General features: G+C 39.1%; 1 long non-coding RNA gene across 1 annotated transcript; it reads left to right on the forward strand.

Moving 5' to 3' along the window:
• Positions 1-23,282: 23,282 nt before the first annotated feature.
• Positions 23,283-54,211, forward strand: LOC107978047. Its single transcript, XR_003479832.2, has 3 exons — positions 23,283-23,410; positions 27,585-27,674; positions 54,065-54,211. It is a non-coding gene; the product is annotated as an uncharacterized LOC107978047 (long non-coding RNA).
• Positions 54,212-72,089: the final 17,878 nt, after the last annotated feature.

A 72,089-nucleotide genomic window follows, 5' to 3' on the forward strand; every position in this document is an offset into this window, starting at 1 on the left:
CATGTTTCTCTAAACATCTAGCACAAAAGAGTCCCATCACCTCTTTGCCTCCAAAGCCTGTTCTGTCCTCTGTGCTCATGCTGGTCATTTCATTGAGTTCCCAGGGTTTTGATTACCAATGGATCTGTCTTTTACCTGGTTTTTGTTTCTGTATGCCATCATTTCAAGGGCACTTATGTTTTAGATCCCCCCCACCTAAATATAAATTCCTTTGAACATCTGAAATATCCCTCGAGGAACCACTTAACATGAACTGGATTACTCAATGCCTTGATTCAGCTATACAACCAATGTGTCAATAGGAACCAATACAAGCTTCTTATGAATATAGGAGAGAGCAATTATTAATGAACCTTTTTCTTGGACACATTAGATCACATTCCCTAGTTTCTTTTATGGATGTGTTTGGGATAGGGAGAATGAAATATGTTCTCCATTAGCATGCAAAATAATACTAATACTAATACTAAATCTAATACTGTGTTCTGATACTAGTATCTTTACCTGTTGGTTTCTGTGATAGAAACCAACATGGTACTAGTCACATCTGAAGGACTAGTGGATCAGAGTCTCCACCCCACTTCCCAGGAGCTGCCACTTTGACTTTATGTGAGTAAAAAATCATGGTTTGGGGCAAGCCATGTTAGACTCAGTGTTATAACTGTTAGGACTGTAAGCATTGACCTATCTAAAGAAGAAATCTGGAGTAAAGGACTGTGGTTTTTACTATGGTCAGAGAACCTTCATCCACTATTGGTAGAATTGAAATCTGGTGCAACCACCATGAATATCAGTATGGAAAATACTCAAAAAAAAAAAAACTAAAAGTAGGTCAACTATATGACTCAGCTATATCACCCCTTTGCACATACCCAAAGGACTCAGCATCCTGCAACAAAGATACTTGCTCAGCCATGTTAATTGCCATTCCATTTACAATAGGTAGTGCATGGAAACAACCTAAATATCCTTCAATTGATGAATGGGTAAGGAAAATGTGTAATGGAATTCTAGTCAGCTGAAAAGAAAAAAAATTAAAATAATGAAATTTGTGAGTAAATGGATGAAATTGGAAAACATACTGAGTGAGGTAACCCAGACCCAGGAAGACAAATCCCAATGATATTTCTTGTTTGTAGATCCTAGCTCCAAATCTTTAGATTTAATTATATGACCTGAAGTAACCCCAGAAGTCAGGAAGGCAGAAAGGGAAGTATTAAGGCAGTTGGGAAGGGTGAACTCTTGAGAGGTGTTATGAAGAACTTAGTGGGAAGAATGACAGGGGTGAAACTTTAACTAGGAAGGGAACATAATATAGACAGAGAGATAAAGAAGAGAAAAATAATACTAAGAATGCTTGAAAGAGCCATGGGGAAACATGATTTTACATGGTTATTAAAATATGCATATTATTCACAATATATGTATATACTTAATGGTGTTATGACACATGGAATGATTGGGCCTCTCCAAGAGCAAGAGATTATCTAACAAAAGCACCAGTGCCAGGCCTGGGGAACATCCCTTCAAGTTGTTGTTTGGGGGGCCCCAAATACCACAGAAGAATTTAAGGTATTGCCTATAGTTGCTTCCCAGAACTTAAAGGTATGACATTATTATGGAAGCCTCTGAACACTTCAGATACAGGACTGAAGAGTATTTGCTCAGGAGATGGACTGGAATCCTCCTCTCTGAGAAGTAGCTCTCATAGTATCAGAAGGGGTTATGCAAGCTGCCAAGGGAAATAAAACATTAAAACAATCAAAAATTCCTACCAAGTATTAAAAGCCTGTAAGTCACAACAATGGCAACAATCATAGAATAGTGTAACTTCTTGGAAATAACAAATGGCCATATAATTGGACTTAAAGCCCACTCAATTGGATGAAATTCATGGCTGCCACTGTAAACTGAGTCAACATAGCTGGAGAGATCATCACCTAAGTGAAAACCTACTACTGTAATTTTCCTAATGTAATATAATTCCCAATGGTATTCTAAGCAGTTATCTTTATGCCCACAGATAAGTGTAGCCCTCACTCTCATCAAAGATACTTCTTTTTGAAATAGATAGAGACTCTTACAGAGACACACAGTTGGTCAGAGTGCAGAGAATAAGTAACTGTGGGGTTCCCAACTTCAACTGATGGTTTTACAAAGCAACCCCTACACCCAATACACAGGGAAAAGTGCAGAAGTGAGGGTGGCAAGAGTGTAAGAGTCAGGGGACCCTGATGCCTGCTTAAAATCTGTCTTCTAGACATGATAGAGAAACAGCAACCATGAAATCTCAAGAAAGGTTGCCTTCAGACCTGCCAGTGATACCAGTTACCAGACTGATGTGGATGTGAGAAATTTCAAAAGGACTCCCACTCCTAGACGAAGAAATAATAGATTTCCCACTGCTGAGAAGGGGAAAATCAGTTTTCTCCAGAGAGAAACCCCTATAGGTTATCTAATTTTAAGTTGTCAGCCTTCAACACATGTGCTTCTGAGGAACAGCAATAAGTAGACTTAGTAGGATATATGTACGCATACATACATGTAACACACACACACACACACACACACACACACACACACACACACACACACACGCCAAGAATAATTAAAGAAGCCATGAGGAGTAGGAGGAGAGAGGAGGAGATGGAGTGGAGACAGAGGCTAGAAACGGTAAATGCATTATACTCACTGTGCAATTGTACTCATGTATGAAATGCTCACAATTTAAATTAAAAAAGAAGCATACCTTTCTCCCATGAGGATCTCGGTATTTTGATTTGTGTGAGTGTATGACCTGGAGAAAAGACTGATGGGCTGAAAATACTGGTGGTGGCTGCTTTTTTATTACATAATATTTAATTTATTAAGGTGAAAAATGGAAAAACTTAGTTTTCCCTTAAGCTTTTAAGTTCAACTTGAAATAACATTATTATAGTTACAAGTGTGGTAATGTTGGACGATCACCTCCAAGGAAACTTTGATTAATATTTTTATTATCCTAAATATTGTTTCCCATTTATAAACTTCTCTAAGTTGTTTTAAATCAGTATAAAGTATAAAAGATTTTACTTTGATACATTTTCAGTAACTATTCAATGAACAGCCCAAATCTTTTGCTTGGACACTGCAAGGAAATCTATTAAATTGTACTTAAAATATGTAGAATTTAAGTGTTTATAGATTTAATCAAAATCAACAGATTTTTCAACTTGAAATTCCAAGTCTAAAAATGAATGATTTTACATGAATCACATTTGCTCAGGAGGCTAATCATTCTTCGGAATTTCAGATACCAAATTATTTTAAATATAACAATCATTTGAAAGGAAATAAAAATCTTCACTGATGATTCCTAAACTTAATGTTTAGGAACAGCTCCATGTCCCTGTTTTACTCTCCCATACATACACTGTTGTGAGCTAAATTTTATCCCTCCCTCCTTCTAAATCCACATATTAAAGCCTTTACCCTCTCAGTGTTGGAATGTAGCCTTATTTGGAAAAAGGACCTTTAAAGGGGTGATTAAATCGAAATGAGAAGGCAGGAGAGAGACCACAGGAAGGTGGGAAGGTGAGAGAAGCCACTTGGAAGACCAAGTTTAATGTTACACAGTCTGGAGAGCAGAGGACCTTCAAGCCAGAAGGAAAAAAAGGTCTCAGGAGGTGGCAGTAACTTAGCTGTTTGCTGGAAAGAGTTGAAATGTGTTCCAATGGAAGTACATAAAGGAGTTAAGTGTGTTCATCCACTCATACCTTAGTGTTAAGAAGAGTGTCTAGTAGATCCTACTTATACCGTGCCCACAATCTGTAAGTGCACAGACCAGCTTCTCTGGTCCCTACTCTGATTCCCATCTGGCTGTGTTTCAGTTCTCCACTCCCCTGAGAATCCCTGAGAATTCCCACACACATTAATGCCATGCCCTCAATTTCTAGTTTAAGGTTGGCCGCAGACAAGACCTAGTCTAAGATAGCAATGCACAACTTGCAAGGCTGTGTCCCAAAGAAGAAAACTAGATTGAATATGAAGTGGGTTTGGGGAGCAATCTCTCATTATATGGTGGAAAGGAAAATCAACATAAGAGTCCAAGAATGTGGACTCAAACCCTAGTCCCATCACTGTCAGAGTATAAACTTGGAAAATATGCCTCTTTTTCAATTCCAGTGTTCTACTTTATAAAATAGAGGCAAGCAATGAATTAAATGGGAATATCGCTAGGTACTCACAAAGCAAGAGTTGCATACTGTCTGTTCATATCTTCATATTAGTGTATAGTTCTGTGACACTCAGAAAGAATGTATATCAAATATGTTGACATTTACCTTTAGCCCTGATTTTAATATAAGCTCTTGGCCTGGAATTCAGTCAAAGAAATGGTACCTTTCCTCTCTTCCAGAAGTGTTAAGTACTTTTTGTATTAGAGGTATATAGAGATATTTAATGAACATTATGAGATGGGCTCTGCGAATATCCAAGGCAAAATGTGCAAACTCTTTCTGCAAAGTTGTGGGAAACCTAGTTTTCAGTATCATCATACAGAGTAAGAAACAGGGCTCCCAAATGATGTAACTGGACCTTTCTGAAAAACAATAGGAGACAGAAGAAAATAACTACCCCAGGTTTTCTTTCCATTGTACTAATAATAATGCAAACTTTATGTAATCCAGCCTGTGCCTTGTGCTTTGCTGTATATATTAACTTATTTAAATCTCACAATGTAATAAGTAAATTGTCCAAAGTCACACAGTCAGGGATAGCCATATCTCATAGAGACAATCCCATAAGAATGAGCTATGCTTCAAAGGCTTCTTAAGGAAAGTGCCAATGTCCTCCCTAGAATGCTCGAGAAATGTAAGCTATCCACTTAGCTCTTTACTAAGAAGGTTCAGGACAAAACACAGCGGGAGTTTCTGTTTGGCTCAGAGTGTGAACATTCTGTGGATGTAACTGGTTGTTACAGACAAGAAAGTGACGCCATCCTCGGTTCACAATGTCTTTCTATGTCTTTCCCGGAGGCAGCTCTCCATCTCCTGCAAATAAGTGTGAACAAATGATCTGAAGATCTGAGTATGAAGGGGCAGCTGTGTCTCAGTCTGTCGGTGTGCTGTTATTAGCTCATATGAAGAGCCCATTCATCTCTGTCAGAAACTTGGCAGATTGAATATGTTTTAATGGAGCTGGGCTCCCAAAGTCATTTCAAAAGTGAGAGAAGAATGGTGGTCTGGACAGAAGCACCTCAGGCAGTGCCTGGCATTGTGATGGTGGGATGGTATCTACCTCCTTAGTTCATAAGAACACACAGAAAGACAGTAACAGACTTCTTCACCCTGATGGGAAGGACAGTGCTGTCTCAGGGATTTGCTGTAGAGCAGGACTGCTTTTTCCTTTTAGTGAAATGTAAGTTCTCTGCACCATGATTCATAAAGCAGTTTGCAGACTTAGAGTTAAAGTAAGCCATCATTAGGTAAAAGGACACAGGAATGAACCCAGTGTGGTGGCTACAGCTGTAATCTCAGCACTTGAGATGATAAATAGATGAAGGGGGGAGGAAGGGAGGAGAGGAGAAAGGAGAGAGAGAGCAGAGACGGAAATTGACCTTAGGAAAAATGCCTCACTTACATTAAGAAACTTGATGCAGGCCAACTGAGATGCCCTACATAGAAAATCTACCAGCAGACTTTTGTACATGTTCTATTAGGAATATGCCACTATTACTTATTATACCATAGATGTCTTCACAATACCATGACTGTCTTTATGGACTCACCGTGATGTTGGCTTCTTCCAATACATCCTGCTTTATACATTAAAAACAACTTCAACAACAACAAAACTCACGAATCTTTATATGGTTCTGATTCTGTTTAAGAGTCTATGGTTAATAGCAATTGAGTCTTAAACATAAATCCTATGCAGAATATGCTATGTCTCTATCAAATACAGTACCCTTTGACCTGTACTCCCAACAGGCTCAACTTTTGCCCCTAACCAGAAGATGTCTGTTGGTCCCATTAGAGCCAACTTTGGCATGAATGAAGGGAAGTCCCCAGTAGGGTCACTATCTTGTAAGAGGGTGAGATCTGGGACATTAGTGTCATGTAGATTGAGCCTGCTACCCAACATTGTCATCACTTCACTTGGTTTCAGAGTCTGGAGTTCTGGGAAGATACATTTTCTGATGTTCCAACTGCCTTAGACAAACTAGAAGCAAACATGACACAAATGTTTATAGCCTGTTGGTTCTGAAGGGGACATTTTTGGTGAGATATGAGATCTATACTGTCTGTGAGGATTGCACAGAGTAAAGACTAACATGATATTAAGTGTCCTAAAATTAGTTTGTCATTTTAACAGTTAGAAAATCTTATTTCAAAACACAATATTTGACAATAAAGAATGGAAACTATTTTCTTACAGATGAATTCATCAAAAACAAGACAACTCTGAAAAGATGTTTAATTTATTTCATTGTTTCCTTTTGACTTCAAGTGTAAAGTGCTTTCTCCTTTCTGTCAACATTTTGCATTTTTTGAAATCACTCAGTATTGTCCTCCTTATCCTTTTCAGATTTCACATTTGGAACAAACACGTTCAGACAAAACACTTTTTTTCTTGAATAGTAACATATTGCCAGATACTCATACTTCTCTGCTACTGTTATTCCCAACATTGTCTCAAAATTCATATTACAAAATTAGGTTTCAAAGCAATAAGTTTTTATTTCATGAAGAATACTGAGATATAAGAGGTTGATCCCTTTGTGTCACATACGAGCATTTTATCAGACTAGCAAAGTTCATGGGCACGGACCACACATCCTTTCACAGCTATTCAAGTCCTTCAGATATATTTTCATGCTAGAAAAACTAAACTTATTTATCAATGATACTAGGATATAAATACTCTATACAATGTCAATATATCACTCAAGATATACACATTTAAATTATATTTAATAACCTGTGTTTTCAAATGTAATCATCCTTAAAAATCATGAGTTTCTTATGGCTAACCATTAATTAAGTCAATTTTAGCTTTAGGTTTTAAGTTACCTGAGGATGCTGGATATTATGTTCAATCTGACATATCATAAAATGATTACTGATAAAATAAGAAACCTTTCAGAATATCAATTTTCAAATTAAATTTTAACAAATTAACATTTTCACAGTCTTAAGCATTATAATAACAGCACTATCTTTTTCTTGATAAATAGCATAGGTTATTTAGAAAGTTAATTAGTTTTTCATAAGAAAGCAAACCCTAATCTTATAAAAATAAATGAGTTCTTCTATTATATTTCAGGCTAATAAAATTTGGAAATAGATATGTAGCTTCATTTCTTTTCTTTATTAAACTCAAGTTATTAAACCAAAGATTATTAAGCAATGGTTGTATAAACATATTTTTATACAGAAATGTTCTTTAGCTCATGCTTTCTGAAGAAATAATTTTATTGCTTTAAGTCCAGTACATTTTAAGCTTTAGCTTAATTTTCTTTTTCCCTGTAAATTTTTGTAAAGCATTAAGACTGGGGCTCCTTTAAGAAAATTAAATTTTAATTCCTTACATTCCCCAAAGGTAGGAAAACATTTCATATTTGACAGCAAGACTAAAAGGTCTGCTTGGATTACAGCCTTTAGAGTTTTAGCAAACAAAGAAACATGAAAATTTGTTCTCTGCATCTCAACAGAGTTGTCCTCTACCCCACTGAATACAGAATTCATAATTGATTTGAATTCACAAATAGAAAATTACACAAAGCAGGGAGAATTGGAAGAGACTCCGTGCTGTTCCTACTTAACTCCAACAAGATGTCAATCTTCTAATAGAAATCACTGACAGGCCGGATTATGACATCAAGTTCCCAAAGTTCCCAACCGTAGGTTTCACCAAACAGTGAATAGCTTATCAGCTGTGGCTGAAGAAATAAAATGAGAGAATCAATGGCTCAGTTCCTTCAACAAATAAAAGCCAAGGGAGAAAGGACAGGAATGAGTGAATCTGGAGAGCAGTGTGTGGAAGTGGTTGGAATTCACACATGTGAGTCTGGTGCAAACATGGTATCAGTCAGCATCCACTTCCAGGCATACGCATTTAACTTATACTGAAGAGCCTCTCTTTTAAAATGTGATCCTCTTAAAAATCACCTGTGTACCCAATGGTTATTTATTAATTAAGTCAATATTAGTCCAAGGTTTTAAGTTACCTGAAGGATGTTGGATATCGTGTTCAGTCTGACACATTATAAAATGATGATTGATAATACAAGAAGCTTCTCAGAATAACATTTTTAAATTAATTTTTCACAAATTAACATTTTCATAGTCCTATGTAAGAACAATAGTAGTCTTTTCTTGATAAGTAATGTAAATTATTCAGAAAGCTCCAATTAGTTTCTCAGTGAGACCCAGAGATATAAATACTCTATATAATGTCAACCTATCATTGAAGATATACACATTTGAATTATATTTATAACCTGTGTTTTGAAATGTAATCACTCTTGCAAATTCTAATGGAAAGAAGGAGGGGAACGCAGAGTTGGTAAGCTGAAACATCTGCCATATTAAAGGGGCCAAAGAAAAACACAGAACAGAAAGAAAATCAACTTCTATACTCAAACAGCTGACTTCTCTAGTGTGTGTTTCACTGGTTTCTGTCAAGGAAGTCCCTTTATCATTTTTTGTACAGCAATGCTGTGGACTCTATTTCTTTGTCAATTAAAATTTCTTAAACATTTCATTATACCATTTTAAACATATATAAAATAGAAAGGATAGTATAAAAAACATGTATACATATCACTGAACTTTGTCATACGTACCAATTTTCTTTCATCTAAACCTACACTCATTTCCCCCTTATCTTGATTATTTTGAAGCAAATCTTATACATTAGACTTCATTTTCCTAATATTTCACACAATAATGCTCATCAATAGGAAGGAAGAACACTTAAAAAACAAAAACAAAAACAAAGACAAAACAGAAACAAATACCAGTACTGAATCCTACCCCTGCTTCTGTGTTGTATTGAAATCTCTTTAGACTGATAATGACAAGACAGGCTTTAGATGTCACCAACACACCCACCAATGATGTGTTCTGTTATAGTTTGTTTTCATCATACACAAACTCATGTGCCATTCTAACCAGTTCCAGACACTACCCTTAAGAGTCATGTACTCAATAAAGTATTCCTGTGTATGTGCTGGTTTGTTTTACATTTGTCTTTTACTTGTTGAAGAAATGGGATCATGTGATCCTTTAAATGTTTTGATATTTTGGATTTTGCCTGTTGTGTCACTGTGGTTTTGTTTTGGCCTCTCTTTTGTGATGCTAAATTTGACCAGTGGGCAGGTGTAGTGAGCCTGAAACTGTCTTTATTGCATATGTTTTTCAGCCTTTTACTTATTGATTTTAGGTTAATGATCAATGACTTGGTTCATTGTTTCATTTTAGGGTTTGAAAAGTTATGATATTCTATCACAACTTCATGATTTATTGAATTAGATGACATTATCTAGGTTATATTTGAAGAGAAGAAATCATATAAAGAATGGAAAAGAAGAAATTTTACCATGTGAACTGGAGTTGATAATTGTTGAGAGGCAAAGAGAGAGGGGGGAGGGAGGGAGGGAGAGAGGACAGTGGCAGACAGATCCTTACGTGGTAGAAATGGAGATTAAAGAACTCGACATAAAAGATATTTCTGCCACCACCAGTATTAGAGAGGAATAATAGCTGAGGAGGGGAGAAGATAGGTTGTCACTGTGCTTGTTTCCATTCTCTGCTGTGGCATTTTCTCTCCTGTTGCATTTTCTGTTGCTTTCGGGAGTATTATTTCTAGGCCCTTCACAGCAATTTCTGTGAATTCCCCCAGGGACTGCCCTCATGAGCTAATATGTCTCACCATCTGGAAATAGAAAGTTGGTCTTCAACATGGAACCCAAATTTTTATTCTCCAGGTTTTCCTGTCTGAGCTGTAAACATGATCATTTCAAGGGTTTGGGGCTGGACATTTTATTTTAGTTTTTCAGTTGAGGGTCCATGATGATGACTCAGCTAACTTGGAATTCAGAAGATTGTCTCTGAAGACCTTTAGGATACATAAACAAAGGCATTTCATTCCATTCCATTGCCCCTACTTAACCTCTCTTTATGCACCTCTAAAAAGTTCTTTTCCCTCTAGTGTTCTTCAGTTTCTGAGCTGTCACTTTCAAGTCTGGCCTCCTGCTTGTGGCCTCCATGTGGACAGTATTTAGTTCTGTGAGTCTTTGCCCATAATTCACTTTCCAATCTCATAAGCATGTATGTCTATTGTTGCTGTGCCCTGGTCTAAGGTTACTCCCTGTTAGGTAAAACTAATTTTTCAAGCTATGCCTTGCTCGGGGAAATGCCATTTTATGGGGAGCATTTGACAGCCCTTTGAGCACAGACATAGAGCCAGGAGGGCTCAGCACCTGATTGGTGCACCATCTGTCTGGCACTTCCCACAAGCACAGACTGATGGATACGTTATTCCTAAAGGGAAAATGGTCATGTGTCTATCCATTTATCAAAGAAAACTGGAACCATAGGAAAACAAGACCTGAAAACTAATCAGACTGAGGAAAAGACTACAGCATCCTTATGTGGGTATAGCATCCCATGAAGAGGACAGCACCTAAAATTGTGATGACAAGTGCCCCATTGGTTTGTCATCTGATTATTCAATGTGTGCATCAAATAACCAAAAGGCAGACAACTCTCAGCTATCTTAAGGGCTTCACCTCAGCTAAGTCTACACTGATGAGTGGCCTTATGCCTGTTTGTCTCTGGACCCAACACTGCTCAGGTGGCATCTGTAACCTGTGGCTCAGCATCTCCAGGGATTCCCCAACAAAGGTCTTTATCCAACAACTCCACCTCCCACAGAGACTCTTTGCATCTCAATCAGCTATTTGCCTCAGTCCTAAAGGAGGACCCTTTCAACTCCTTCAACTCTGACTCAGCTTCTTCTTCTTCTTCTTCTTCTTCTTCTTCTTCTTCTTCTTCTTCTTCTTCTTCTTCTTCTTCTTCTTCTTCTTCTTCTTCTCTTTCTCCTTCTCCTTCTCCTCCTTGTCCTCGTCCTCCTCCTCCTCCTTTTTTTTTTTTTTTGCTATGTGGGATTTTTTTAATGTAGGCAGTAAACAAATTATTCTTTTTTATTACCATATAAGTAGCTTATGTCTTTTTTGCTATTATTTTTATTTGAATTACAAACAAAATTGTTTTACATGTCAATCCCAGTTCCCACTCCCTCTCCTCCTCCCCTACCACCACTCCCCCCAACTAAAACCCTGCCTATCACAGTAGAATTGCCGGATCTTGCGGTAGAATGATTCCCATATTCCTGAGGAATTGCCATACTGATTTCTAAAGTGAATGTACGAGTTGGCACTCCCACCAGCAGTGGAGGAGTGTTCCCCTTTCTCCACATCCTCTCCAGCATAAACTATCATTGGTGTTTTTTTATTTTAGCCATCTAACAGGAGTAAGATGGTATCTCAGAGTTGTTTTGATTTGCATTTCCCTGATGGCTAAGGATATTGAACAGTTTCTGATGTGTCTTTCAGCCATTTTATATTCCTCTTTTGAAAATTGTCTATTTAGTTCTGTACCCCACTTTTTAATTGGATTGCTTGGTGTTTTGAAGACTGGCTTCTTGAGTTCTTTGTGTATTTTAGAGATCAGCCTTCTGTCAGATGTGGGGTTGGTGAATATCTTTTCTTAGTCTGTGGGCTGCCATTTTGTCTTACTGACTGTGTCCCTGCCTTACAGAAGCTCTTCAGTTTCAGGAGGTCCCATTTATCAATCGTTGATCTCAGTGTCTGTGCTACTGGTGTAATGTTCAGGAAGCAGTCTCCTGTACCAATTAATTCAAGGGTATTTCCCACTTTGTCTTCTAATAGGTAGAGTGTTCCTGGATTTATATTGGGATCTTTGATCCATTTGGACTTAAGTTTTGTGCATGGCAATAGACATGGATCCATCTGTAGTCTTCTACATTCCAGCATCCAGTTATGCCAGCACCATCTCTTTTGTAGTCATTCTATCATACACACACACACACACACACACACACACACACACACACACACAGAGGGAGAGGGAGAGAACAAATAGAAACACTGAGAATCATTGAGGAGTTGTTATTAGTTAGGATTAGAATAAAATGGCCTGTGTTTATTGAGCAGCTATCAAGAGAAATCAGGATTACTTCGCAAATTGCAGCTGGTAAAACCAATCTAGCTTGTGAATTTATTGTTATTCAATAAGTTTTCACATTGTGGAAACATGTATTTGTCTGTTCCTGACACATCACCCTCACAAATATTCCCAACTTGCAAGCACATGAGGTAAACTAGTCACCTACTTCCATGGGCCATATCCAGCTGCAGGTGATGGTTTGGTACATCCAGATCTCTGAGTCTTGCCACCAGCCAGAAGGGCAGCTACTGAGAAAGAAGAGACAGCAGATGGTTCAGAAATGTCTGGGGTTTACGCCATTTGATGAGTCTTCAAACTACAAAGAAAGAATTGGAGTATCATAGTAGACATCTTTTGTATACTCTATAAAACAGAATGAGTAGCCTTTCATACATAAAAATATCGAAGTAAATCATTTTTATCCCTAGCTTTGTAAAAGGAACTAGCACAAAACCTAGCATTTTCCATATAAAATCTCAGTCCATAGGTCATGGAGTGGAGAGCTAGCCCCATAAAATCCCAGTTTACAGGATGTGGAGTGGAGATGATAAACAAGTGAATATGAGTCGGTTCTTTCTAATCTTGGGCCAAGGGAAATCACAGAGATGCAGGATTGAATGACTGGCCAACGTACTGCTCAGTGTGCTGGGTTTATGAAGCCAACAGGATTGATGACTGACTGAACTCTTTACAGTTTACTTATTAATATTTTAAATATCATCACCAAGAAAGCATTCTTTGGGAAACTAAAACAACAAACAAAAAAAAAGACGTGTTCTAGAAGATAAAACCACACTGTGCTGTTTACTTATGCTCATTCAAAGAGTTATTTGAGTGTTATTCAATTGGATCTCACACTTTCCCCGATAATGTATTACATAGAAGTCCCAATTTAGCTCAGCCCTTTAGGTATAAAGGGTGACCCAGTTAGTGAAAAGAAGTTATTTGGTTGGTTAGAGATTCATTTTACTGCCTGGTATCTGTTAGTGAATTATAAACACAAAGAAAAAGGTAATTTTCCCAAAATGTGTGTGCTGGGAAGCTCATTTTTCGCCCAACAAATCTAATAGCTAAATGGTGTCATAGTCAGTCTGAGAAACTCTAAGCAAGCCACAATAGATAATAGACAGTCTACTCACCTTTTAAGCCTATGTTTAAAACCCAGAGCTGGGTGTAGTGATGTACATCTTTGATCCCAGCATTTGGGAAGTAGAGCCAGGTGGATCTCTGTAAGTTCTAGGCCCACCTGGTCTACATAGGGAATTCCAGGACACCCAGAACTATTATAATGAGATCCTGTTTCAAGAAACAACAAAACAAAACAAAACCCCACAACAAACAATCAACAAAAACCCAGTGAATTCTGGTTAAAATAGGCACTTCAGACAGCTGATAGTGAAAAAACAACTCTTAGGAGTATATTCAGAAGAGGGGGTACACTATTAGGACAAACTACAAAGATAGTCCTAGCTCCGTTTTCTTGATTGGAATTGGGAGGTAGGATTTACTAGTAAGCTTTCTGCTACTGTAACAAATACCCGAGGCTCATTAACTTATAAAGAACAATGTTCTATTTGTTCACAGATTTAGGAGATTAAATCCATGGTCATTTGGTCTCATTGCTTTTAGGTCTGTGCAAGGCAGACTGTCACAGTGGGAAGTATATGGTAAAGCAAGCTGTTTTGCCACATGGTGATGGAGAAGCAAAGAGGAACAGTAGGGAACTGAAATCCCATTACCCACTTTGGATGCATGCCCACAATGACATAACTTCCTCTCTTGGAGCTAGCCTTTAACATACAAGTCTTTGGGTAGCATCTGTCCAAATTGTAACATGGAAGAGAGAGAGGCAGGCAAGCAGGCAGGCAGACAGACAGACAGACAGACAGACAGACAGACAGACAGACAGACAGAGACTATAGAGAATATGAGAATGTGATATAGCCAAGTCACAAGACCCCACTGATTATTGTGCATTTCATTTTAAATGATTATCCAGTAGTAGGCATTGTTTCTTGATTTGCCAATGGAGGCCCATACTGAAGGTATCCATAAATGCTAATCCCATGGGCAGGAATCCTATCTCTTAATTTCCTTGTCCTAACATAATTCAATCACCCCTTTGTGATTCTTGATTTCACTTAACCCATCTGTCTTACATAAGATAATACATCTTAGAAGGCTGACCCTGGAGCTCCCACAAAATTCTTTCTTCTTTCTTAAAAGCCTAAATGAATTGAAACTCAAAGGGGTCATATATATATAATCCAGACCATGACCTAGGATTATTGGTATGAGATGGATCATTCAATCTTAAACAAGGGTTGGATGAATAACCCAAGCACAAAATATACATGGACAAAAAGTTCTGTGCTGGTGACAGGCCACCAGTACTTATTATAACCTGCTTAATTAAAGATGTTGATAATACAGGCTGTCTATAGCAGGTTCCTGTAAAAAAAGATTCCCCTGAGTGATTTGTGAATTATCAGTAATGAATTACAGAGACAATTTGCTAAACTCATATAATTTGTTAAACTTCACAGTTAGGATTTTAATTTACAAGTCAAGTGCTGCAACTCTTTGGCTTTCCAGGGTACATAAAACAGTGTGATTTCTTCTCCATAATAATTTTAATAACATTGGGTTGGAGCAGAAGCCCTGCAACTCATCACCCTGAGAATCCTGTGTTCAAGATTTTTGTACAGTGGCAAAGTATCCAGGCAAAGGAATGAACATGGAGCAGTGGGACCAGCTTCCATATACCATTAGCAATTGTCTCAGGCCATGCTGCATCAAAATGTGACATTCACCAGATTGCTAGCCAGTGAACTTACTGCATCAGGACCTAAGAAATTTAGGGAATAAAGTGGCAAGTTTTCCAAGGTTCAACCCATAAAAACTAGTCTTTTTTTTTTTTAAATATGATTACTTTTAGTGTTCGATCTGCCTTTTTCTGCAATGTCTGTGAAATATACATAAATGCAAAGCAAAAAAGTCACTATATAAATAAAAATCAAGGAAAGTTTTTGAGGATGGTCATCTGTGTTACAAGAAAACAAATCATAATTTTCTTTGATTTCTGTTATGAGTCAGTTTGAATGATTCTAAATCTTGTTTGGATGAAATCCTTAAAGTTTTGTTCCCTTCACAAAGTTTTATAATATAAAATAAAGTGGTAAGAATTTGATGACCACAGCCATAGGATTGTAATATAATTCACAATTTGTGAGTGTGTATCATCCCTTAAATATAATGCAGAATACTACATTTATAGTGGGTTTTAATGGATTAAGTTTGTGTGTTGATTTATATGTAAGTACACAAATATCCAGTCTGCTGTCACTGAAAAAGTGAATTTTCTATCTGTATTAGTTACTTTTTCTTCACTGAGACCAAATATATAGCAATTTAGGAAGGAGAGTTTCAATTTGTTCATGGTTTCAAAGGGTTCAGTTTTCGATTTCTTGGGCAGAACTTCTTGGCAAGAGCACGTGGTGAAAGACTGAATCAGATGCACCAGCCTGGTCTTGACCGCTTTGCTCAACACTCGTTCTTCTCAGCAACTGGATTCCAGTTCAGTTCAGTGTTTAGCTGTGGGTGTCTGCTTCCACTTCCACCAGCTGCTGGGTGAAGGCTATAGGATGGCATATAAGTCAGAGTGGATAGGAGCAGAGATCGAGAAACAAGAAATGGCTAGGGACAAGATACCTAAAGGACCCACTACCCTAGTGATTTTCTTCCTTTAAGCAGAACCTATCTGCTAAAGATTCCAAAACTTTCCAAAAAAGTGTCACCACCTTGGGATGGAATCTTTACTCCATGAACCTCCTCACACTGTCCCTCCTCCTGAGTTGTATATGTACTTACACAAGTCTGACCACAACATCAGATCTTTAAAATCTAGGTGCTGTCTGCAATTACATTTAGAACTAGGTGAACAGCATGACACTCACTATAACAAATTTGTTAGGCTGGGTGATCAGTAAAGGTAAAAAGGAGTCAGAAAAAATTATGATGCATAGGGCAGGCATGCCATCTTGGTGACTAAGAATGTGACAATTCATTGACAAACACAGCCCTGACTTCAACAAAATCAGGAAGGACCTTGATCACCTTATATGTGGTCTTATTTTGTGTTCCCAGTTCGCTTCAAATAAAAGATTTAAAATGGGCCTTTCATTTTAATTTTAAACGTTTTCTGATATAGTAAGATATGGTCAAATGTTATATATATCTGGCCCATCATCTGGATACTAAAATAGCCTTAGGTACCAATATTAGTCATAAATATTGGTAATCCTTTACTCTATGTCTAAAATCCATATATGAGTGAGTATATACCCTGTTTGTCTTTTTGTGACTTGCTCAGAATGGTTTCCTCCAGATCCATCCATTTGCCTGCGAATTTCAAGATTCCATTGCCCCCCCCACACACAGTGGGTACTCCATTGTGTAAATGTACCCCATTTTTCTATCCATGCTTCAGTTGAGAGGCATCTAGGTTACTTCCAGGTTCTGACTATTACGAATAATGCTGTTATGAACATAGTTGAACAGATGTCCTTGTTGTATGAATGTGCTTCTTTTGGGTATATGCCCAGGAGTGGAATTCCTGGATCTTGTAGTCTCATTTTCCTGAGGAATTGCCATACTGACTTCCAAAGTTACTGTACAAGTTGGCACTCCCACCAGCAGTGGAGGAGTGTTCCCCTTTCTCCACATCCTCTCCAGCATAAACTATCATTGGTGTTTTTGATTTTAGCCATTCTGACAGGAGTAAGATGGTATCTCAGAGTTGTTTTGATTTGCATTTCCCTGATGACTAAGGATGTTGAGCACTTTCTGATGTGCCTTTCAGCCATTTTGTATTCCTCTTTTGAGATTGTCTATTTAGTTCTGTACCCCACTTTTTAATTGGATTATTTGGTGTTTTGAAGACTGGCTTCTTGAGTTCTTTGTAAATTTTGGAGATCAGCCTTCTGTCGGATGTGGGGTTGGTGAATATCTTTTCCCAATCTGTGGGCTGTTGTTTTGTCTTGCTAACTGTGTCCTTTGCCTTACAGAAGCTTCTCAATTTCAGGAGGTCCCATTTATTAATTGTTAATCTCAGTGTCTGTGCTACTGGTGTAATGTTCAGGAAGCTGTCTCCTGTACCAATTAATTCAAGGGTATTTCCCACTTTCTCTTCTAATAGGTACAGTGTGGCTGGATTTATGTTGAGGTCTTTGATCCATTTGGACTTAAGTTTTGTGCATGGCAATAGGCACGGAACTATCTGCAGTCTTCTACATGCCAGCATCCCATTATGCCAGTAGCTACAGATATTAATGATATAAATTTTAAGAATAATAGAAAAAAGGATTGGGGTGTTTTCACTAGAAAAGATAGGTACTTCAGAAGATAGACATGCTTATCCTGAATTAAACATTACATAAGGAATGAATATTTTGAAATGTCAGTATGTTTCTATTGAGAAAAGTTTGAGGGACTCATTAAAAAATTCTGCTGCTGTTTAGCAATGACAAGAATAATTGTAGGAGCCTTTGGTTGCCTGCGAGCAACATAGATTGTACATCTTCTAACACCATAGTGTGGATAATACTACCACTAGACCTTGCTATGGTTCTGTATAGGGTCAAATATTTTAGAATGATCGTCATCAAAATATCACATACCTGCAAAAAATGTTAAGGAAACCCATGGACTGAAAAACACATGGAATAGACTTTTCTATGGGTATAAAAATTAAAAATATTTGTTAACACCCTTTCCAAATGCCAAAGTCATCTGTGTAACAATATCAAACTTCAGCAGAAAGTTTACCCATTCTTTAGGAAAAACAAGACTAAACCAAACTCTTGCCATTCTAAGCAAGTGTCAGTGATACTGCACAGAGAGAGAGATGGTAGGGCAAAGGCTTAAGCCTGGTCATTTCAGTACTGTTTTATTTTATATGGTCAAAGATTCACTTTTAGGTGTGTGGTGTGTGTGTGTGTGTGTGTGTGTGTGTGTGTGTGTGTGTGTGTGTGTATGACAGTGTATTTGCATATGAATTTGTGTGCATACAGAGGTCCTTTGGAGTTGCAGTTATAAGGTTGTGAGCTGCTTAGCATGGGTTCCCAGAAACAGACTCTGGTCTTCTCCATGAGCAACAATCATTCTTAACTACTAAGCCTTTCTCCAGCTCCAAATACTCTTTAATTTAAAAATATTAGTACATATTAATTGTAAAAAAGCAAACAAAGCAGGTTTTGTCATGACATTTCCATGCATGGGTGAAATGTACCTCAATTGGTTTTGTACATCACCCTCTGTTGTTCTTAGTCATGCTTCATGTCACCCCTTTCTTGTTCCTCTTGTGTTTGTTGTTGTATCTAGATTTAAATATGGGAGAAAATGAGCCACATTTGTCTGTCAGAGCCTGGCTTATTTTGCTTGATATTATAATTTCTGGTTTCACCCATTTCTTCAAACATGATGCAATTATTCTTAACAAGGTATATAACTTGGACAAGTAATTTCATTTTTCTGACTTTTATCTCCTTTTCCCTATAGGACAATTGATTTTTTAGATCTGTACTTTAATTTTTAATTATTAGCATATACTAATTATATAACGGACATTTCCATGCATGTATATAATCTATTCGAACCATTCTTTCTCTCTATGGTTCTTTTTTATAAATCCCCAATTTCTCTCTTGGTCCCTTCCATTCCCTTCCCTATAGTCTTGGGAATCTGTGTTTTGGTTTCATGCCTCCCTCAAGTAATACATGAAAAATATCAGTATCTTTAGTTATCAGAAAAGTGAAAATCAAAACTTCATTGAGATTTCACTTCACCTTAATCAGTATGGATATCATCAACAAATCAGCACAAATGCTGGAGAAGATGTGAGGGAAATCCCTTATATACTGCTGGTGGGAATATAAGTTAGTTCAACCATTATGAAAATCATTATGGAGAAATCTCAAAAATAAAATTAAAAATAGAATTACCATATGAACCAGCCATGGCATTTCAGGGTACATACAAAATTAATCAATCAGCATACCATAGAGAGGCCTTCACATTCTGTTTATTACAACAGCCAATTATGGAATCAACCTAGGTACCTAATCGACAGTACATAGAGAAAAGGCGATATATAGTTACAATGAATTTTACTTAGCCATAAAAAACTTCTATTAGGTTGTCTGCCACAAATAAACAGACCTGGCGTACAAGTCAAATGAAATAGGTCATCCCATAAAGACAACTATTAACATGTTTTCACTCATATGCAGAAGCAAAGTGGCAAGTGTTTTGTCAATTTGACACAATCAAGAGTCACCTAGAAAGAGGGAGCCACAATTGGGGAATTGCCTCCATCAGACTGGCCTATAGACAAGTATGTGGGAGCATTTTCTTGATTGATGATTGATGTGGAGGGCCAAGCCCATGGTGGGTGGTGCCACCACTGAGCAAGTGGCACCAGGTTCTCTAAGAAAGCAGGCTGAGCAAACCAAGCAAATCGAGCTACTAAGCAAGGTGAACATATCCAAAGCACTTCACATCCTTTGTGTCAGCTCTTGCCTCCAGGTTTCTGCCCCCTTTGAGTTCATACCCTGACTTCCTTTGATGATAAACAGTGATGTGAAAATGTAAGCCAAATAAATCCTTTCTCTCCAACTTGCTTTGGTCATGGTGTTTTATGACAACAATAGTAGGATACCAGAGGAGAAAAATCCAATAGTTATCTTCAAAGTTCCTTCTGGTTTGTAAAAGATTATATCTGCATTATAATTGTGTAAGTACAGAGTGTGTGACTCATAATTCATAAACTTCAATATTTCAGTGAAATTTGGAAAGAAATAATTAGTTGTCTCTGTGCTCTGCCAGCACTAGGTAGCAATATGGAGCATACCCAGGTCTCTGATTCTTCAACCCTCTTTGATTCTCTTAGAAGTAGTCCATTTCTCCGAAGCAGGGAATATAGCTTCAAACACAACATGGTGGCACTTTCTGATCAGGCTGACATCTTTGAAAAGTGCCTACATCCTCTGGAGTATTCTATATGGAGAACAACACATTTGATACTGAAAGAGTTTTATTGGGACATTCTTCATGCTTCCTTCTGATTTAAAGACAATGTTCTACATAATCATTCCCTGGAATGCACTGTCTACAGCCTTGGCATTAAATTTCTTCAAGTGGACTTTTCTGTACAGACAAAGCACCACGCATGGCAAACTTTGACCCTGAGGATATTTCCTTTAATTAAACTTGCTTCAAAATGTCTATGGGAGTCACATTACTTAGTCCTTTGTTTCTGTGAGAGCAGTGGCCTTTGCACAGCAAGGTGAAGATATCCAAAGCAATTATCTAAAATATTCCAGTTGGTTTCTCAAACTGATAGACTGCCTTATTCTGACATCTAAATCAAGTGAGGCTGTAGCCTTCAGGGTGCAAATTAAAGAACTGGCACCAGGCTAACTAACACAGAGAGACTGGAGAGTCATACAGGCCATTTAAACATCACAACTATGTTTTATTTTGGACATGTGAGTTTACACTTATTGAGTGGGAGAGCTTTTTCTCCATAGCAGCTAGAGACTCATTAGGAAGTGTCACTTGGGATTGTAATGTATGCTCAATAAATATGGTCACTACTGAGACAGCCTAATTAACTGGTTAGTAGAGTGTCTGGATGTGGAAGCAGCTTAGAAGTCTTGGTTAGAGTGGGATTTGGAGACACCTTTTCTCTCTAATGAACTTGTCACAGGGCTCAAAATACAATATTAGAAAAGATGGTTAGGGTAGAAAATTCTTTTTATTTGAGATGCCAAACAAAATGATATGCCATGTGTTTAAGAAGGCAAGTGGTGTTTTTTTTTTTCATGTATTGGTTATAAAGAAACAGTGAAAAGTAAAATTGAATTGGACATCTGTCAAGTCTTTGACAGATAAACATACACACATGCAGGCTGTTTGAGGAAGCATGCGCCCTTACTCAAAGTGTGACTTCTAAATGTGAGGCTTTACAAGGTTTAAAGGAACCGGGTTCACATCACCCTCGAGGGAAGAATGACATAGAACAGAACCAAAAGTGCTGAGGGCAGCAGCACCCATAGCACCTCCTTTATGAGATATCCTTGTGGTTCCCAGGCCTCTTGTTTTCCCTGCCTTGAGCCCATACTCTTGGCCCTTGCTCTCCTGGCCTGCACCTTTGTACTCCATCGGTGGCAGAAGATTGGGGCAGAAGATAGCAGTCATGGCAGAAGATGAGCTTCTGGCCACATTGTCCACTCTATCGTTGCTGGTTCTATCATTAGCTGTGTTTCCGTAGACAATGCTGACAACCCCCTGAAGCTTTGTTGTCAGTCAGCTCCTCCCTGGGTCTAGGAAAATGCCCATTATAAGAACCGGCTCGTTGCAGAGAGGGAGGAATGAAGATCAAAGTGGTCGGTACCAGGCTGGTGAAACCTACAGAAACAGCTGGTCTGAACAAGGGGGAACACACTGACACCAGACTGCTGTCTGGGAGGCCAGCACGGGACTGATCCAGACCCCTGAACGTGGATGTCAATGAGGAGGCCTCTGCACTCTATGGGGCCCCTGGTAGTGGATCGGTTTTTCTCCCTGCTGTAAGAAGGGACTTTGAGAGCCCATCCCATGTGAAGGGATGCACTCTCGGCCTGGACACATAGGAGAGGGCCTAGGCCCAGCCCAGGATGATGTGGTGGACTTTGGGGAGCCCCCATCGAGGGTTCTACCCTGCCTGGGGGATTGGAGGGGGCTGAGTGGGGGGCAGGTGTGTGGTTGGGGGGATGGTTGGGGAGGAGGGAAGGGAGAGGAAGAAAAAAAAGGAACCGGTTCCTTGTCATTTTGTCTGTTTTTTTGCTATAGGGTCTTGTGTAGCCCAGGCTGGCCTCAAACACTATACTGTAGCTGAGGATGACTTTGAATTCCCGATCCTCCTATCTCCTCTTCCCAAGATCTAAGATTACAGATGTGCTACCACCTCAGTCAATTTTAGGTTTCATATGGTGCTGGTGATAGAATCCCAGGGCCTCATCTATGTTAGAGGAGCATTCTGCCAACTAAGTCTCGTCTCCAGATGCTAGGTAATTTAAAACCTCTTTTAAAAGATTTATTTACTTTACTCCATTTGTATGAATGTTTTGCCTATACTCATTCACTTGCCTCCCTGTGGCCCCTGGAGTTATGGATGGTTGTGAGCCAAATGTGGATTCTAGGAACAGAACCAGGGTCCTAGCCACAATCTGGTTAAGTTTTAAAAGCTCAGAAACAGGACCCAGTTTATATCTTATGTTCTGTCTTTCTTGAGTAGAATGCTTTCTCTGCCCACTTTAGCTAATGATTCACTTTTGCCTTCTAGCGGTCTCATATTCCCATTATCCCTAGAATGGCTGTTGGTGATGTCAAAACATAGCTTATAACTGAAAACAAAAGGACTTACAACCATAACTAGCCTTGTGGATTTCTTTAGGACATTCATGAAACAAGACAGAATTCCAGTGGGACCTGCAACTTACGGGCCCATTGTATCTTTCTTTGTACATTTTCTGAGTAAAAATTTGAAAATTCACCCATTCTGCCCAAGTTGTTTCACCATCTAGATGACATTCTGAATTTGACCTAATATTAAGACTTTTTTCAGTCCAGAGATGATCAGTGCTAGTTTTACCATCAAGAAAAAGAAAACTTGGAAGTTTTCAGCTATAGATAGTATATGTTTAAACGTTAAAATATTCAACTGTTTCTAATAATGAATTAGCCTAATCATAATAGTTAATAGTAATGAAAAGTAAAGAAATAAAACCATTTCCATATAAAGTGCTTGGAAAACATCCTGGTCCTCCACTAAGGGCTTTTCATGATCATTCTCCATCTGCCTTCCCAGCAACCTTTCTCTGGTTTCCTTGCTTCTCAGGACTACAAACCACAGTGAAGAACTACAAACCCCAAGATGCATTGCCAGCTTCATCTGGGAGCCAGCCAATGGGAGGAAACATCGTAAGACCCAGGATGGGAAGAGGAGATAATTAAGTCCTTCTGGGTCCTAATTTGCTCACTACCTGGAAGCAATCCAGTCCCTCCTTCTAAATCCCACCAGGCTGCTCTTCATTCCCTGAAGTAGGACTGTTTCCTCTTTTCGTTCCTACACCTTGGTAAGTTAATGCTTTTCCTCCATTTGCTGGTCCCTGAGTGCTTCTATTTCCCATTTTCACTTTCTAACTCTGCCCAGATCCCTGTGAGTAGCCCCTCCTTGCAGTCACACCACATACGTTGGTGGTTTGCAAGCCATGCTGCACATTATAGTCACCATGGAATCCTTAGACAGCTACCAATGCTTCTGCTCTCATGCCCCTGAGAGCAGTGTTACAGGCCTGTGGAGAGGCTCATTGTTCAACAGCTCTGCAGATAATGAAGCTGGACTTGAGAACTACTTAGTGAAACCATCTGAGTGGATTCTGTTTCTTACCAAGACCTGAGTGATGAGAGCTCGGCGAATGTTATGTGTTTATTGTTGAAACTACCACCTCGATGCATATGTTGCTATTATCCTTTCCCCTCATTTATAGATGAGACACCTGGAATTCTTGTTCATATACAGCTTTTCATTCTGTCCTGGGTATTGAGAGTGTGTGTCCAGTGGACTTCCAGCTGATGCCCATGTTCCTGGCCCAATGACTTCTCACACCCTCTTGCAAACATTCCACCCCATCTTTATCATTTTCACCTGATGACCTTGCTTCTCACCTTACCAAGTACCCTAGAGGGATTCTGCCAAACACATCATCACCTGCACCTCCTTCTCTGCATCTTCCATCAGAGGTATGACCATGAGTGACTCAATTTGTGCTCACATTCCCAGCTACTCTGTCCTGCACGAATATCCCATCTGTCTGTCTTCTCTCCAAGTCAATACTATCCTCTCAACTAGCTTTCCCCGAGGTCACTGATCAGATTCACATGCTTAGCCCAGTGACCAGCTCTGATCTCCACCTGACTGTTGGTACTCAGTGCATTTGACAGCTTGTTCACCTAGGACTTAGAACAATGCATTGTTTTGGCTTGTTGTCCATGCTATCAACAACTCACCTTGGTCCTTTTTATTGGGTCTTCTTTTTAGTCCTGTTAACCTCAGTGTGTTCCTGAGCTCAACACACACACACACACACACACACACAGAGAGAGAGAGAGAGAGAGAGAGAGAGAGAGAGAGAGAGAGAGAGAGAGAGAGAGAGAGAGAGCTGCCTGCCTCTGCCTTCTGAATAGTGGAATTAAAAGCATGCCCCCATCCACAACACCTGGCTTCAATCTTTGATTCTTAACTGTAATTGTGGTGGTATCCTCCAGAAGCATGGCTTTGAATACAAAACAATTCCAAAGTTGATGACTCCATCTCACATCGTTTGCCTGAAATCTGGGCTTTATATATCCAATTGCTTGTGCAACATCTATATGAGGTAGCTAATAGACACTGATGTTTTTCCTTAAGTTGTTTCCCCATCCTACTTGTATGTCTTCACATTCTCTCCAGGTCAGAACATCTCAACACATCCTTCATGTTCCCTTCTTTCAAACCTAGCAAGTGTAATCATTGACTCTTCAAAGTGTTGCAGAATCCTGTGCTTCCTCCATTTCCCACTTTTCCAAGCCTCTTGCTTAGATGCCTAGCCTCTGTAACCATTCCTTGATTCTACACTGATTACCCAATATCTCCAATCTATTTCTATAAGGCATCCTTTAAAAATGGGATTCAGATCATGTGAATCCCATTGCTTAATATCTTGGGAACATTATTCATTACACCTAAAGAATCTACATAACTCCCCTCCTTTAGCCCAGGCAGTTTTCTGATGTCACATCCCACTTCTTTCCTGCAAGCACTCCTTCCTAGACACATTAGTGTCCATGTTGCTCATTGAACTTTCCTGGCATGCTCTTGCTTCTGCCATTTCTGTCTTTCTTGATTCTATTTCCATATCTGTTTGACCAGCTCTCTTACCTTCTAAGATTTTGCTCAGTTCTCTGGTTATTTGCTCCTCATTCTGGTCATCTTCCTCCAATTGTCTTCTATCATTATGTCTCTTGCTTTCCTAATTCCCATTTCTTCTCTACATTATACAGTCTTCTTCTATACTACAAATGTTACTTATCACCTGAAATATAAATTTACAGGTCAGGAATTATGAGATTTTCTTTCTTAATATTCCTTTAAATACACCATCAGCAACAAGAAGTTTGTCTTAAGCCATAATACTCAAAAAGTTTTCTTGCTGGTTGGTCCAAATTCAGCCATTTGCAATGACTTGATCAGAACAATTACAGCTTGCTCTTTTCCTTATCCACCTCCACTATTGCACTTAGGCAACCTTCAAAATATTTTATTGAAAGTTGAATGATAAAGAAATGTTTTTGTGATTTTAGAATAGCCTAAGATAGAATACTTTTTTATTAGCCAGTAATCAAGAGTCAAAGTGTTCTGCATATGGTAATGAGATACAGATATAAAAATAAAGATAAACATTCAGCCTCTTTCTAGATTTTATTGACATATAGGATATAATAAATGGGTTCCAGAGTGAAGTTTATTAATTGAGAAAGTATCTCTTCCTTAAGCTTTGGTCTAGTCTAGTCCACAGCATCTCAGAGCAGTGGGCATCTATTCTCTACATTCTGTGCTCAATAACATCTGCCAACATTTTGTAGCATGAAGAAATGTCTCACAGCATAGAATTTGGGCTGATGATGCATAGGGGAATCTGGAGGGTTTGGGGTAATGTTCAATATGTCACAGTACAGAGCCCTCAGGGTGATATTCTCTAGAAGAATCCATAATTGGAGCTGAACTAAATAGCTTTGCTCCCCTCTGATCTGAGCCTAGTTACTTTATCAAGGAAACAGATGTTTATTGCTTTCAGGCAGAAAATAATAAGTTGGGCAGGTTTACAAGCCTGTTTTCCACCCGGAAAGCATTTCTGTCAGCTTCTGCATCCTCAGGGAAAATTGCCATATCAAGCCTTGAAAGGTGGATGATTAGTGGGTGGCATGCATGGCATCTCATTTCTTCTTCCTGACTGTGGATATGGAGATGCTATTGACCTCCCACTAAGGGGACCTCACATTTTTGACAGCAGTGTTGTCTTGGGGGCATTTTTTGGAGCAGAGAAAGCAACTATATGCTAATGTAGAAAACCAATAGAGCCCAGCGTGAGGCACTTGATGTGTCTCGGGTTGTAGCTTACAAACAGTGACTCTCAATGGCTGGCACTTATTATAAAAGAGAAATGGATACTACATCCTCACCCCACAAGTAATTTGAACCATGATGGAGTCACCTAGTAACCTCTTTATCCTTTCTAGTATCCAAAGTTTTCAAGGACCAGTTGTTATAAAAAGCTCAGGAAAGAGTGATGACAGTGGTAGTTAAGGATGAAAGTATCGGGATGTCTAATCTCAGTTCAGAGAGCACTAAGTTCTTCAAACACATGGGACATCCTTACATGATATTGAATGATATAACTTAAACTATTTTAATGATAGTCTTAGACATATATGAGATGACAGCATGGGAAGAATATCTTTATAAAGTCTTGTATACCTTGTAATGTAGAGGACAATCAGAACCAGAGGAGCTTGGAGAATCTTTGCTCACACTCAGGCTCATGGACGAGAATCAAGTGGAATGGAAATTCAGGAACTGCTATAGATTGAATTGTACATGTTTCCAAATATTACTGTAATTTTTATATGGGTACTTCACTGTATAAAGGCTCTGAGAATCCTTCAAGATGGTGTCAGTGTTGCTTTGGAGTTAACTGATGGTAAAATATGTGCTCTGGTCCGATTAGTTACATTTTGGTAGTGGACTCTGGAAACTCACCTAGTATTTCCTTCACTCTTATTTTATATGAGTGAATATATATATATATATATATATATATATATATATATATAGTTATTATAGATGATGTTCACACTTCACCATAAATTGAATGACTCTTTGAATGTGATGTGAAAGCATGGGATTTGGAGATGGGCCTGTGGATGTAGGGCCAGACTTTGTGTTATGCATGGAGAGAAGACAAGATCTTTCCAAAGCTATGACTTGGTTCATGAATGAAATCCCCATAAAAAATGATAAACCAATACAAGAAAAGCATTGTTGTTTGAATGAAAAAAATGTCCCCCAGTGGCTCATCTATTTGAATACTTGGTTTATGACATTGTTTCAGGAGATTAGGAGGTAAATAGAGCCTTGCTAGAAGAAGTATTCTACTAGGGGGTGGGCTTTGAGATTGCATAGCCTCACCTTGTTTCCTGTCCACCCCTCAGTGCTTCCTGTGTGTGGAGAAACTGTGGTCAGTCAACTTCCTGTCTGTGCTTTGCCTGTTCCATCATGTTGGACTCCATCCCTCTGCAACAGTAAGCTAAAATAAACCCTTTCTCCTGTAAGTTGCCTTTGGTAGGTTATCCAAACAATAGAAAGTAACTGGTTCAAGCATACAATTTTATGAAATGGAGGAGTCTCCACAAGAAAACAGGGCCCTAAAATTAGTAAGCCTGTGCATTTTCATGCTGAGTTTGTTGGAAGTTCATAGTCTTGGATAAGAATAAGTTTACACAGGTGTAAGAGTATAGTGATAAACTAGGGGAATTTTGTGAGTCCAAATCTGGTCGGATTCTCTTCTGTCCCTTGTGTTGAGATATAAGTATGTTCCTCTCCTATGAGGACAGAGTGGGTACCTCTGGGTTGAAAATTTACTCATCTACTAGAGACAGGTAGGTTAGAAAGTTAATAGTAACCTTTCCCCATTTCTGCTACATTCTTGAATTCTAAGTAGCCATACCTTGCAAGCCTCTGTGTGTGTGTGTGTGTGTGTGTGTGTGTGTGTGTGTGTGTGTGTGTACATGAGCGTGCACATGCATGCATGCTCTCATGAATGTTTATGTGGGTGTATACACATATGCATGTGTTCAAGTGTGTACATGTGTACATACATGTCAGATTTCAATCTTGACTGTCCTAAGTCTTTCTTCCTTGGCCTGAAGCTCACCAATTAGGCTAGGCTGGCTAGCCAGAAAGCCTGAGAGCACCCCCCCTTGACATAACCTCTCCAGCACCAGGATCACACACAGCTAACACATGTGTTTTGTGTAGTTTTTGCACATGTGTGTCATGAACACATATTTGTGTATATGAAGGCCCAACAAGGACACTGAGTGTCCTGCTCTACCACTTCCTGTCTTATTCCCTTGATGTAAGGTCTTTCACAAAATCTGGAGCTGGGTTTGTGGCCATCAAGTGCAGCCATCCTGTCTCTGTCCTCCCCTGTAAGCCCTAGATTTACAATGCACAGTGACCACACCCAGCTTTTTATATGGGTTCTAGAGATTTGAGCCTACATCTCCTTACTTGTGAGCCATCTCCCTAGCCTACACCTGGTTTGTACATGGGTTCCAGGGATTTAATTCAGGTCATCATGTTTGTAAGGCAAGGATTTTACCCTCTGAGATACCAGCCAAGTCTCCATAGCAAGATGGCTTGAACCTCATTATTGAGTGTAAATAAAGGACTATTCATCTAAATTTACTAGTTTTATTTTTTATTTCAATTGAAAAGTGGGAAAATAATCAAGATACCTTCTACACAGGATGACTATAAAGACTGAGTGTTGAAGGTGATTAAATTAAATGTTCCACAAATAGTGGTTTCCCAAGTGATACAATATTCCATGTTGCTCACAGTGTAAGTCAATTATCTATAGTTGTTTACCTGATTTTCTTGGTCTTTGCTGAAGACTCATGTTATCTTAACAAATTGAGTTACCTGGTAGGGAAGGACGATATAAAAAATGGGGTTTTGTCTCTCTGAGTGATACAACTATTGCTATCTTTCTGTTGCTTTTGTTTACATAAACATTTTATATTTGCTCCCTGCCTTCTCCCCAAAATAAACTCATGCAATTCATGAACTTCATTTTCAATGCAGTAGTTTCCTTCATAGCATCTCATATGCAGATTGAGTAACCAAGCTGGACCAGTACAACAAGTGTTTTCTTCCCTCCTTACTCTAGGTGCATAAATCAAGGCTTCTGAATGGTCTGAAGAATGCCACTTGCTCATTTTCCTTTAGTGAAGTTCATTAGTCCATTTTTCCTATCTTCTTTACACACACACACACACACACACACATACACACACACACACACACACACACACACACACACACACACACACACACACTCCAGTGCTGTGTAGAGTTGTCATAAGCTTGTTGCAGAACACCCCAGGGCTTTTTCATCCCCTTTGTTTTTGTTCGGTTCTCAGTTCATGTTCTTAATAACTAGAATATAATTTTCTACATACAGAAATGATTGTATTGGCAGAAAAGAAGTCAGGGATAGGGCATTTGTATAACTCAAAACCATGGCTTTTAGAAAGTATAAACTCTGGTTGTTGCCAGGAGCGTTGTGCTAATATATAATGTAGTAGAGAAATAACATTACAAATTGATAAGGAAAAATGTCAAAGTATTTTTCCTACAAGCATAATCACAGAGCCAGGCAACAATGGTAATAAATTAGCTAGAAGGTGCACAGAAAGGTTAATGAACCAAAAATAGATGTTTTCTATTTTGGACAGTGTATTTCTCTTTTGGACAGTGTCTACCCAAGGTCCCACATCTCTGTAACACTCTCTCTCTCTCTCTCTCTCTCTCTCTCTCTCTCTCTCTCTCTCTCTCTCTCTCTCTCTCTCCCTCTCTCTCTCTCTCTCCTGACTTAGTTCTGACTCTTTTAGGAGACATAGCATATCCTCAAAGTTACTGAAATCTCCTTTAACAATTAAATTAGAAGAGCATATGATTCCTTATGGTTAATAAAGAATGTACCAGCTGCCAATGCAAGTCCTTTCATTCTTGGATGGTCCTGCAGTGAGCCAGAGGCTGCCAGCAATAACTCACATGGCATTCTGTCATCATCTTCACCACAAAGAAAAGGATATGATTTTAAAAGTCAGTATTTGTTAGAAGAGAGCAAGTCAGGCACTGACAGTCTGTGACATAATACCAAGAGTGAACAATTTTGCAGGGTTTGCTTCTCAGAGAACTAAGTATTTTGCTTAATGCACACCAACAGTTGCATATAGCTGACACTAACAATTCCTTCTCTTTATTATTATCATATTTACTAGTTCTTCAAGAATCTTATACTGTGTATTTTGATCATATATACTTCCCTCCACTTGTTCCAGATCCATTCCCACTTCCCTACGCATCCCAAATCTATACAAACAATGTGTTCAGTCCGTCTCGTGTGACTTATGTATATACAACTTCAGGGATGACCACTTTGTACTAAATAACCATTTAGGGGCTCATCCCTGGGCAAACTATCTGTCATTCTTTGAATAGTCCTTGTGCCTATAGTTCATATTTTAGGGTCTGGATCCTGCAGTATTTCCCCTTCCACATGTAGTGTGTTTATTGTTGTTCTTGTTCATTTCTTATTGAGGCAGCCATATTGTTGAGGTATCATGAGTGTAGATTTCACATCATTTCTAAGAGATCTAATCTCACACCAGACTTCCTGGTCCTCTGGCTTCTCCAACCTTCCCACCATCTCCTCTTTGATGTGCCCTGAGCTTTGGGGGCAGCATTTGTATTGGAGGTGTGTATGTTGGGCCTTGGTACCCCACAATCAATTGATCTCTGCATTATGAACAATTTGGTTTTCTGTGATGGTAACTGTTTGCTGCAAAGAGAAGCTTCTCTGATGTGGCTGGGAGCTGCACTAAATAATCTGTTGGTATAAGAATATTGTAGAAGGCACTTAGGAATTATGCTCATCTGATAATAGGTTCTCTAAGACCCATGACTTTACTAGCACCAAGCGATAGGTTAGGTTTCCAATACCAGGCATGATTTCCCTCCTGTTGAGTGAGGTTTTAAGTCCAATTAGATAGATGTTTTTACTTCTAAGTTATGAGTGCTATTAGAATCCCTTTAAATCTTGCCATTTGAGTTGTTGTTTAGGAAGGATCTAGTGATCCTAGAACAATATAAACTCTTTCCGTTGCACTGGGTTGACTCTCAGAGGTTGAGGTTACATCCCTACTGCTGAAGACACTGGGCATGGGAATCAGAGGAGTTGATTATGGCTCAAGACCTGAAAACTGAAATACAGACAATAAAGAAAACACAAACCAAGGGAATGCTGGAAGGGGAAAGGCTGAGTGAACAATCAGGAACCACAGATGCATAACCAATAGAATACAACAGATGGAAGACAGAATCTCAGACTCTGAAGATAAACTAGAGGAAATAAATTCATCAAGCAAAGACAAATCCTTAACACAAAATATCCAGGAAATAGGGGACACTGTGAAAAGACCAAGCCTAAGGATAATAGTTATAGAAGAAGGTGAAGAAAGCCAACTCAAAGGTGCAGAAAACATATTCAACATAATCATAGAAGAAAACTTTCCCAACCTAAAGAAAGACATGCCAATTAAAGTACAAGAAGCCTACAGAACACCAAATATAGTGGACCACAAAAGAAAGTCCCCTCATCACATAATAATTAAAACACCAAACATGAAGAATAAAGAAAGAATATTAAGAGCAGCAAAGGAAAAAGTCCAAGAAAAATATAAAGCCAAATCTATCAGAATTACACCTGACTTCTCCATGGAAACTCTGAAAATCAGAAGGACCTGGATAGGTATTTTACCAACTCTAAGAGAACACGGATGCCAGCCCAGACTACTATACCCAGAAAAGCTTTCAATCACTATAAATGGAGAAAACAAGCTAGTCCACGACAAAACCAGATTTAAACAATATGTAACTACTAACCCAGCCCTACAGAAAGTACTGGAAGGAAAACTCCAACCTAAGGAAATTAACTACACTCACAAAAACATAGGTAATAGATATTCCCACTTTATCAAAACACAAAAGAAAAAGCCAGGTAAATCCACATACAATACCACTACCAACAACAAATCAAAAACAAACAAGAATAAACCCTCAATGGACCTTAATTTCCCTCAATATGAATGGTCTTAACTCGCCTATAAAAAGACACAGGTTAAAATAGTGGATACAAAGACAGAATCCATCCTTCTGCTGCATACAAGAAACACACCTCAAATTCAAAGACAGACATTACCTCAGAGTAAAGGGTTGGGATAAGATATTCCAATCAAATGGACCCAAGAAACGAGCTGGGGTAGCTATCCTAGTATCTAACAAATTAGACTTTAAATTAAAATCAATAAAAAGAGATGAAGAAGGTCATTTCATATTCAACACAGAAAAATCCATCAGGAAAAAGTCTCACTTCTAAACAACTATGCCCCAAATACAAAGGAGCCAACATTCGTAAAAGAAACATTATTAAAACACAAATCACAAATAAGACCTCACACAGTTATCCTGGGAGACCTCAACACCCTACTCTCACCAATGGGCAGGACCACCAGACAGAAACTTAACAAAGAGATAAAGGAACTAACAGAAGTTATGACCCAACTGGGATTAACAGACATCTATAGAACATTCCATGCAAACTCAAAAGAATATACCTTCTTTTCAGCATCACATTGAACCTTCTCTATAATTGACCACATTCTCAGCAACATAAGAAACCTCAACAGGTACAAAACAAATGGAATAACCCCCTGTGTCTTATCAGACCACCATCCTTTAAAGTTAGAATTCAAAAACAGCACTAATTGCAGAAAACCTACCAACTCATGGAAATTGAACAATGCCCAATTGCACCACTCCTGTCGAAATGAAGAAATAAAGAAAGAAATTAAAGACTTCCTGGAATTCAATGAAAATGAAGACACAACATACCCAAACTTATGGGACACTTTGAAAGCAGTGCTAAGAGGAAAGTTCATAGCTCTAAGTGCTCACATGAAGAAACTAGAGAATAGTCACACCAGAGACTTGACATCACAGCTGAATGCTCTAGAAAAAATGGAAGCAAATTCATCCTGGAGGAGTAGATGCCAGGAAATAATCAAACTGAGGGCAGAAATCAATAAAGTCAAAACAAAGAAAAAAATTCAAAGAATCAATGTACCAAAGAGTTGGTTCTTTGAGAAAATCAAAAAGATAGACAAACCTCTATCCAAACTAAACAAAAAGCAGAGAGAGAAAATGCAAATTAACAAAATCAGAAATGAAAAGGGGGACATAACAACAGACACTGAGGAAATCCAATCTGTAATCCACAAAACTCAAAAATTTAAAGGAGATGGACAATTTTCTGGACAGATATCACTTGCCAAAATTGAATCAAGAACAGATAAGCAACTTAAACAGACCTATAACCTCTAATGAAATAGAAGCAGTCATCAATAGTTTTCCAGCCAAAATAGCCCAGGGCCAGATGGCTTCAGTGTAGAATTCTACCAGAAATTCAAAGAAGAGCTAATACCAATACTCCTCAAATGGTTCCACACAATAGAAGCAGAAGGATTATTGCCAAACTCTTTTTACAAGCCTACAATTACCTTGGTATCCAAGCCACACAGAAAGAGAAAAGAAAAAGAAAGTAAACTACAGACCAATATCTCTCATGTACATCTATGCAAAAATACTCAACAAAATATTGGCAAATCAAATCCAAGAACATAGAAAAATCATCCACCATGATCAAGTAGGATTCATCCCCGGGATGCAGGGTTGGTTCAACATTCGAAAATCTATCAATGTAATCCACCATATAAACAAACTGAAAAAGAAAAAAAACCTACATGATCATCTCACTAGATGCTGAAAAAAGCCTTTGACAAAATCCAACTTCCCTTCAGGATAAAGATCTTGGAGAGAACAGGAATAACAGGAACATATCTAAACATGATAAAAGCAATATACAGCAAACCAACAGCCAACATCAAACTGAATGGAGAGAAATTTAAAGAGATTCTTCTAAAATCAGAAACAAGACAAGGCTGTCCACTCTCTACATATCTCTTCAATATTGTACTTGAATTTCTAGCTAAAGTAATAAGACAACAACAACAAAAAAAGATTGAGGGGAAAAATTGGAAAGGAAGAAATCAAGCTTTCACTGTTTGCAGATGATATGATAGTCTACATAAGTGAACCAAAAAAAGAAATCTACCAGGGGACACCTACAGCTAATAAACACCTTCAGCAAAGTGGTAGGATACAAGATTAACTCAAAAAAATCAGTAGCCCTACCATATATGGATGATAAATGTGCTGAGAAAGAAATAAGAGAAACATCACCCTTTACAATGGCCACAAACAACATAAAATACCTTGGGGTAAAGCTAACCAAAAAAGTGAAAGACCTGTACCGTAAGAATTTTGAGTCTCTAAAGAAAGAAATTAAAGGATCTCCCATGTTCTTGGATAGGTAGGATCAACTTAGTAAAAATGGAAATCTTACCAAAAGCAATCTACAGATTCAATGCAATTCCCATCAAAATCCCAGCACAATGCTTCACAGACCTTGAAAAACAAATCTGAACTTTATATGGAAAAACAAAAGACCCAGGATAGCCAAAACTACCCTGTACAATAAAAGAACTTCCGGAGGCATCACCATCCCTGATTTCAAGATATTATAGATCTATAGTCCTGAAAACAGCTTGGTATTGGCACAAAAATAGATAGGTAGACCAATGGAATCAAGTAGAAAATCCTGATACTAACCTGTACACCTATGAACACCTGATTTTTGACAAAGAAGATAAAGATATACAATGGAATAAAGACAGCATCTTTAACAAATGGTGCTGGCATAACTGGATGCTGGCTTGTAGAAGACTGCAGATAGCTCCATGTCTATTGTCATGCACAAAACTTAAGTCCAAATGGTGAGAGTGCCAACTTATACACCCACTTTGGAAATCAGTATGGCGATTCCTCAGGAAAATGGGAATCAGTCTACCACAATTCCACTCTTCGGCATATACCCAAAAGAAGCACATTCATACAACAAAGACATCTGTTCAACTATGTTCATCACAGCATTATTTGTAATAGACAGAACCTGGAAGCAACCTAGATGCCCCTTGACTGAAGAATGGATAGAGAAAATGTGTTACATTTACACAATGAGTACTACTCAGTGGGGAAAAAAATAATGGAATCTTGAAATTTGCAGGCAAATGGATGGAACTAGAAGAAACCATTCTAAGTGAGGTAACCCAGTCACAAAAAGACAAACTTGGTATATACTCACTCATATGTGGATTTTAGACACAGAATAAAGGATTACCAGCCTACAATGCACACTTCCAGAGAAGCTAGTAAACAAGGAGGACCCTAAGAGAGACATACATGGTACCCTGGAAAAGGGGAAAGGGACAAGATCTCCTGACCAAATTGGGAGCATGGGGGAGGGGAGAGGGAACTAGGAGAATGAGAAGAGGAGAAGAGGAGGGTAGGATGACATGATAGGGCAGGGAGGTTGAGTTGGGGGAAGAACAGAAGAGAGCACAATAAGCGATACTATAATAGAGGGAGACATTATAAGTTTAAAGAGAAATAAGGCACTAGGGAAATGTCTGGAGAGCTACAAAGATGGCACCAACTAACAATCTAAGCAACAGAAGACAGGCTACCTTAAATGCCATCCCCTGATAATGAGATTGATGACTAACTTATATGCCATCCTATAGCCTTCATCTAGTAGCTAGTGGAAGTAGAAGCAGACACCCACAGGTAAATCTTGAACTGAAATCCAGTTGCAGAGAAGGAGGTATGATCAGCAAAGGGGTCAAGATCAGGCTGGTGAAACTCATAGAAACAACTGACCTGAACAAGGGATAGCTCTTGGTTCCCAGACTGATAGCTGGGAAGCCAGCATGGGACTGATACAGACCCCTTGAATGTGGGTGTCACTGAGGAGACCTTGGAAATATATGGGGCCCCTTGTAGTGGATCAGTACTTATCCCCAGCATAGAAATGGACTTTGGGAGTCCATTTCACATAGAGGGATACCCCCCTGAGCCTAGACACAAGGGGGTTGGCCTAGGCCCTATCCCAAAGGATATGACAGACTCTGAAGAGCCCCTATGGAAGGCCTCATACTCCTTGGGGAGCAGAAAGGGTATGGGATAGGGAGTGTGTTATTTGGGGGGCAGAGGAAGAGGTGAGGGAGAGGGACCTGGGATTGACATGTAAAATAATCTTCTTTCTAATTAAAATTAAAAAAATTAAAAAACCACAAAATTTGAAACCATAAAATGTCCAAAGCAATACAAGACAAAAGTCTACAAAATGCAACTGAGTTTATGTTGGCCATCCACTCCTAAGTATGGACCTACCCTTAAGTGCAGTTAATATTCCCAGTGAGACTTCATTCAAGAAGACAGTTTTTTTCTCTGCAAGCAAATGTCAGTTGCAGATAGCTTCTTGGTTAGGAATGGGAGCTTGTGTTAATTGCCCCCTCCTGTCAGCATTGGGGCTGCATCAGGTTTGAACCTGTACATGCCCTGTGCTATGTGTGACAATCCTGTTGTGTCTAGAAGGCCTTGTTTCCTTGGCATCACCCATTCTCTCTCTCTCTCTCTCTCTCTCTCTCTCTCTCTCTCTCTCTCTCTCTCTCTCCCCTACACTTTTTCTGCCCACTTTTCTACAAGTTCCCTGGACCTTGCACGTGTGTGTGTGTGTGTGTGTGTGTGTGTGTGTGTGTGTGTGCTAAAGACATCCCATTTAGTACTGAGTATTCAACTCTTGTAAATTTGACTCCATAAAATGTATTATTATAGTTAATGTTCATGGACCATGAGGTTGTTTGATGAACAAGATGATATGAGTTGGAAGGTTATGGAACAGTCATATGATAAAGACTTACCAACTAGATGCCAAATGATTCTTCAGATAAACTGATCCATAAGTCTAAAAGGATAACATAGGCATAGTTTGGCATCAAAGCCTTGTGGCCAGCAGTCTTTGGATCAGTGATTTGCTGAGTGGTTGCTTGAGAAGCTTTCGTTTGTGAGTTTGTCACTGTTGACTTCAGGGAGGCCCTGTTGTCTATTATGCTGTTGTGTGGCCTTAGCAGAAATTTTCTTTCTCATTGTTGCTCCCAAAATGAACAATGAAATATCTTCCAACCTCCATAGGAGGCCAACATAGATACAGTTACATAGTGTTGTAAAACTGTGGGCAAGTATTCTCTCTCCTCTCTCTCTCTCTCTCTCTCTCTCTCTCTCTCTCTCTCTCTCTCTCTCTCTCTCTCTTCTCTCTCTCTCTTTCTCTCTCCTTTCTTTCTTTCTTTCTTTCTTCCTTCCTTTCTTTCTTTTTTTTCTTTCTTCCTTTTTGATCTCTTGTTTGACTTTGTATTGGTATTTAGTGGTAGGAGGCCAAGTTACAGGGCTATTCAGTACATCTTAATAGGTAGCCATGCTCTGAAACTCTGAGATGGAAACAGACAATAGTAGGTCTCTAAAAATTAATTTTTCATAATGCTCAATAATATGTGCTTTGGAAAACCCTAAGAATAATAGGTAAAGAACACATAAAAGAAAATCAAGTAGAACAGTAGAAACATGCCTGGTACCTCTACTTTTAAACATTATTTCTGAAGTGTTAATACCATGCAATCAAGTATATAGTTTACTAGGTACTAACTATATTAAAGAAAAGGGGGAGGAAATGTTTTCATTTGGATATTGTAACTTCCTCCCACAAAATGCTAAAGAATTAACAAAACACCAGTAAAGGTAATAAAGGAATGGAAGAGAAATTTACAGCAACAGGGCACCCTGCCATAAAGGGCTACAAAGTAAATCTGAGAACTGAAACTTTCTGATTCTCAGTATTGCCAATTTTGTAAAAAGAATGTGGAAATATAAACACCTTTCACTTGGTAAGGACTCTTGTTAAAATACTTTTATGAATGATTTCTCTGGTTTCCAAATGCCCATCTAGGGGACTCCATCATGTCATGGGCTTACATTGGTCAAGTTACACACTCTAGCAACCATCTCTATTTTCCAGTTAAATAAACACTTCTTTGATATCTGTTGTTTTAGCACTAGCAGTATTTGATTTACTGCATTTTTCTACAAATACACTGTTACATATTAGGGTGTATGGAGAACACAGTTAACACATCTTAAGGCAGGCAAAGAACACAGCTACTGCATATTAGAGACGTTGGAGAACATATCTACTGCATATCATATGTATTGGGGAGAGTGGAGAACACATCTACTACATATAGAAGGGTGGAGATCACAGCAAAGGTGAGAGGCCACCTGCTAGTTTCCTATATGCCAGTCATATAGGTGGGTGCAGTTTAAGTCCATACTATCAAAAAATTATTCATTATTCCATGGCATGAACCTTTGAGACTGTAATCAAGCATCGTAAGTGTTAAACCCAGTTCTGTAATACTGAATCCCCGAAGCCCTAGAGTCCCATCAGCAACAAATGCCACCACCATGAAGATTTCATCATTTTCAAAACCCTAAAATATTTCACTTCAGTCCACTTACGTCAAATTCATCACAATTTAAAAAACTTTATATAGCATGTATCTGTTTTCACCTTATCAAAATGCATGTAACATTGGAAAATTACAAGCCCCAGCCCCATATTCTAATAATGCAAGGTAAGTGCATTGAGTGATTAATAATGGATGGGAATCTTCAAAATAGTATGTGAGGGCAGATTATAGATCATCTAGTCTTCAATAATTCATCTGCTTACTGCCTTACATCATACAGGTTATGATTCCCACTTAACATAAGAGGAAGCACAGTCATCAAGAGGTTAACTGGCCAGTAAAGGGCCACATGGGATATTGTTTGTAGACACCGAGCTAAAGGTCAAGGATAGCATCAAACCATTTTTTCTGCCCCTTTCCCTATGATTAGAAACATTTGTTTTCCTGGGTGAGACAACCCAGACACAGAAAAACAAACATGGTATGTACTCACTCATAAGTGACCATTAGACATAGAGCAAAGGATTACCAGTCTACAATCCACAACCTCAAAGAAGCTAGGAAACAAGGAGGATCCCAAGAGAAACATACATGGTCCCATGGAGAAGGGGAAAGGGACAAGATCTCCTGAGTAAATTGGGAGCATGGCAGGAGGGACTTGGGAAGTAGGACCTGAGGAGGGACAAGGGGAGGAGGGAGGACAACATGAGGGGATCAAGAGGATGAGGAAGGTCAAGTTGGGGGAAGGACAGAGAGGGAAAGTAAGGAAAAAGACACCTTGATAGAGGAAGCCATTGTGGGCTTAACGAGAAACCTGGCACTGGGCAGATTCCCAGAAATACACAAGGATAACCCCAGATAAGAATCTAAGCAATAGTGGAGAGGCTACCTTAAATGCCTTTCCCCTATAATGAGATTGATGACTACCTTAAATGCCATCATAGAGCCTTTGTCCAGTAGCTGATGGAAGCAGAAGCAGAGATTCACAGCTAAGATGAACTCCTGGAGTCCAGTTGTAGAGAGTGATGAACAAAGGGGTCAAGACTATGTTGGGGAAACCCACAGAAACAGCTGTGCTGAGCAAGCAGGAGCTCACTGACTCTAGACTGACAGCTGAAGAACTTGCATAAGATCAAACTAGGGTCCCTGAATGTGGGTGGGTAAGTTGGGGGGCTTGGACAGTCAATGGGGCTGCTGTGGAAGAGTATTTGTCCCAAATGTATGAACTGGCTTTTTGAGCCCATTCCCTATGGAGGGATACCTTGCTCAACCTAGCTGCATGGAGGAGGACCTTGGTCTGGCCCCAAATGATGTGACAGACTTTGATGATTCCTCATGGGAGGCCTTACCCTCTCTGAGGATCTGAGGAGTGGATGGGGGTGGAATGGGTAGATGGTGGGGGGATTGGGAGAACAGGAGGGAGAGGGAACTGGGATTGGTATGTAAAATAAGATTTTAAAAAACACATTTGTTTTATCTGGTTAAATATTGGACTGTGCAATACTGAAATGACCTTAAAGCAGAAGCAGTGAACACACACACACACACACACACACACACACACACACACACACACACACACACACACGAATGCAGATAATCACTTAGGACCAGTCTAAGTGACTTGGAGCTGTAATTATGACATTTGGAGAGAGAATCATCCTTATCCTTAGAAAACTTGACCAAGATCCAAAATAGTGAAATGGTTTCCAAGCCCCAGTGTGCTCAATTCCTGTCCTTCTGATAATATTTCTTTTTTTACTACAGATGATCCTAAAGCAACTATTATTCCATAAGCTATATTGTAATAAACATTACAGGGCCACCTGGAGATTTGGGGGATCAACTGGATTGATATTAAGTGAAAGTGACATGATGTAACACAGTACCATGTATAGTGAATATATCTATTGGCAATTAGAAAATAACCAAAATTAACCAAATAAAAAATTAAAAAGACTTAGGAAGATATGGGGACAAAAAAGTAAAGAAAAACATATTTCCTGTCTTAGCTGGGCATGGTGATGGATCTCTATACTCCCAGCAGTCAGATTGAAGCTAATTTATGCTGTATAGTAAGTTGCGTCCCTGCCACAAATACACATTATGCCAAAGGAGATGTTCCATGTTTGACTAGACTCCTTTGGAAGCAGCATGAATTGGACTTCATTACTAAGTGGCTAGAGGGGTGACTCGAGAGAGAGGAGCATGAAGGCTATGGGGTTTGATGGGGGACATCCTTCTGTTTATCTTATTGGTTGATAAAGTACTGTTGACCAATAGGGAAACAAGATAGGTGTGACTAGGAGTCAAGGAGAATTCTGGGAAATGTAGTAAAGAGAAGTCTTGTAATCCAGGCAGGAAGTGACATAGCAGGCAGACTCAGAATATAAGCAGAGACAAGCAGGAAGTTGCTCTCTTCCTCTTCCTCCCCCTCTCTTCTCTGGAGCCGCCATGTGAGCCCCACAAGAGAGGACACATTCTGCTGGCATTCTCAATCAGATAAGTCTTTATAAAATATATAGGTTAATAGTTATGGTTGATACTTAAGACAGAGATAGCAGATAAGAAATCCTAGTCATTGGCCAGCAGCATTGTACCTAATATAAGTCTCTGTGTGTTACTTGGGACCTTAACGTAGCATCGGGGCTGTGGCTGATTGGTGGAAAGACTTATCGTTACAGGGGTTAATAGTCACCTTTCACTGAGAGAACTTCATTTTTAAGTCCACTTTTGTCTTCTGAGTGTCTGTTTGTACCTCAAAGCTGTTTTGCACATTGGTAAGAAAGCAAATATTCCTTCCAAGGTACATTGCTGAGGCTGTTCAAAGGGAGTCTATGTTCCCTCCTCTCAGCTGGTACTATGTGACTTAACAGGATTTAGTGGCTAGAGGCAGTTCTCAGTTAGGGTGGCTTCCAGGTGAGAAGGTGGGTTTCATATTTGAACATATATATGGATGTGAATGACATTCAAAGTCACAAGGACCTAGGGGCTCAGAGGGAACAAAGGCTACAGATCACCCTGTGTGTGTCTCTCAGGTACACTCATGTCCCCTGTTGAGTAGAATGTGTCCCATTAGGGATTCTTCAATGGCATGTCCAGACAAAAATAATTTTAAAAAATAACAACAGGGGGATAACTGTTACCAAGCTGGTTTCCTTTGCCATCATAATTAATTTCCCTTCATTACAGTCAAATACTACTTCCTTATCTTCCAAATTCTTTTTCATGTCACTGTTGTTGAAGCATGTGTTCCTTAATTTGCATTCATTTGTTAACCTCCCAGTTTTCCTTTTCCTACTGATTTCTCATTTTATTATATTATGGTAGGAGAAAAAAATTATTGGTGTGATTTCCCCCCCCCTTTTTTTTAAAGGTTGTTACAGCTTGTTTTATGGGATTCAGAGAGATGACTTATCTATTGAGAGCACTGGCTGTTTTTCCAAAGAACCAGATTTGATTCCAACATCCACACTGTAGTGCACAAATGTCTGTAACTCTGGTTCTAGGAAATCCGATGCCTTCTTCTGGTCTTTGTAGGCTCAGGCATACCTGTAGTACATATGGGCAAAATACTCATATATAAGACCAACACAAAGGCAAACTTGTTTGTGGTCTAAAACATGATCATTCTTGGAGAGCATCTCATGTGTGCTTGAAGAGAATGTGTTTTGTTTTGTTTGTTTTGTAGTTGATTAATACTGGCTGTATAAAAATCAGATTGGTAGCATTCCTTCCCTTTATGTTTTATGCAGTGACTTAAGGAGTATTAGTGTGAGTTCCTTAAAGGTCTGGTGGAATTCTGTAGTGAATCCAAAATAAAGGCCTGGCTTTATTTTAATTGAGAGACCTTTTCTTACAACTTGTTGATGTTGATTACTGACAGCCAGTTAAATATGTCTATTTAACTTATTTAAATCTTCTTACTTCAATTTTTGTAGATCATATGTGCCTGTATTTTCTAATTTACTGGAATATTGGTTTTCAAAGTATTTTCTAATGGTAGTACACATTTATTTGGTATTTGCTAAACTGTTTTCCTTTTCATACCTACTTTTACTAATTAGCATCTTCTCTTTTTCTCTCTGGCCTTTTTTCCTACTGACTAATTTTGGATTATGACACACAATTCTGATAATTAGGATTCTGGGAGCAGTTTATTTGGATGGTTCTAGCTCAGGGGTTTCTGTGTTGCTGTTAATAGATTGTGGTTGTGTTATCTGAAGCTTTATGTGAGTCTCACTGGAGGAGCCTGTCCTATGCTAGTTCCTCACATAGATTCACACTGGAAACCTTAGAATCTTCATTATGGCATCACCATAAGACAGAATGTCATTAAAACATGACTCTACCAACTCCCAGACCATCTAATAGAAGAGAGAGCAAGATGAAAGCTATTTTGCCTTTTATGGCCTGTCACTTATGCCTGTTCTTTCCAGGCTTAAGTTTCACAGTCCCCATTCAAGGGGCAGGGCTTTCAATTCCAGTTCTTGTAAAAAAGAATACAAAATAATTTATCGACTTATTTTAAAACAATTACATTAGATCTTGATTATACTTTATACATTCTTATATAACTGTTATGCATAGCATTTGCTTGTACACAAAAAGTTCAACCATTTAGCAGTTGATAGATGAAGAAATATATGAATTAGAAGATATATGACCTAATTACCAGTTGGAAAACATATAATGAGAAAGACAACACACAGTTGAAGGTCTCTACTTCCTATTATATTGTTGGTATGCATAATTTAATATATAACTCTAATTTGCATCTGTTACTTAATAAAAATAAAATTAAGGTATATCTCTTTTGTTTCTATACAAACACTCCCCATGCTACTAGCCTATAGAGTATCCTTAAGAGATAAATATTATTATTCAAAGAACCTATTGGTTTGGAGTTCTTTGGTAAAGAAAAGAACCTCAAACAGCTGGAAGACATTAAGAATATTGTTGTCCAGTCTCTGAACATGCCAAAGTATTGTTAAAGGCTTGGGCTTTCTACCTCCACAGCTAGCTACTGAGTTTTATTTAAAAATATCAATTCCTCTTTTTTTCCAAAATAATTTTTTCTAAAAGTCTAACATACTCATTTGTAAATCTCTAAGTTCTGATGCACTAAAATTTCAACTGCAATTTGCTTTTATATTTTTTTGGAAATGAGACAAAAGAAAAATAAGCAATTTTAAAATTCACCTAAACTTCTCTTTAAAAATGGAAAAATGTATTGAAGGAGAATTAGATATTTTGCTTCAGGCTAACAGTCTTAAAGATTATTTGATGGGTTATAAGATTTTAGGATTTTAGCCAGACAGTGGACAGTGATGGCACATGACTTTAATCCTAGCACTCTGGAGGCAGAGGCAGGCAAATTTCTGAGTTTTCAAGGCCAGCCTGGTCTACAGAATGAGTTCCAGGACAGTCAGAACTACCCAGAGAAACTCTGTCTTGAATAACAGCAACAATTTTGTTTTAGGATTTTAATGGTTTTAAATACTCCTTCAACTTTGTAAAAAACGGAATCTCTGTCTCTATTTATGTACTTGTGGTTTGTTTGGTCTTCTCTAGAATTTCTGTCATTTGTGCACTCTCATTTCAGACTATAAGACACTTGCCAGTGTCTTTTCTTTCCATTCTTATTCCTAGGCATATCCATCATGGTGATATGCCATTCACATTAATTTACCCACAGGCTTAAAATTTGGAGGAGAGCTCTCTTTGTTGAAAACAGACTTTTGAGCTAGGTCATAAAAGATACATACTTCTTGAGGGTAATTTTAAAATATACTAGGCTAACTGGAAAGGTATTATAGTTAATTGACAAACTAATAAAATACAGAGAAATCTAAAGCATAGTGTAAGGAGTTAGAAAGTAGTGAGAAAAATGTAAGATGGGCACATGTTGTATATCAAGGGCCAAGCAAGTGATTAAAGACATTTTTTAAAAAGGGGTTAGAAAGAAAGAAAAGGAAGGAAGAAAACCAGTGACTCCCATCTGGGCTTCTGGGTCAGATTTGGCCAGTGTACTGGTGGGATAGAAAGATGAGGTAACATTGTGTGAGGGATACAACACAGTAAGTACACCAGGAAGTAGAGTACTTAAGGAACATACCAGCCAGGAAGAGGAGATCAAAGTGTTTCCCGCATCTCTTACTGACTTACTTATTTGGTTGTCATAAATATTTAAATTTATAAGGCCTGTCCTATTTTTTAGTTATTTAAGTCTGTGAAGTATACTATCATGGTCATCAAGATGGAGGGGAACATATACTGCATGAAGAAGTTATTCAGGCAGGGTGTGGCAGTGCATGCCTTCCATCCCAGCATTTGAAAGGATACAGTAGAATCTCTGTGCATTTGGGCTAGCTAGGTCTACATAGAAAGTCTCTCAAAAAAAGAAACAAACAAACAAAAAATATCAGTGTTTCTGTTACCATGTTAACCAGCAAGGATAGGTCAAATGACAGCTGCTTTTTAACATCATATTTGAACAACTTATTGGTTTAACACCTGAAGCATTTCCCAAATCAGCAAATCTAACTTAACAAATAGACCTCAACTGACTTGCTTTTTCCATGACTCTTGGAGGAAGATTTCTAAATGATTAACTAAAAAGGTAATGTATTTAAGGTTTTATAAAATGTCCTATAATCCTAACTCAGAGGTTGGGTGCAATATACTTTCTAAAAATTTCATGCACTCAATGTACTTAGGAGAAATGGCTTCTGAGTCACACAGAGATCTCACGATCAAGATTTGTGAGTAGAATGTTGAGGGATGCGAGATGGAGTACTGTGGCTGATGGTATGTAAAAAGAACTACAATGGTGAGGTAGAGTCTGCTCAGCTGTGGAGCACCACTCAAAAATACAAACATAAGTAGGTATTAAATAAATGACTTGGGAGGCTGAAGTATCATTGTTTGGTATATTTTATTCATTATCCACTGGTGCATGTCAATTCTAAGCCAGACACAGCAGGAATAGTGGAGATACAGTCATACCTAAGATGAACACATTCTTGGTATGTACTTTCTGTGATGTTTGAGACATATTGATAGATCTTACTAAACAATCCTTATCAAAAGGAAAAGTCACCTTTGGATTACATCCAAACCCTGTGCAAACAACCTCATCAGAAGCAAGCTTCTCATTTTAAAGCAGAAAGTGTACCTTTTGATTCCACAAAACCAAAAGCATCTTGCTTGTATTTAATTTATGAGTTTGGTTTCATTTTTTAACATTTCTGGTTTACATTTTACACATCAATGATGTATTGTATAGATTCTTTGGTTTTTTGAGACAGGGTATCATTATGTTACCCTGGTTGGATTGGAAATAACTATGTAGACCAGGCTGGCTTTGAACTCATAGGGATCTACCTACCTCTGCCTCCCAAGTGCTAGAATTAAAGCTGTGCACCACCATACCCAGTTGTAGTTGTAGTACAGAGATTTTTATTTAAAAGCTTATTGTATGTCAGCTATTCCTTGAGATGACTAAAAACAATCTAATGCACAAGAAAAGTAAAAAAGACAAGTATTTTGTTGTTTAAGGGAAACATTTTTTCTTTTTTATTTCTTGGTAAATCATAGGGGTTTATTGCAAATTATTGTCATTTAAGTAAAAAAAATTAAACATTTAAATTGCTAATATGAATGTTACTATTCACCTTTATTTCATGACATTAATTTTGAGGCAATCATAATAGCATTTCATTTATTTGAGGATGTACTTATGCTTTGTTCTTGCCCAAATCACCAAGTGTTGTAAAATATTAATCCATATGTTTTTATTTAATTTCTTTATGCACAAATCTTCTACACTTGATTCACTAATTCATCAGAAAAGATAGAAAGGACTAGGGATTTGACATAGGAAGAACCTTCTGTTTAATTCTAAGTAATTTTCAAACTAAGTCATTGCCTGATAACAGGGGAGAAATACACATAACAGGGAAATTAAAGGTTCCCTGGTCATTAGCATTTTGTAGATTAAAAGATCTATCTTTCCAATGGCTTCATTGATATATTAGTCAGCCTTTTATCACTGTGTTGAACCTGGGGCAAGTAACATAAACAGAAAAGGCTTACTTTAGCTCATGGTTTGGGAGGTTCTGGGCCAAGAACTGATGGTCCAATTGATTTGGGTCTTTAGTGTTGGTGACTTCTTGTTGAGAAGATAGGGTATAGTGATGAAAATAGGATTCTATAATCTCTTTAAAGGGCATGGTCCTAGTGACCTAAATACCTCCTACTGGGGCTCACTTCTTAAGCTTCAAAAGAATCTCCCAATAGGACAAGCTCCCTGAGTACCAAGCCTTTACATATGGCAGACATTTATCCAAACCATAGTGATGGGTCTCTCCGTACTTCCACTTAATGGTTGACAATAGAAGTTTCCCATGCAGTCAACTTCAGTAGTGGGTAGTGCCTTGAGATTCCAATGGAATTTGATGGTCATGATGAATATTTGTTATCTATAAATGGAAATAAAAAGACATCCATATTTTGTCTTCTTATATGCATTTTCTATGAACCATTAGCTTCATTTATGAATTCAAATTCAATGTAAAAATATAAAAAATATCAGGAAGGGTACACCATAACACTCAACCATTATGTCATTCTGAATATGGGACCCATGGAAATGGCAGAGGTTATTCATCCCTGAACCAGTCTCCACTCACAGCCTTGCACAGTGTAAATGACAAAAGTAATAACTGAACTGACATTAATGGGAGATCATGTAAAACCTCCCATAAAATCTCCCAACGGTATTCCTAAAACTACTGTTGATAAGAACACATCTTAATATGTGTGTGCTTTGGAGAAAATCAAATCCTTTTATTTAAGTTCAAATGATGTGAAAGTAATGTATTAGTTAATTTTGTTTGTAGATACTTTGTTTCTAGGAGTTTTACAAAACTTTTGTCACTCAGCCAGATTAAAAACTCCATTTGGGTTAATTCCCAGTTCTGAGGATTGTGGACCCAAGCCCAAACTTAAGGGTCAAAGACTAGGGATGTTTGGCTCCTTGGAATTATTAGAATTGAGGAAAGAAATGGTTCCAATGACCTCAGCATTGAGGAAAGAAATCTGAAGGCCCATTGCTTTGCCACACCTCATCCCCTGCTCCTTTGGGCTCTCACAAGGGGAATCCATTAGATTTAGGATGAACAGGACTCACTGCATGCAAAAGTTGCTGTTTTTAAACTTTTGGATAAATGTAAGTGGGATAAATCTTGGAAGTTTAGGGTCAAAGCTTGGTTTAGTCTAGATTACACTAATGAAAACCTGGCCAAATAGTTACATGGAAAAGAGATAACTGTGAACTTGTGTTCTCTGCAAATGACCTTAGCTCCAATGCCAGTGCCTTGAGAATCTTGCTTGTTGCATTTTGTTACTGTTGATTAGAAGGCCAATACTTGCACTATTTAGACATGTTATTTCATTTGGTCTAGGGATATTAAAATAAAAATCAGAATATTCTTCACACCTCTACAAGATAGTATATAGTCTGTCACATGGTTATATGAAAAGTGAGACCAAATTCTGGTAGATAAGAACCACTGCACATCAGCTACAGAGTTGGACAGAGACAAAAACAATGGATTCATGATGAGGTCCCTGACATTCACACCCATGTTCTTCCTATTTACATACATTTTGATCTGTAGTTTAGATGATTTTCCTCTGTGCTCTGAAAAGGCTTTTTATAAGGTCTGTGGAGTTTCTGCATGCTGTTTCATATGTTTTAGTGCTGCTGATTTTCAGTTTTGCATGTGTTTTATTTTATTCCCCTAATAGTCTTAAAAGTAGGACAAGAGTTATTTAAAGGGGAAAAGAGATTATTATTTCAGTTTAGGAGTCCCAGTAGGATGGAGGGAACTTGGAGAGTGTAAAGAGTTCTCGATTCCTATTAAGTGTGACTCAAAAGCCACCCTTGGTTTTACACCCTCTCTACCTGTAGCTTGCTTTCTCTCTAGCATTCTTTTTCAGACTTGCACAGCCGCTAATCCTCATAAAGCAGAAGCCACACATGAAATTTAAATTCCAACACATTTGCTGAAATTCCTGCAGGACACTATCGCCCCTCACCCCCACCCCACCCCCGCCCGTGACCATATTAAATTGACTACATGGAATAGAGTCAAGCTTTTTTCCTCCAACATTCACATCTGGAAGGACTCCAAGATTTAACAAAGAAATGCACAGAGAATCAGGTATGATCAGATGTGGACTACCTGGACTATGCTTTTATGGCCTTTACAAGTAACACTTCATAGAGGAGAAACATTGCATACATAAAGAGAGGACCTCTAACTACCCCACATTTACAATCTATTGGAGTTTAGTAAATGTCAAAGCATGCAAGATGTGTATATCTACACAAGTGAAGAATTCCAGAGACTCCTTGAGAAGGGTCAGGCTTTATATTTGTTATGCATAATGGTCCAGGTGCTACAGGGTTTTGCTCCCTTAGTCCTTTATTACCAAGCATTGGGAGAGAAAGACAAAGGTTTATGAATAGAGTCTGCCTCATTCTATTCCACTAGAGACATCAGACCCTGAAATGTTAAGTTTGAAAAACATCAAGAGTCATGGATTTTACAATCTCTTCCTTGTAACCTTCAAAGACCTTATTGATTCACAAAAGAAAGCCCAGGTATGGGCAGACTCCAACTTAGATATGGGTGGGCTCCAATCCCACTGCCCACAGGGCAGGCTTAGTAATGTTGGTATTATCTGGGAATCTGTAAACATTTCATTTGGACATTGTTAACTGTGCTGGGAGATAAGTCCCCTGATTACAGGCAAAGCAAGAGAGAGGAGGATGACTTTAGTTGTGTTTTTGGTATTTAGTACAGTAGATGCATCCTAAGGCCTCAATTACCTGCTAACAACAGTATCTGTAACCACATAAGCTTGTGGTATCTAAAAAATTATTTATATACTATTTCTTTCATAATTCTCAATTTTCTATCTTAGATATTGGCAGAGGCTTTCTGTTTTCTTCCCAAGATCAAACATCTTCCCTTGTCATTGTAACAGAATCCTGGTTTTTTGTTTTGTTTGTTTATTTGTTATGTGACAGTATCTGGATACATAGTCCAGGCTGGTCTCAAACTTGCTGTGTATAGGAAGATGACCTTGAACTTCTGAGTCTCCTGCCTCTACCTCTCAAGTGCTGGAATTACAGACATATACCTATTTTATTCAGTGCTGGGAACTGAACCTGGGGCTTGCTTTGTGCACAGTTGAACCATGACTTCAGCCCTATGACTCTGACTTTACTTAAAGTGACTGTGCTCCCTGAAGTAGCACATATGACAACATTCTGTGAAGTAATCAAGTTACCAGGCTCTGACATCTGTGCAATAAAAACAGTTACAATGTGCTTTAGCAGGGTGAGCCCACATAGAGATAGGTGGTTACCCCCACTTCTACCTGTACCCACCAAGCCATCTCCCCAGCCCTAAGTCTATGCTTTCATTGAGGAGACATGCCCTTTGCATTTAAGCCATCTATGTTGTCCACGTTATCGGTGTTTGTGTTTCCCAGACAACAAGTCTTTTCCTTCATCCCCGCTGTAAACAAAGATTAATCGTGTGTCTCTTTTCACTCACAGTCGGAGGCCTTTAAAGATAACTTCTTATTTTCAACATTGACTGAAAGTTAAAATTTCCTCTTCCATGTCACATTTGTCAAGGGCATTTGGCATTTAAATTTATCAACAGCTCATTTAGCAGTAGTCAGAATTTCTAACTGATGTAGGGACCTTCTCTCTCTCTTCCTCTCCCCCCATCTCTTTTTAGTGAGGGACATGTCTGTTTTCTCTTTGGCATTATACTGCAGACAACTATCTAATGAAAGTTCTTAGCTCTAAGGAATAGGTCCCATGAAAACCCAAGTTCTTCACTCTAAAATTGATAGAGTTTGAAACTGTGTCAAGTGTTCAGAATGATATTTCAGAGTGATTCTATTTAACATTGTTTTGTTTTGAGTCGGTATCTTTTTGTTGTTGTTGTTGTTTTAAGACAGGGTTTCTTTGTAGCTTTGGAGACTGTCTTGCAACTCATTCTGTAGACTAGGCTGGCCTTGAACTCACAGAGATCTACCTGTCTCTGCCTCCACTGGGATTAAAAGCTTGCGCCACCAACACCCGGCATGAGGTGCTATCATATATAGCCTGTGTTGACCTAAAACCCATTCTCTCTTGCTTTGGCCTAGCAAGTACTAGCATGGTCATGTCACCCGGCCTAGCTTCTAAATTCTTTCTACATTTTGATAGTAACGTGTACTGAGGTTTTGAAATCTTGAAATATCCATACTTCTAAAAGCCCTAAACATATTATCAGTAATAAAATAGAACATGTAGCAGGGACCCTTCTGACTTTCCAGTCATTGGGGCATAGGATAAACTGCTGCTAACCTCTTTTTTCCTTTATGCTAGTGACTAGAGCGAAAGTAGAATGCCAGTTTTCTTCCAGCCTCATTGGTTTTTCTCTCATCACAGAACACTTGCTTTTAATTATAAGAAAAATAAGTTAGGTATGTGCTGGCAGAAAAGAAGGAAAGACTCTAGATCTGCAATTGGCTTTTAGGAATCAATGATGCTCATTGCTTCACTTCTCTGAGTACATATGTATTCATTATAAGGAAGAAAGGATGGGGAAAATGTCAGTTGTTTGCATTTAGTCCTTAATGACTCTCCTTGCTGAAGCAGCCTGCCTTTCTCTGAAAGGAAGAAACTGATCCTTGGGAGGTAGTGGAGCATAACAAACAAACAGACAAAAAAACCAAAGTCTCTTTTATTTATATTTATATAATGTGCACTCACTTAAGTCAATACTATGTACTATTTTGCCCAAAAGTGCTTGTGGATAGAAAATATGCGATTCAGCATAGAGTTTGTATCTAATAGTATGGGGTAAAACAAATGAAATGTAGCATGGATAATACTCAAGTTAATAGGTTGTTCTCTGTTTCTGATGCTAGATGGGATGTTGTTGTTTTTATATCCTAAATCTTCTAAATAATTTCTAATATATTTTTCTAACTTTTGTCATATACTAGGCATAGTGTGCCGTACCTGCAATCCCAGCACTTGTGAGACTAGGGCAGAAGGATTTCGAGTTTGTGGCCAGCCTGAGCTAAATTGTGACATCCTATATAAGAGTTTTTAAACAAAAATGAGAAAAAGAGAAAGGTGTGGGAGGGGAGAAAGGCATACTTAGCCAAGACACTGACTTTGAAGATTCAAGCTGAAATTCTGCCTATGAGCAAGCCAGGAAGGATATTGCTGAATATATGTGAGGCTTAACATTAGTCCAATTTTCCTATTTCCTGACTTGATGATGAAGATGATGGATGGGGCTGGGAAGTCCTTCAAATCCTCTAGAGATGAGCCATTTGCATCAAGGAATGCTCACCCCTGTCCCTCTCCAATACAAAATCAATAGAAATCCTTCCCTGGGTTCTGTATCGGGTGGCTCCTGGCTGCTTTCTGCAGTCTGCCACACTCTCCCGTGCAGCATGGTCCTGCTGTCTTTGAAAGCTGTTTCTGTCCAAGAACAGAGTCAGATTTCTCATTAGTCTGTAAAGTAGCTGCTGGACTAGCTGTATTCTCAGCAGAAATTCCCGGCACTGAGTGAGTCATGCTTCAGATCCTGCTGAAGCCAGTCTGAGCGGTGTTCTGTGTTTATGGCCACAGGGAAAAAAAATCAAGAGCTTAACATTTGTAGTCAGGCTGCCTTTAGTTGCATCCACTGGACCTTTGGTGCCCGATCATCTGAGGTTTTGTTGGAGTTCTCTCGACTTTTAATTATAAGCCATTGAAATCCGCCTAAGAATTATGACTGAAGCCAGGAGCCTGGGGTTATAATATAACCAGAATTCCTGTGTTTTTCTGTGAAGGAGGCAAGGAAGTTAGAGCCACTCAATAAGCTGTGAATAAATCATGTCCCTGGCTCTGGCGCACAGGGACCCAGTACTTCCTCTGTTAGGCCCAGCTGATGGACCTCTATAAAAATCTTAGCAGGCACTTAGGTCTTAGCAAGTGCTCTGTTGGGATGAAATCATGGAGCACTGGAGGACAGCATCCCATCCCATCCCCATGGCAACTGTCAGTCTCATAGGAACATAGGCGATGTCTTGGGTTTGCAATTTCTCTGGGAATGCCCTCTGGGATAGAGAAGCCTTATTAAATTTCAAAGATTCAAGTACTAAGACTCAAGGGAGAATGTTTTCTCTTCTGATGTACTGGGTAGGGAAGCAAGCCATTTTTCTTACTGGAAAACAAGCCTTAGAGACTGGTAGGGGTTATTAGTGGGCATATTTTGCTTGAAACAATGGACTTCTCCACTTAAGAAGTGCTGTTCTATATTGGGATGGTTTATCTTGGATATTGAAGCCTTCTTTGACATTGTAAATATTCAAGCAGAGACCAGATGTCCCTTAGTCAAGGGGGATATGGAGGAAATGGACTGAGTGAAGCCTCGGGAGGGTGGGATTCTCCCATAATGCTTGCAGAGAATCCATTGGGATTTGTCTCTTTAGTATTCATGCATACACACCACACTCCAGGAAGACTACAGCATACAGAAGGGAAGATTGGAGAGCTGAAAGACAAGTTAGGAGGGATGATAATCAGAGGATGCAGGATGGGGGCTGTGTGTACTGTTTTTGATGTCATTGCTAGGTGCCAAGTCATCTCAGACTAACGACTCAAACACCCAAGGTTTCCCTATATGATGTAAAATGAAAGAATCAGCTAGATATTTTCAGGTTTCCTCATTCTACTCTCAGACTCCCAAACTGAGATGCTGCAGTGCATTTAGAGAATGACCTACAGAGCAGTGTCATTTGGAGTTTGTAGTTTCTGAATGTAAGCGTCAGTGACAGCACATCCCAGGTGGTGGCACATAACAGGCAGGATGCTGGACTTCTCACAAAACAGGCAGGATGTGGTGATGGCTCTGAAGTTGATTTGTTTGAGTTGTGTTTTCCCAATCAAAGAGAAATGATGAAAGAGGCACACCTGCCCATCTATCTTCTTGTACTCTCCTTTCCTAGTGTTCTCATCTTCAACCTAATGATTTCTAGAGAGGGATGAGGTACAGGTAAATAAAGAAAGCATGATAGTTAATGTTTACTGTCAACTTGAAAGTATTAAAAATCACTAGGAGGTTCAAGCCTACTTTGGGGTATGTCTGAGAAGGGGGTTCTAGTTGTACAAACTGAGGGAGAAAGACCTGGACACGGGTGGTGCCATCCCATGAGCCAGGTACTTGCATACAGTGGAAGCAGGAAAAGAGAAAGTGAGCTGAGCCCAAGTGTTCATCCTTTCTGCTCCCTAGTGCACTGAGATGTAAGCCCACAACTGCATGATTCCAAGCTCACATCCACAAGGATTCCCTGCAGTGCTGCCTCTCCAGCCACAACAGAATACACCCTAGACTGCAAGCCAGGATGAGTCTGTTCGCCCTCAAGTGTTCTACCACAGCAACAAGGTAACTCATTTAACAAAATCCTTTCCCACTTCTGTTTTAACATACACAAACACAACAAGACATGGGGCACTAAGAACGTGGGGTTCTTACTGTTAATTCTGGCATTGTCTTCTTGCATCTGCACAGTACCAAGTGCATGTTAACAAGAGAGAGTGCAAACTACTTAGACTAGACAGGTAAGTTCAGGGTTCATGGTAAGTGGTCAAACTCTCTGCTGTAGAGAGGTGAGAGTGCTTTCCATATTTTTCTGCAAAGAGCAAAGGACTTACACATTGAAAACAAATGACCGCCTGAAAAAGGAGCTACATTAAGGGACTAAGACATTTTTGCTAATGTCAGAAATCCCAGAAGATCTTTAGGTTCAGAGGAGGTCAAGCTCTGATCGCTTGGGTTGTATATAAAATTGACTGCATTTTTTATAAAAACTTATAATAAATAAACCAACAAGGAAATATAGAAAGCATATTTAATGGATGTAAGTTTTATATTTCTATTACCTTTAATACATCTTTTTTTGTTTTTTTTACTGAGTGTAATGATACATGTGTTGTCTAGAATGGAGAACTGGGCTAGTTTACTTCTGTCATTCATATTTTATAATTAGGAATGGCATGTAATATATGGACATTTGGAGTTTTTTTAAAGCCCATTTTAAGCCAAATAAAACCTTCAGTTACTACAGATTTGAGTTAAGTCAGCAGCTTGTGAGTTAAGGAGGAGGGAATCAATGTCAACTGCCATTTCTTAATTTAATAAAGATGAAGTGTTTCTCATTTGCAGTGATAATCTCTGGGATTTCCTGGTACTTGTATTTCATCTCAAAGAATTCCCAAACCCCCTACACAAATCAGCACTGCCCTTTCCACTTTCAGTGTGATTAGCTTTCAAAATTCAAATATCTTCTACTATAGGAAGATACAAATCACTAAGCAACAGGTACATACTATTGGTTGTAAGTTGAAAGCTAAAAAGGAATAGAACAAGCTTGCTATATCAGATAGAGTTTTTAAAAGGTAGCCATTCAAAATCTTTCCCCCTTTTAGCTACACAGCCTCATTGTGCTGGATAGTTTTATGTCAACCTGACACAAATTACAGTTTATGAGAGGAAGTAACCTCTATTGAGAAAATGCTTCCTTAAGATCAGGCTGTAGAGTATTTTCTTACTTAATAATTGATATGGGAGGACCTAGCCCACTGTGGGTGGGCCATCCCTGGCCTGGTGGTCCTGGGTTCTTTAAGAAAGTAGGCTGGACAAGCCATGAGGAACAAGCCAGTAAGCAGCACCTTCCATGGCCTCTGCATCAGCTCCTGCCTCCAGGTTCTTGTCCTGTTTGAGTTCCTGACCTGGCTTTTTTCAATGATAGACTACAATGGGAAGTGTAAGCCAAATAAACCCTTCCCCCCCCCCAACTTGCTTTTGGCCATGGTGTTTCACTGCAGCAATAGAAACCCTAAGTAAGACACTTGCTATAATCCTTCTCTTTAAGATCCTGTTTGGAGAACCCAACCTTCTCATCCTCTGGTACCTTTGTGGAAGGCCATTGCAGAGCTGGATGTCTTTTTCACCCCAATGCTCAAGAGCTGACCACCACCTTACTAATGGTGATTTCAGCAAGATAGACAGATTAAGAAGTTGAGCAAGCAGGCATTTGAACAGATGTTGAGAAGCCCCACTGTATAGCAAGGCTCAGAGAGCACACTAAATACACCCGCTTCCCATTGCAAACTGCCATCCAGTAGCACGCCTCTGGCTTCTGTTAGAGTAATCCTTTTATGGTCTATAAAATCTACCCTAAAATTAATTTCAGAGAAGATACAGTGGCTTCGCCCTCATCTGCTTCTCACTTGACCGCTCACTCAAAGCTGGCAGCCCCTGGGGAGAAGTGTCTGGAATGCTAGGACTCATATGCTCAGTTTCCTGGGGTTAGCAACAGTTGCTTTCTGGCATCTTCACTGCTGCCTTTACAACCTCCACATGGACCAGCACACGGTCCAAAAGTGACAAACATACCTCTCAATAAAAACCAAACTGGAAAAGCTCTAGATTCCCTGCTACCTGGAGAAAATTAACCTGTGTGCCTCTGTTAGTTGTCCAGTCTCTCTCAGCACTGTCCTGGTCTGCACTCATCGGATGGCTATGTAATCAGATGTCTTGAGGGATAGCTCCCTCATATACACTTCTTAAAAGTGGGTAGGAGAGATGCTGTCCTCTGTGTCTGTATGTGAGGAGAGCATGTGCTCCTGACCACAGGGGTGGCAGGTTACATGGAGGAGGGAGCAGGAAGAAGGAATATTCACCACCTTGTGCCTTGGGGAGAAGAGACCAAGGGCTGTGCCTTGGGTGACTTAGAGAACAAGGCCCAGTGAAGGGCCAGAATGCTTTGGTGTGGTTAACCTCAGGAAACCAGAAAATCCTAAAACAGCCCAAGCAAAGAGAAGGAAAGTGACACCCAGGTGCTTCCCAGCATGACTGGGCTTTCTATTCCTTAGAGCAACATTCCCTACAGTCCCCTTGGCACTGCTTCCTAATCAAGCCTGTTACAAATTTTAGGCCCTAAAGCCTCAAAACCAAGCTATAATCCCTATGATTCTTTGGCACAGGAGGACAGGCTCAGGCTTTTTATTCTAAGACTCTATTTTCTGGCTTTTGCTGGCTTGCGAATTATCCATGAAATATTGGGACCATATTTTTGATCATTTGTGTTTCTCTCTAAATATCTGGGGCTAACACAGCAGAAATAGCTCTTGGGAGCAGGGATCATTTGATGCACCAAAGCCTAGAGAATGGAGAATGTCTTTTGATTGAAGTTACTAAGACAACGTCTCTGAAAGCTGCAGTTCTCTGGAGCTTCTGTATTCTTAGACTGGTATAAAACCAAATTTTTGTTCCATATGTAAAGAGCAAATAAATATTCTTCAAGGTGTAGCATTGTAATTTTGTGGGTCAGAGCCCCTATTTATCGTTCCCACCCTCAATGCTTGTTTTCCTCTCAGAGCTCCTGCTGTGTGAACACACATTTACAAATACTTGTCAGTTAGCACATATTTGCTGTTACAAATAGGCATTAACTCAGCTTGGCTAAAGTGGAAGGAGTAGCATGGGTCTGGAAATTCACAGGATTGTGCAAGCATTAGAAGGGGCTTCAGACAGAGCACCAGGCTACACTGCCTATAGGACCTCCTCACTGGTCCAGCAGAAAGGAAACCCATCCCTGCTACATTGAGACAGATGGTCCTGGGGAAGCTACAGAGTTAATGCCTATTCACAGAGCTGGGATTCAACATTTGGGGAGCTTTTGCTACTGCCTCTAGCTCATTCTCAGGCCTACCCGTTTATTGCCTGGACATGAGAAGGCCAGTCCCTTTAAGCTAGCTTGCTGGCATCATTAAGTGTAGCAGCAAGCAGCTGGCTCCTGTCTCACCCCTGCCAAATCTGAGAGCATGAGATTTTCTCAAGTCTCAAGCAGTACTCCTTTTTTCCTGCTTCTGAAACACTGTCTGACTGAGTAGCCCAGGCTGGCCTTGAATTCTTGAACTTGCTGCTTCAGCCTCTTGTGCTGAGTACTGCTGATAGTGTTTGTGATTACTGGAATGTATCCCCAAGCCTGACTAAAGTGGGCTTCACTGGGATAGTCTCCTTCACAGTATTTATAACGCCACTTGAAGGCATCTAAGAAAAGTAGGTTTTTACCTTCCTGTTGTTTAGCACAGGGAAACACAAGAAAGAAGTGAGTAGTCGATGACTATTATTTACCATGGCAACCATGAATGTGTTACTATCAGTTTTTGTTTTGTTCCTTACTCTCAATTTTTTTTAAATAAAAATTGCTCTGGAACCAAAGATTATTGTTCAGTGGTCGTCTGACTTCTTTGTAGTTCCCAGAAGAACATATGGTCTGTAATTATAGATCAATTTCCTGATCATTAACCAAGATAGTGGATGGCCTTTCTTCCTTAACAGAGTTCTGACAGTAACTTGAGGCAAACATTCAGAACATTTATAATCACTGTGCAAAGAGTAATGGAAAAAGGAGTTAAAGGCAGATCGTGCCCACTCCAATATGTACTGACTCTAAGGCATGACTACTTCAAGAAGAACACATTGATCTGAGTTCTTTCTATGTTTTATCTTTTTACTAAAAGCTGACTTGTGGAAAAAAATCTGAGCACTTCAGCATTATAATGAGTATAATTATAGCTTATCTAAACTTAGCTTCAAGAGCTCAAAATAAATACATGATACAACCTAATAGCAGCATATTCAAAATGTGTATCTAGCCAAAAAAAAAAAAAAAAAGAATCTCAAATCATTTCTTAGGCTGTCTCTGGTGGTCAGTGGAAGAAGTCCATGAACAAAAAGCATCTGCATGTTATGGAAAACCACAGCTTCAAATAAGTTTGCAGTGAGGACTGTCAGAAAGTGTGTACCCATGAACCAGAGGTAATGTGATATGCGCAGGACCACAGTCAGGTAAATGGGAAGGCCCGATCATAATGTTTTGAATAGTGTACCTTTCCTCTTCCTCTTGCCCCATAGCAGGTCAGCTACCTGTTTTTTGTTTTGTTTTGTTTTGTTTTGTTTTGTTTTTGTTGTTGTTGTTGTTGTTGTTTTTGCTGAAATTGAGTTTTCATTCCTTGGAAAAGAAAAATGCTTCAAGTATACTGTTATATACATACACTCATACATTGCCCTCACAGGTATATTCTGAGACAGTAGATGTTACTGTCACTGTGTGATGTTACAGGGTGTAGTTACAGAGGCTTAGAAAGCTGTGGCTTCACAAGATGACATAGGACCATTTTTGACTGAAATATTGTATGTGGCTTATCACTGTACTATTCTTGTGAGGATGTAAGAATGTCCATCATCATATATGTAAAGCTTTATTTCATATATAAAACACATGTGCATAGACTAGCATCTGCTTGAGTGATGGTTTCAATAAAGATGTTAACAAGAGCACTCGTGATGACAGAGGGAAAACCCAAAGTCCCCTTCTGCCGATCAGTTCTGAGAGTTGTATTTTATCCATACAACAATATTCTCATGATACTTACTCATATGATCTTTTTTTAAAAAGGAGTCACTTCAGTGTATGGTTTACTTCAGTGTATGGTGAGATGAGAATGGAAGGGTTATCAACATGCTCCCCTCCCCTGTGATGAGGGAACTGGGAAAATGAGGGTCTTAAATGCCATGAGTTGGCAGTAAATGTTATGCTGCTGTGATGAATTGTTTCCAGGAATTAAAATATCATAGATTGAGTCCTTCTGGTAAGAAAGAACATGCAGCATACTCAGAGAGGCAGCAAGAATTGTGCAGCAGGCATGTTAGTGGGACGCTTCCCAGGACTAGCAAAGCGATCTTCCATTACCATCTTTCTAGTGTGTGTGCGTGGAGGGGGTTTTAACTTTATATCCATTGAATTTAGTAATTGTTCATAACTGCAAACTTGAAGTTCACATTGATCAATGAAAGAGAAGGAAAAAAAAAAAACAGATGAGTTAGGGACCTATAAGAAAGCTGTTCCCCCAAATGTCATCTCTTCTCTCTCTCTCTCTCTCTCTCTCTCTCTCTCTCTCTCTCTCTCTCTCTCTCTCTCTGTGTGTGTGTGTGTGTGTGGTGTGTGCATGTGTGTGTGTGTGTGTGTGTATGTGTGTGTCTAAAATAATGAATGTCACCAGCATAATGCGGATCTTCCTTCTCTCTTGGGAGAACATCTCATAGAAAATGTGTTTTTTTTTTTTTGGGGGGGGTGGTTTTTCGAGACAGGGTTTCTCTGTGGCTTTGGAGGCTGTCCTGGAACTAGCTCTTGTGGACCATGCTGGTCTCCAACTCACAGAGATCCACCTGCCTCTGCCTCCCGAGGAAAATGTGTATTTTTTCTTTTTTTCTTTTTTTTTCATTCATTCATTTAGATCATAAATAAAGTCGTGCACAATTATGATACATAATACAGTAGGTTCACAATGGCATGGCTAAATTAAACCAATTAACATGTTATATCAAACATATTCATCATTTTTGTTTTGAAAACACTTAAAGTATACTATCTCACAACTTTTAAAATATAGCATATTGTTATCAGCCATATTTATCATGCTCTCAGTAGACTTCAAGACTTCAGAGAGTCCATGCCTCTTGTCCAACTGCAGTTTTATATCCTCAAACCAATCATTTCCCCATTGTTAAAAGACCCACATTGAAGTCTAATAGCCACAATTCTGCTCTCTGTTTCCATAAGTTCATCATTTCTAGGTTACACATAAAATTGAAATTGTGTGACATTTGTCTTCCAGTGTGTCACTTATTTTTTTTTGGCAAGCATATAACTTTACTAGTTACTAAAGATGAAATCAAATTTGCATGCACAGGTGAGCACTCACTGAAAGTCAACGTGTTTATTAAACAGTCTTAGTGAAAACAATTGAGAAAACACCAGTCTAAGTTACCTGCCAAGACTAGAAAAACTGGTGATTCTGAGAGTAATTGGGAAAGAACACTACTGATCCCTTTTTATTTTTTATTTGTCTTTTTTCAGAGGTGAATTATATTTATCCATACAGCCAAAGCATCAGAAGGACTCAGAGTAACAGTATAAGGGGCAGATGGACTGGGCTAAAGTTCTCTTCACATTCTTGGGGCCCCTGAGCCTTGGGGTTGATAGTGCTGATTGTCAGGGTTGAAGAATTCTGTTAATCTGTTCATTTCTTTTTTTTTTCTTACTGGGGAAGAAAGTAGGAGTGCCAAGTCTTAATGAGGGGTGCCTTTTCTTTGGAGAGGCAAGCCTCAGCCCTTGCATTAGGGCTATTAGCTTGACAGTTCAGGGTAAGACCCAAGCCACACTCTAGAAGCTTGGAGTTTGTGATCCTTTTGCTGCCTCAGAGAGTAAAGTGACTACAATACCTTGCCACTGCAAGATTTGTGTGTTTGAATGAGCTCTAGTACCCATGGAAGGAGGATGACAGTAATGAATACTGTAATTTTGGTTGGGTCTTTTGTCAATAGTACCCCTACCAACCAAGGCTGAGGGCAAGCAGGGGGTGCTCAGCTTTGAGACCCAGCAAGAAGAGGATGGCTGGGGTTCCAGTATCAGCAGGTGTGTAGGGGGTTAGGGTCTTTGCTGCTGCATTAGACCCTTAATGCTCAGCAGAAACTCCCTGAAACCCTGTGCCCACCAGAGTAGGGAATCTGACCACTGGGCTTCCATTGATGCATGGTGCTATAGAGCTGTTCTTTGTCCCCAGGAAGCCAGACTAGGGCTAAGTCTAGGCTTACGCCATCATTGACATGTGGGAAGTGGCCTCCTGCTCCTCTAGGTGGTGACACTGGGACTCAGCCATCAGTTCCAATAGGAGCTCAGTCTTAAGGAGAGCAGAGAAGCCAACAAGGAGCCCAAGGCTATGAGAAGGGACCAAGGGGAAAGAAGAGTCAACAAAGGACAACCCTGTTCTTCTTGTAGGGGATCCCTGCTCACCACCCTCCCTCTTCTTGTGGGAGGGTTATAAAGGAAAAACTGGTTTTCAAATGTTATTAAAAGCAGAGTGCAGGTTCCATAGTTGTGGGGGAGGGGAGGCAAATACCCTAAACATACAGAAATGAGATCAGATCACATCGATTACTGTGTTACAAACTTTACATAATTTATTTCTTCAAATCCTTTTACCAGATTTATAAGAGAGGGACTATTAATAAAATGTGATATTTTAATATTTATGACCCCATGGGGATTGTTTTCATTACTTTATGTAAATTCTCTTTTAGTCATCAGACCCTGTGATAGAGGCACTATTTAGTAAAAGGGGAAAGGGCACAAGGATGCTAAATAATTTGTCTGAAGCACTGCATCACTAAGAGCTGGATTTTAAACCTAGGCAGTCTTAAATACACAGGCTGTACTTTGCCATACTGCCAGTGTTTAGTAAGATGCTAATGTGGCTGCCTTTGTTCCCCTTTTCCTAAACAAGGAAAATGACCACATCTTCATTCATCCATTTTCTTAGCCAGTGCTTGTTAGATGCTGCTCTGAGTGGACTCTCAGTGACCAAGACTGATTCTTTCAGCTCCTAAGTTTTCAGCCAGGCCTGACTCTAGCTCTTCTCACCCATTTCCTTTCCTTTCCTTTCCTTTCCTTTCCTTTCCTTTCCTTTCCTTTCCTCTCCTCTTTCCTTTCCTCTTTCCTTTCCTTTCCTTCCCTTTCCTCCCCTTCCCCTTCCCTTTCCTCCCCTTCCCTTTCTCCTTCTTCCCCTTCCCCTTCTTCCCCTTCCCCTTCCCCTTCTCCTTCTTCCCATTCCCCTTCCCCTTTCCCCTTTTCCCTTTTCCCTTCCCCCTTTTCCCTTCCCCTTTTTCCTTTCCCCCTTCCCCTTTTTCCCTTCCCCTTTCCCCTTCCCCTTTCCCTTTCCCTTTTTCCCTTCCCCTTTTTCCCTTCCCCCTTTTCCCTTCCCCTTTTTCCCTTCCCCGTTTTCCCTTCCCCCTTTTCCCTTGCCCTTTTCCCTTTCCCTTTTTCCTGTTTTTCCCTTTCCCTTTTTTCCCTTTCCCTTTTCCCTTTCCCTTTTGCCTTTTTTCCCTTTCCCTTTTTTCCCTTTCCCTTTCCCTTTTTCCCTTTCCCTTTCTGTGTTTTCCTTTCCCTTTCCCTTTCCCTTTCCCTTTCCCTTTCCCTTTCCCTTTCCCTTTTTCCCTTTCCCTTTCCCTTTTTCCCTTTCCCTTTTCCCTTTTCCTTCTTCCCTTTCCCTTTCCCTCCTCTTCCCTTCCCTTTCCTTTCCCTCCTCTTCCCTTCCCTTCCCCTCCTCTTCCCTTCCCTTCCCCTCCTCTTCCTTTCTCTTCTCTTCTCTTCTCTTCTCTTCTCTTCTCTTCTCTTCTCTTCTCGACAACAACTGGAATGCTCACTGCTGCCCAATTGTATTGGACAAGCTACTCTCAGGGTGAGGTATATTTATGTCATAGGAAGTAGAATGTGTATTTTGATGAGAATTACAGGTGATTGTCATTGGCTTGGCTAGAGAAAGGGGTAAAAAAAAATGCCAGATAGTATGTAGTCATTCTTACATGAATCCTTGCCAGTGTACTTCTAGTTTCTATCATCAGGGCATTCTAATTGATATTTGACAAGTTGTTTCTGGAAGATGATGTACTCTGCTACCTATTTAGGCCTTTCCCAGCCCCTTCATCATCTTCTGAAACCGTTCCTACCCATGCCAATCTCCCTTCTCTGAATGTACATTGCCCTTGCAATTAGAACCACAGGTACATTAAGGCATTAAGCAAGGGATGGGCATGTAACAAGCTTTCAATAAATGGTAACTATCACCATTACTCCTCTTCAAGTTACAATGCATCTAAATGTGTTCTCTAATTATTTTTAAGCAGTGTTCTTGTCAATCCTCTTAATGAGAAGTAGATGTCTCCGGCATCTGTCTTTGCTAGCAGTCGAAAGGCACATAATGAGTACTCAATAAAATCCTGTTAATTATTAAGAGCTGATGCAAAATCTAAATAGATCCTTGTACCTTAGAAATTAGTGCATAGTCAAAATGTCTTCCGGCCACATAAGTTCTGGAAATGCTAAGAAAAGTACACATCTTGGCAAGCATAGTGAGAAAGATTTTTTTTTCTCCCTCTGAGGAAATGATATGAACTTCTAAAAAAATTTTCTTGTAACATTTTTTTGAATTGTTATTATAGGAATGAACCTGGGTTTTTTTCTAAACCTGTTCTACTCAGATATTAGTGAGTTAAAACACTATGCCTGTCCCTGTAGCTTGTGTATTGTCTCATTCATTCAGCACTGTGCCTTGGATGTCAAAATAGGGCTTGCTCTTGCTGCTCAGGTTGGAAGGCATGAAAAAAAATACAGGTTCTCTGAAAAGTGAAGTGAAAAGTTGTGACCAAAATAAAAGCAAACATACAATAGTGGGAAATATTAGCAAGTATTTTTAAATTATGGTAACCTCAAACATTGCTGGATTTTGGGTTCTGTGTCTCTTGTTGAATCATGGGCTACATTACTTATATATCAGATATACCACAGTTTAGGAAACAAAAACTACAGAAGTATTGGATGTGAGAGGTCACAGAGGATGTGGGAGGATGGCAGAGGTCAACTGTAGCATAGTCACTGAACCATTTCCATAAACTCAAAATATTTTCTCTTTGAGATATTAAATTCGCCATATAAAATACGACAGTCATGGATTTAAACACACTTTAAGAAATCAAGTCAGAATCAAAGAATTTTGGTTGCATAAATTTTCAGTGAAATTCCTAGTTTTTAACCACACAGTCCTCTGTAAGCTTCACTTGGAGCACAATCTCCCAGCTGCAAATATTTGGGTTAACTTTTTTCTTTGTGTGATCCAGTCTGGAACAAAACCAGAATACAAAGAGAAGAAATCAGAGCATTTGGCACATTAGTGCATTTTTCATTTTTTAGATATTTCTATAGGTTTTTGACTCTTCTTTCATTTGCTAAGGGCCTGGAGCTCTGTCATTGTGTGGGTACATATTTCTATTTACTGTCACTAGACATGAGAGCCTTATGTGTGGAGAATATGGAAGTAGAACCCAATTGTATGGAGTAGGTCACTGAGGAAGTGTTTGGAAGAATATATATGTTTGGCTTCTATAGGACAAGACTTGCAGATTCCTTTAGATGCCACAAAAATTAATGTATTTATGTAGTTTAAAATGGGTGTGTGTTTTGCGGTCAGTCCACCAGTTCAACTACCTCTTAGCTGCATTCCCCACTTCAACTGCTATTGCTCAAACTTGAGAATTCTATCCTGACATGGAGACAAATTGTCCTTCTGCATCTTGAGCTGTCCTCATGTCTTTCTCTTCCAATTCATTATTCTTGCTGCTAAATTAATCTCTCTTGAGTACTAGGTTCATTATTCCATAGCTTGCTTTGAAACCTGCAATTATTCAATTTGACCTTGAGAATAAAAACCTTAGCATGGTATTTAAAACCTGCCAGAGTTTGGATCTGGAATGTTTCACAAAGGCTTTTGTGTCAAAAGCTTGGTTCCTAGCTGATAGCACTATTGGGAAGGGCTAGAAACTACTGGAAGTAGAACCCAACTGTATGGAGTAGGTCACTGAGGAAGTATTTGGAAGAATGCATTTTGTGTCTGTACCCCACCTTTGCTCCCCTCCTCTGCTATGAGAACAGCTTTGACTGACGGTCCTCATCACCATCATGTTCAGCCTCAGCTCAGACCCAGTGTGATTGGACCAAGCATAAACCAAAACCCTTTGAAACCCCAAGCCTAACTCTTTCCTCCTCCTAGTCCCTTTTCTGTTATTTGGTCACAGTGACTAGACCATCCCCTGATGAATTATATCCCACCTTTCTTGTGTTTCCTTGTTCTGCCTTTGACAACTCTTTGGTTAGCATTGTACTGCTCTTCTCAGTACATTGAATGCATTTTCTCCTTGAGAACATGAAAAACCTGTCTTAGAGGCCTTTAAGCCCACCATGGCTGCCCTACCTATGCAATCCAATGCTGATGCTTCAGTTCAGGCCACATTCTCTTTGATAACACCCCATCATGAGTGGAAAAGTGCCAGGCACCTGCCTCTGGGCAGGTTCCCATTTTTCTTTTAGCAGAGGTCTGGTGGTTTATTGTGTGGCTGCATCTAGTGGAGAAACCTTAAAACATTTTCACCCCCACTGTGGTCTATCCAAGGTCTGTGAGGTGTGCATGTGGGCTTCATGATAGACCATCCAGAAAAAGTTTTAAGAGGCAATACATTTTTTTCTGATGAGCATAGTTTGTCTTTTGTCCATTTCACTTTCCGGAGAAAGGAAAGTTATTTTCTGAGGGGAGGAATGGACAGAAATGCTCACTTTGCAGGTTCTATTTAGAATGATCTTCCTAAAAATAATCACATGAAGCTGGGTGGTGGTGGTACACACCTTTAATCCCAGAACTTGGGAGGAAGAGTCAGACAGATCTCTGTAACGTCAAGGCCAGCTGGTGTACAGAGTGAGTTGCAGGACAACCAGGACTACACAGGAAAACCCTGTCTCAAAAACCCAAAAGTGGATGGATGGATGATGGATGGATGCATGGATGGATGGATGGATGCATGGATGCATGGATGCATGGATGCATGGATGGATAATAGTAACATGAATTTTATGTGTTATCTTCTTGAACATACTTTGTGTCTCCTCTCCTGGGATTTCTATCACACAGAAATAAGGCTTTCTGACACCATCCTATTTATTATTTATGCTTTATTTACTTACTAAGTTTGCTTCTGTTTACATTTGGTACTTTGGCTTGCGTTGCTTCCATTGCACCTTGTTCTGCTTTTTGATTTCAGCTGTGTCTAGTCACACTCTCTTGTACCTACCCACTATGCTCTATGTTCCAAGGCTACATTTATTACTGTCCTTGAAAATATTACTGTGTATATATGATTATATACATGTGCATTCATGGGTCAGAGACAGCTCTGTGGAGTTGGTCTCTCCTTCCACCGTTATGTGGATTCTGAGGAGCAGAACTCAGATTGTCAGGCTTGAATGACAAACACTTTCTATCCCTTGAGCCATGTTTCTGGCCCTAAGATGTAGTCCAGATTGGCCCCAAATTTCTTGATCTGCCACTTCTGCCCGTTCAGCATATCTTACCAACATATACGTACTAGCACAACTTGCTATTTTTTTTTTACAAAAAGGTTTCATTTTTGTTTGTTTTCATTGTAGTAAGAACAATCTGACACATGAGATCTCAACAAATTTATAAGTGCACAAAACAATTAAAGGCACTATGATAGATGGGAGGTCTATAGAATGAATTCATCTCATACAAATGGCACTCTATGCTGTCTGTCGAATAGCAGTTCCTCATTTTCTCCTCCCCGCTGTCCAAGAAAGCCACACTTCACTTTCTCCTTCTGTGCATTTCACTATTTTAGAGACATTGTGTAAGTGGTATCACTAAGCATTTTTTCTTCCGTAACTATCTTGTTTCCCTTGGCACAATAACCCCAGTCAGTGTTCATCCATGGTTTACATGAGGCACACTCTCCCTTTAAAACTTTTCTGTGTTGTTTCTGTTTGATGTGCATTGCTTGTACACATTAATGCAGTTCTGTGTGATATTTCAGTGCCTATACAGTGTGCAGTGTAGAGTCTCCTAAGGTTAAATAGCATGCCATAATAGGGGTGTGGGGATGCTTGTTTCTCTTATCTCTTCAGCTGGTGATAGACATGTGGCTCATTTCCCCAGTATCTCAGTTGTGAGTAATGGTGTAGTCAATAGTAACACAAATATTTCTTGAGATCTTTATTTCAAATTTTTTGGTGTAAATTCCCAGAAAGAGGTATTTGTTGAATAGTATTTTGTTGTCTTAGTCCTCCTTTTCTTTTCTTTTCTTTTTTTTTTTTTGAGGAACAGACATAATTGTTAACTTGTCTCTCACAGATGCTTTGTTTTTCTCCTGGGCTTGAGTGAGTATTGTTTTGCAAATACAGTGTGCTCTAACTTGAGATATTATACTTTTTTAGAGTATATTTTCAGTTTTTTTCATGATTACCTGTACTTTCTTGTTCATATGCATGCTAGAAAACATCCTCAAGAGTCATTCCTCAGGTATCATTCACCTTGGCTTTTGAGACCTGTGTCTCACTGGTGTAGGATTTGCTAAGTCTGTTATGGTACCTGTCCAGGAAGCCTCAGGAGCCCATCTGTCCCTGCCCCCACCCCCTTCAGCACTGGGATTACACATACCATCACACCTTCTGTTTTGGTGGTTGTTTTTGTTTTATTTTCTTTTATGGGGGCCCTGGGGATCTAACTCACGTCTTGAGCTTTCTTCTTAGCCATCAAATGCTTCCATTTGTCTATTGAAGTTCTTCACCTATTCTGTATTTCCCCTATTTTCATATATAACACTTTTTTAAAGAGTTTTCCACAGACTGAAATACATGGGTCATTTGTGGGTCTGTTTCTATTGCCTATTTTGTCTTAGATTGTATCTGAGACTTTGGAGTGTCACATTTTTTGATCTTTTATTGTATTCCAGATATAACATATAACTCATGATGTTCTGCACATATTATCACCTCTAAAAGCACACCTAGAAGCTGATTACTTCATTCCAGTTTCATCTGGATCAAAGTCAGATTCACTTTTCATTAATTGCTGTTTACTTTTACATTCAAAAGAACGACACCTGTCTTGAAATATCACATGCCTTTCCCTTTCATGCTGTGAGACTGTCAGAGGCTCTCTCTCTCTCTCTCCAGATTAGCCCTTATACTCCTCCAATTCTCAGTTGTCATAAAAAAAAAGTCCTGCAGGAGAAAACCAGCATGAGATGGGAATTGGCACAATGTTGGAGGCTTCTTCATGTTCCAATCTGTCATGCCCACTCTATACAGCAGTTAAAAATTACCAGGGCTTCTCTCTCCCTTCAAGTAATCTGTCTAATTTGACAAGCAAACTTTCTGTTAATACTCAGATTTGGCAAATTCAGTTCACCCCTGGGGAGAATGGATATTGAGGAATAGCTGCCTATCTCTGTTTATCTGGGAATGCCTTTTCCATCTGTGGAATTTAAATGTTTAAGTTTGCATTCACAGCTCTTCCTAAGTTTTCCTAAGTGTTTTCATCGGGGCAGTGGTCTTCTAGAAACTTACATTCTCATTGGAAATAGAATTACTTTTAAAATATATGTTCTTTATGTATATGAGTGCTTTAACTGCAGGTATGCATGTATACCATGCATGTGCCTGCTGCTCCCAGAATCCAAGGTGTCAGGATCTTCTGAGTGAGTTACCGTTTGGGTACTGAGAACCAAATCCCTGTTCTATACCAGAGCAGCAAGAGCTCTTAAATGGCCAGCCACCTCTCCAGCATTTTCCCTAATAACATTGGGAATCACCAAAGTCAACAGAAATTCTAGAATATAGAATATCCTTGATATTCTAGAATAGGAACTAAGCTTTGCTTGTGTTCTTGTCTCCTGACATTGGAAGGAACACTTAAAGACTGGTAATTATGTCTTTGGCAACTCTGCTGATGGGTTCCTTAAAGCTGAATCCCTTAAACTTTGGGTTGCATAACTCCAGTGATGGAATAATAACTGTAGCTATAGCCGAGTTTCAATGTGACTGATGAAAGATACAACAAACAATAGCTTGCTTTGTTGCAGTGGTCCCTCAAGTCCTCATGGAACTCAGCAGCAGCTCAGTTGAACCAAGTCTTAAAGTTCCACCATAGTGTGAATATTTGCCATTGGTTTTTATCATGTAAGTTCCTTTTCTTTACCAAGTGTGACATTTTGAATAATGAAACCTACATGATTTTCTCTACTAATGTTTTTTAAAAGTCCATTTAAGGCAATCTTTTTATATCTGTTCCTCTGTGTGAAGTTTGTCATTTGGAAAACATTTCCCAGTAGCTAGTGAATATTGATTCTGTAGATTGTGTACAGAAAAGAATTCCTTAAATAAATGTGTCTTGGGATTACTTTGAAGTAAAATGGTTCTTTTGATATCATAAGTGGAAAATTGCATATTAAGTGAAGAGTTTTGTGACCCCCCCAATTTCCATCAAAGTACATAATTTTACTTTGTTTTGTTTTATTCTTTCACTTGGCATTTCCAGACAATGGATATACTAAGAAATCTTTTTTCCAGACAAAGTGAATCTACTAATAGCCTTTGGATATGGTGTTCTTTATGCTCTGGAGCATGTTCTACGAGGACAGGGAACAGTGAAGTCACAAAAGATAAGGTCTGTGAAATCCTTCAGAGTACATGATAGGGGGCAGCTCTTGTTCAGTCTAGAAATTTTTCTTCTGCAGAGAATTGAAATCTACTTGCAAAAGCTTTGGACTACATATGCACTAGAATGTAAATTGTTGTGTTTCTGAATGCTGTGAAGTTTGAGAACAGGCCAGAGCTACCAGCCTTTAGTAAAACAGGAAGAACATGTTTATCTAATATTACAGACTCTCTGAGAATGACAGACACATATTTTGAATGAGAAGGTCTGTCCCCATGTAGAAGCATACTAACGTGCATGTCTTTCCTTGTATCCTAAATCTTTTCTCAATATTAAACTGTGTGTTTACAAATATTTTTTAACCTTATTGGCTAGATTTGTGTGTCTATATTTGTGTGTGACAATATAATCTTTTAATAGAGGGTGTTGTTTTAATTTCTATGAAATTAGCTGGATAGTTCTTACTAACCACAGTTTATTTTTAGCCACTATAAATGTCAAATTTTATTCAGTCAAGAGAAACACTAGACTATTTCACTGTGGGTCTCACATACGAGATGATGCTACTCCATGACATCACCCCAGAAATCCGTACTCTTTAAAACACAATAAAGAGTTCTCTCACCTAATGTTTGGTTCTTGAATTTCCAAATTGCTACATGACATTTTTGTTTTCTCGGTCCCCAACACAGTCTTGCTTAAATCCTATTCATCCTGAGGTTTAATTTACATGTTCTTTCTCAGAATTTATATGACGCCTCCCCCAAAGGCATCACATTACCTCTGCCATGTGATTCTCCTCTCACAATGACCTATTCTTCCGGAGTTGTGTGTTTAGTTAAAATTGAAAATATCTCATGTTGGCTTTGCCACAGGACTGTGAGCTCTGTGGAGGAAGAATGTTTTATCTTCTTTCTCACCTCATTATATTCAATGCTAAGAACAGTTTTGACACATAATACTCAATTGTTTGTGGTCAAAGCAATTGAAGCATATATTCCGTATGTGTGGAATAGGAAAATGCCATATTCATGGGAACAGAAAGTAGAACAGCAATCATCAGGGACTGGTGCACAAAGCTTCAGGCATGCAAACTCAAGTAATTCTGGAGGCCTAATGTACAACAGTGCAACTATAACAATTATGCTGTGCAACTGAGATGTAGATCTTCAGCATGGTTGCCACACTGGGGGAAAAGAAAGAACTATGTGAGGTGATGCCTATGATCTGTGTGATTAATAATTAGCTTGATGTGATAAATATTTGTCAATCTATTTGCATACCATAACATCAAATTATAACATGAGTTTTAGGACATACCATATGATAGTTTTCTCTCAGTTGAAACATCTCCAAGAAGCGGGTGGAGGGGGGAGCTCATGAGACTTGGAAGGTAAACAAAGTTCTCAGGTTTGGAAAATCTGAAATTTACAAGATTCATGATGGCGCCTACTGCCTTTTAGAAGCATTAAACACCTAATGGAAGATGACTGTGGCTATTGATTGGACTAGAAGAGATTTCTCAGACCTGTTGAGCTGCGTGCAAGTTGTACAGAAAGCTCTAAGAAGGCTGCGGTTGTCATGAGTCATCACCCATGTTAGAGTGGGCTTCTTTGTGATGCCTGCTCCTGGAAGTTAATCCTCACCCACACTCCTGCTAGTAATCCCAGTAAAAGTTCACTTCTTCACCAAGTTGAACTCTGGTAGAATTGTTTCTTTGCTCTGCTGTGGGTTTCTTCTCTAGACTGAGAAGACATGTGTGTTACATCTCCCCAGCAAAAGTCTCTCACACACGACAAAAGCCTTGCCTATAATACCCCCAACAACCTAAATGTAGATGATTATCCCAGTGTGCCAATTAAAGACATGGATAATGGTGAAAATATGTTGGAAAAACAAAAAGGGGTCCCCTGATCCCAAATCAGGCATGAACTTCAGTTTTAAGTAGAGAAGATTTGGGGCAAGGACAAGAGGTAAGTGTGCTTAGGCTTTCCCAGTTAAGGTGTGGTTGTGTTGGTGGTTATCTGGGATATAGTCATGGGAAGTGCTCTACAGAAGTCCTTATTTCTTGAGGGTTTAAGCTGGTTCTCTCCAGGGATGATTACTTGTACTCTGGGGTACAGGTGGCC

This window comes from Cricetulus griseus, assembly GCF_003668045.3.
Source record: "Cricetulus griseus strain 17A/GY chromosome 1 unlocalized genomic scaffold, alternate assembly CriGri-PICRH-1.0 chr1_1, whole genome shotgun sequence".
Lineage (NCBI taxonomy): Eukaryota > Metazoa > Chordata > Mammalia > Rodentia > Cricetidae > Cricetulus > Cricetulus griseus.